The 72,089-nt window shown below is 38.4% G+C and overlaps 2 protein-coding genes across 6 annotated transcripts in view; one reads left to right on the top strand and one right to left on the bottom strand.

Moving 5' to 3' along the window:
• dbnla (drebrin-like a) overlaps window positions 1–9,797 on the bottom strand; it is a 13,279-nt gene extending 3,482 nt beyond the window's left edge. The window contains exons 1-17 of one of the 5 annotated variants that reach the window (XM_055207732.2): window positions 9,434–9,793; window positions 9,048–9,103; window positions 8,757–8,869; window positions 8,520–8,594; window positions 7,815–7,961; window positions 6,804–6,881; window positions 6,571–6,722; window positions 5,274–5,334; window positions 5,107–5,181; window positions 4,946–5,023; window positions 4,704–4,855; window positions 2,999–3,053; window positions 2,833–2,907; window positions 2,672–2,749; window positions 2,430–2,581; window positions 1,283–1,337; window positions 1,121–1,195 (exon numbers count right to left, since the gene is read on the bottom strand). In XM_055207732.2, coding sequence (XP_055063707.2) covers window positions 1,121–1,195; window positions 1,283–1,337; window positions 2,430–2,581; window positions 2,672–2,749; window positions 2,833–2,907; window positions 2,999–3,053; window positions 4,704–4,855; window positions 4,946–5,023; window positions 5,107–5,181; window positions 5,274–5,334; window positions 6,571–6,722; window positions 6,804–6,881; window positions 7,815–7,961; window positions 8,520–8,594; window positions 8,757–8,869; window positions 9,048–9,103; window positions 9,434–9,516 — 1,560 coding nt within the window. In that variant the 5' untranslated portion in view covers window positions 9,517–9,793. Of the gene's footprint in view, window positions 1–1,120; window positions 1,196–1,282; window positions 1,338–2,429; window positions 2,582–2,671; window positions 2,750–2,832; window positions 2,908–2,998; window positions 3,054–4,703; window positions 4,856–4,945; window positions 5,024–5,106; window positions 5,182–5,273; window positions 5,335–6,570; window positions 6,723–6,803; window positions 6,882–7,814; window positions 7,962–8,519; window positions 8,595–8,756; window positions 8,870–9,047; window positions 9,104–9,433 lie in introns of all 5 variants that reach the window. The other 4 variants (XM_055207731.2, XM_055207735.2, XM_055207734.2 and 1 more) reach the window with 4 other exon arrangements.
• Window positions 9,798–41,485: 31,688 nt separating this feature from the next.
• On the top strand, window positions 41,486–68,723 carry tcf7l1a (transcription factor 7 like 1a). Its single transcript, XM_055207738.2, has 12 exons — window positions 41,486–41,671; window positions 41,801–41,873; window positions 41,971–42,098; window positions 58,646–58,729; window positions 63,949–64,084; window positions 64,162–64,264; window positions 64,454–64,537; window positions 66,497–66,640; window positions 66,721–66,880; window positions 67,161–67,268; window positions 67,393–67,444; window positions 67,633–68,723. The coding sequence occupies exons 1-12, from the start codon at window positions 41,486–41,488 to the stop codon at window positions 68,091–68,093; spliced, it is 1,719 nt and encodes a 572-aa protein (XP_055063713.1). The 3' UTR covers window positions 68,094–68,723.
• Window positions 68,724–72,089: the final 3,366 nt, after the last annotated feature.

Genomic DNA, 72,089 nt, shown 5'->3' with positions numbered 1-72,089 from the left:
CAGTAAAGCTCCGATAGTAAAAATCTTATTCATTTTCTCGACTTTTTTAAGATGTCAAATAAATCTTTGGTGTCCCCAGATAGGGCTGTCCCAATTTAGTTAATTTGGCTGACGATTAATTGTCTAGTAAATTATGAAGATTATGACGATTAATTGCCTGTTTAGGGCTTTGACGGTTATGACGAAAAATTGTCTGTTTTATTGCTTTGACATTTAATTCTCATAATTTTTTTTGTTTGTTCATGAAATAATTTTCACACATTGTTGTGATTATTAAAAATTAAATCTTTTGAAAATGGATGTTTTACCTGGCAGTTCATACTGCTTATCAAAGTTTTGCAGCATTTTTTTAAATGCAGTTTTTCACTGTATTGATGGCTTTGCAATGTATCGCGTTACACTGTCAGTTAAGGAGCGCCATCTGATACTGTCTCGTTTGCACAGGCGCTGCAGCTCCCCCTTGTGTTTTTTAGAGAGAGGTGCAGTCATTGCGGTGATCTTAAATCATCACGATGAGGTCAATCAATCACGATGAGACGATTATTTTATCATAGTGACAGAACTATCCCCAGACTACGTATGTGACGTTTAATCTCAAAATAACATATAGATAATTTATTATAACATGTTAAAATTGCCACTTTGTAGGCGTGAGCAAAAATGTGCCGTTTTTGAGTGTCCTTTTAAATGCAAATGAGCTGATCTCTGTACTAAATGGCAGTGCCGTGGTTGGATAGTACAGATTAAGGGCTGGTATTATCCCCTTCTGACATCACAAGGGGAGCCAAATTTCAATTACCTATTTTGCAGATAATGTTTTACCAAAACCAAAAGTTACTGGGTTGTTCTTTTTCACATTTTCTAGGTTGATAGAAACACTTGGGACCCAATTATAGCACTTAAACATGAAAAAAGTCAGATTTTCACAGTATGGCCCCTTTAAGATAGTTAAACAATGATACTTCATAAATCATATTTAATCGTCAAAATTGCATGTGAAGAACTTCACTACCCATGATCGCAAAGACTGAGCCACCAGTGACAGTATTGTTGTTTCTGAGTTTGATTTTCATCAGCATAGTTTTTAGAAAGACAGAATTTAAGTTAAATTCAGACTCACATTGGCTTTCTGCACCGACTCGGCTCGCAATATTCCTGATCTCGCCGGTGACGGATTTTCCTTTTGAACTTCAACCTTAATCGACACAAGGCAGAGATGATGCATGTAACATATGATTTTACATTATTTTCATTAATTACAGAAATAAAACTATTATTTTACCACTTTTCTTTGTTCCTGTGGTTTATTCTGAGATTCCTGTTTCTTTTCAAAAATCCTGTAGGATACCAAGGTTCACAATTAAAAAGGCATTAAAGTAACATATTGAATGTTTTTGTAATAGGGCTTCATAACATAATAATTAATCATGATTAATCGTTTGCCAAATAAAAGTTTTTGTTTACATTTATCATTTATGTGTGTGTGTACTGTATATAATAATTATGTATATATAAATATACGCATGGATGTATAATTATAAGAAAACAAGTGTTTATTAAGCATTATACTTATATTTAATATAATATACTAACTATATATAAATATAAAAATGTATATTACCATGTAATTATTTCTTAAATATATACATGCATGTGTGTGTATTTATTTATATATATTTACTTATTATACACAGTACACTGACATATATGATGTAAACAAAAACCTTTTTTTTTTGCTAACGATTAGTCAGGATTTATTGTTTATAGTTTGTAATAGCCTCAAAAAAATAATAGCTAAAAATTGCAGGTATCTACAAACTCTATCCATTTAATTATTTACATTTACATTATGGATTTAATCAATTGGCTTATAGTGTATTTAATCTATACATTTTTATCAGTAGTGAGTTCATTGGGATAAGAACCCATGACCTTTGCGTTGTTAACATAATGCTCTACCAACTAAACATTTTTAACATGATTATATATTTATTTCTGAACAACATAATAAATGACCATGGTCTTAAATAGCATGGGTATATTTATAGCAAAAGCCAAATATGCATGGATGGGTACAAATTATCCATTTTTGTTCCATGAAGATAGTTTGTTAATTTCCTACCGTAAATATATCAAAACTTTATTTTTGTGGGTGGATGCAGTTGCATAGAGCTTCATTTGGACAACTTTAAAGGCGATTTTCTCAATATTTAGATTTTTTTGCACCCTCAGATTCCAGATTTTCAAATAGTTTTATCTTGGCCAAATATTGTCCTTTCCTAACAAACCATACCTCAATGGAAAGCTTATTTAATCAGTTGATGTACAAATCTCAATTTTTTTAAATATTGACCCTTATGACTGATTTTGTGGTCCAGGGTCACACATGTTGAATATATTTAAGGTGAACAAGACACTAAATCACTCGCCTCTGCTGGTTAATCAGTTTCTCTCTCTCTTTTCTCTGTCGTTCTCGTTCTTCCGCCTCTCTAGCATCTTGTTCCATTTGTTCTTTTTCCAGACGCTCTCTCTCCTCGGCCGCCTTCCTGCGCTCCTCTTTTCGTCGTTTCTTTTCTTCTTCCTGATCAAGACAACGATAGAGACTATATCAAGACAACAAAGAGCAGGTAAGAGGATAAAGATGTAGTGTTTACATGTAGCAGTTCCTCACCTCGGCCTTGGCCCAGAAGCTGTCTCTGTCAATACTTTGAAGTTCATCTAAGGCGTTGACCTTTTTATAGCCTGAACTCTGTGAAGACAAATACCTTAAGTGTAATTCTGAATGCAGACACTAAATTTGCTTTATTAAGATTTATTTAAACTTAGACTCACTTTGGTCTTTGGCACGGGCTCAGATCGCAATGTTTCTACTCTTACAGTAGACTGCTGCTCCTTCTCGACTTCATCCTTAAATAAACACATGATGGAGACATTATGAATGAAAAATATAATTGTATATTCTTCAGATTAATTTTAAGAAGAACAGGAAGTGATTTACCCATTTCCGTTGTACTGGTTGTTTATCCGGAGATTCTTGTTTCTTTTCAAAAAGCCTGTAAGATACCAAGAATCACAACATAAAAATGTGTACGAAAAGATCACAGTAGATTCACAGAAAAATCTTTAGAAATGTTGGCCCTTATTGATAGGATAGCATCTTGCAGTTGATGGAGATTTGTGGGATTCACATCCAGGGCATGATGCTCCCGTTCCACCACATACCAAAGATGCTCTATTGGGTTGAGATCTGGTGACTGTGGGGGCCATTTTAGTACAATGAACTCATTGTCATGTTCAAGAAACCAATTTGAAATGATTCGAGCTTTGAGACATGGTGCATTATCCTGCTGGAAATAGCCATCAGAGGATGGGTACATGGTGGTCATAAAGAAATGGACATGGTCCGAAACAATGCTCAGGAAGGCCGTGGCATTTAAACGATGCCCAATTGTCACTAAGGGGTCTAAAGTGTGCCAAGAAAACATCCCTCACACCATTACACCACCACCACCAGCATGCACAGTGGTAACAAGGCATGATGGATCCATGTTCTCATTCTGTTTATGCCAAATTCTGACACTACCATCTGAATTTCACAACAGAAGTCGAGACTCATCAGACCAGGCAACATTTTTCCAGTCTTCAACTGTCCAATTTTGGTGAGCTCATGCTAATTGTAGCCTATTTTTCCTATTTGTGATGGAGATGAGTGGTACCCGGTGGGGTCCTCTGGTGTTGTAGCCCATCCGCCTCAAGGTTGTGCGTGTTGTGGCTTCACAAATGCTTTGCTGCATACCTCGGTTGTAACGAGTGGTTATTTCAGTCGTCCCATTCTCCTCTGACCTCTAGCATCAAGGCATTTTCGCCCACAGGACTGCCGCATACTGGATGTTTTTCGCTTTTCACAACATTCTTTGTAAACCCTAGATATGGTTGTGCGTGAAAATCCCAGTAACTGAGCAGATTGTGAAATACTCAGACCGGCCCGTCTGGCACCAACAACCATGCTTAAAATTGCTTAAATCACCTTTCTTTCCCATTCTGACATTCAGTTTAGAGTTCAGGAGATTATCTTAACCAGGACTACACCCCTAAATGCATTGGGGCAACTGCCATGTGATTGGTTGATTAGATAATTTCATTAATGAGAAATTTAACAGGTGTTCCTAATAATCCTTTAGGTGAGTGTATGTATTTGCATTTGAATAGAGCTGCGTTACCGCTTTTGGACATTTTTTAATAAAACAATGCCTCTCCGTCTTCTTCGTTGGGAAACTCCTGTCCCGGAGGCTCACAGGATAGCAAAGTGTCCATCAAATGAAGACTTCGGGATCTTGCAGGAAGTAGTAGGTCATCCAGGTATTTTTCGCTTACTGTTCTTGGAATCCTATAAATTCATACATACTACTTGCCTCGACTACTGCTTTTCACCTACTATATAGTATGGAAGTACGCAGAATCAGACACAGCCCTTGCATTTCTGGTTTGATACATTGGCCTACGTATGAATGGAAGTCAATGGAATAAAAAGTGTAGTGTGACCGCACTCTTAGTCGCATAACATTTGTTAACGGAAACATGTCATATCGCAATAGGTTTTTATCGACATTTAGAAAATATTGCAAAAAGGTTTGCGCAAATCTGCGTATTAGTAACATGATCATATATTTTAAATGAGTTGAATGAGACATTAAATCACTCACCTCTGCTGATGAATCAGTTTCTCTCTCTCTTTTCTCTGTCGTTCTCGTTCTTCAGCCTCTCTAGCATCTTGTTCCATTTGTTCTTTTTCCAGACGCTCTCTCTCCTCGGCCGCCTTCCTGCGCTCCTCTTGCCGGCGTTTCTTTTCTTCTTCCTGATCAAGACAACAGGAGAGACTATATCAAGACAACAAAGAGCAGGTAAGAGGATAAAGATGTAGTGTTTACATGTAGCAGTTCCTCACCTCGGCCTTGGCCCAAAAGCTGTCTCTGTCAATACTTTGAAGTTCATCTAAGGCGTTGACCTTTTTATAGCCTGAACTCTGTGAAGACAAATACCTTAAGTGTAATTCTGAATGCAGACACTAAATTTGCTTTATTAAGATTTATTTAAACTTAGACTTACTTTGGTTTTTGGCACGGGCTCAGATCGCAATGTTTCTACTCTTACAGTAGACTGCTGCTCCTTCTCGACTTCATCCTTAAATCAACACATGATGCGGACATAATGCATGAAAAATATAATTGTGTATTCTTCAGATTAATTTTAAGAAGAACAGAAAGTGATTTTACCCATTTCCGTTGTACCGGTTGTTTATCCGGACTCGGAGATTCTTGTTTCTTTTCAAAAAGCCTGTAAGATACCAAGGATCACAACATAAAAATGTGTATGAAAAGATTGCAGTGGATTCACAGTAACTTTCAGTTTACATCACAGCCATGATGTGCTACTTTTCTATTGGCTGACAGGTTATTTAATAGGGAAGTGACATCAGTTGTCATTAACTTTTAAATTGCACAAACTGAAAATTAAAAACAGGTTGATTTTGCAAAAACTCCCATCAAATGTTTAAGCTCACATGAGGTGGTTTTTCAGGCAAAACTGTAATGAAAAACTTTTTTTATTTAGATGTGACTTTTACACACATCAGGTGACATGATCATTCTTTAAAGATGCATACTATAAACGCCCTGAAACACATTATATGTGGCCACTCCCAAATATTAGGAATTGCCACTATTAAAGGCGGGGTGCATGATCTCTGAAAGTCGATGTTGACAAAATCACTTGAACAAACACGCCCCATCCCAATAGAATCTGGACCTTCATTTGATAGACCCGCCCCACACATTTGCAACCCAGGCACGATGTGGGTTAATAGACACGCCCCTTACTGATGATTGGCTACAAGTGTGTTTTGGTACTTGGCCCGACTCCCTTTTCCAAAGTATTTTTCAAAAATCATGCACCCCGCCTTTAACATACAGTAACACTTTTTTCAGTAACACTTTACAATAAGGGGATATTAGTAAACATTACTAAATGCATTAACTAAGCAAAGTGTCCATCGAATGAAGACTTCGGGATCTTGTCGGAAGTAGTAGGTCATCCGGGTACTTTTCGCTTACTGTTTTTGAAATACTATGAATTCAGACATACATCTCGCCTCGCCTATTGCTTTTCGCCTACTATATAGTATGGAGTAGGTGGTTTTGGATGCAGCCCTTGCGTTTCTGGTTTGATACATTTGCATACGTATGAATGGAAGTCAATGTAACAAAAAAATGTAGTGTGACTGCACACTTAGTTTGCATAACATTAGTTAACGGCAACACGTCATATCGCCATGAGTTATTATTGACATTTAGAAAATATTGCACAAAGTTTTGTGCAAATCTGTCATGAAAATCAGGCTATTATCATTATAAAGTATCTGTTTTTTAGAGGAGTAAGTTTTAAATGCGTGCATTTAGTTGTTTCTATTGTTCATCTGGGGTTAATTTGCTTGAAATGTCATTTGTATTAGTAACATGATCATATATTTATTTCCAAACACATGTTTAATTGAGATGACACTAAATCACTCACCTCTGCTGGTCAATCTGTTTTTCTCTCTCCTTTTGTCGTCGTTTTCTTTCCTCCGCCTCTCTAGCGTCTTTTTCCATTTGTTCTTTTTCCAGACGCTGTCTTTCCTCAGCCGCCTTCCTGCGCTCTTCTTGTCGCCGGTTCTTCTCTTCTTGCTGATCAAGATTATATGAGAGTGTTGATCAAGAAAGCAGTTAAGAGGATAAACTTTAAGTTTAAAAGTGGCAATTTCTCACCTCGGCCTTGGCCCAGAAGTTGTCTCTGTTAGTACCTTGGATTTCATCTAAGGCGCTGATTTTTTTATAGACAGAACCCTGTTAGGACGAAAACTCAAGTAATTTTGAATGCAGACAGATCAAGTCATTCACTAACTAGTGTCTGCATACTAAAGAAGGATTTTAAATGAACCAATTACACAAATGACACTAACCCAAATCTCTTTGTTTACTGAAGAAATTAAGGGAATAGTCTACTCATTTTCAATATTAGAGTGTGTTGTTGCCTTGACTGGGAGCTGTTGATGCATCCCTCTGTCATCTGTGTGCGTGCGCGTGGGCGCTGGAGCGCGCTGCGACGCTTCGATGGCGTTTGGCTTGGCCCCATTCATTCAATGCTACCATTTAGAGATAAAGTTAGAAGTGACCAAACACATCAACGTTTTTCCTATTTAAGACGAGTAGTTATACGAGCAAGTTTGTTGGTACAAAATAAAACATAGCGCTTTTCTAAGCGGATTTAAAAGATTTTATGGCGTAATAGCACTTTTGGGAGTACTTCGACTCGGCGCAGTAACACCCTCCCTCTCCCATTATGAGAGTGAGAAGGGGAGCGGACTTTTCAGGCGAGTCGAAGTACTCCCAAAAGTGCTATTACGCCATAAAATATAGTTCCTCTTTTAAATCCGCTTAGAAAAGCGCTACGTTTTATTTTGTACCACCAAACTTGCTCGTATAACTACTCGTCTTAAATAGCAAAACCGTTGATGTGTTTGGTCACTTCTAACTTTATCTCTGATTGGTACCATTGAATGAATGGGGCTAAGCTAAATGCTTTCGAAGCGTCGCAGCGCGCTCCAGCGCTTACGTGCACGCACACAGATGATAGAGGGATGTATCAACAATTCTTAGTTAAGGTAATAACATATTTTAATATTGAAAATGAGTAGACTATTCCTTTAGGGTTATAATGTGAATACTGGTGCATTTGAGGGCAGTATTTTATGGTAGCTTACTATAATAGTTACTTACCACTCGGCCTGGAGGTTCATAACTACTGTTCTGGTTTGATTCTTTGTGGGCATTGTAGTTGACACCTGAGCCCTTGGATATCTTCTCCATGATGGATGAAGGTTCAACATCATCATCGGATCGAGCGTTGATGGTCACATGGGCACCCTTTAATTTTAAACAATGCCAAAACATGAAATATTGATTGGACGACGATGTCATTAAAATATATTATACAGGAATTATATCGCTATCTGAATATTGCCAAAGACGGCGTTACAGGGACACAGGAAGTATGGCAAGGGAGACGCAGCGTCTCGTTCCCTTCTCAAGGAACAACAGTTACATACGTAACCCGAGACGTTTTTTTAGGTGTTAAACACAAATATGCAAAAAAGCATTTTGGTATGAATCAACATTCGCATACAGAAGATATAAGCATTTAAAGCGAACAGTTTAGCAAGTGTGCTTAAAAGTCTAGAATTTTATGATATTATCCTACACTACATAGTGCATAATCTGGAATTTTTCAGAAAACTTCTTGGATAAAATAGATTCAAGCACTTTCAAGATTCAACGACCTGTACCTGTGTATGTATATTTTCAAAAACTTCCCAGGGCCTTGAATTTTTTCCCCAGATTCACAAACGTTCAAGGACATGTGGGAACCCTGAATACAACTTTTTTCATTGGCTACATTAATTTACACTAATAGTTGACACTCACCCGCAGAAAATTAGCCATTGAATGAACGTGATTGGCACAAATTCCCTTTCTAACATCCTTGACTCCTTCACCAGTCTGTAACAAAGCAAAATGTGGCTAATTTATAATTATAAACAACAAGTATAAATTATTTTTATTATGGAAGATGATAATATTCATCATGCACATTGTTTGGTTCATGACAACAAATTTAATAAGTATTTGAGACTTTTGGCTAATTTTTGTATTAGTTCGTACCCAGTTGATCAGAACAAACTTGGCGACTCCAGAGCTGGGATCAGTCACTCGGCAGAAGGCGTACATGACCTTTCCACTGTTAAGTTCATCCACCATTTCTTCAAGTCCACCATCTTTCACACATCACAACAAGCAAACGTTTCATTGGACAGGCAAATTATAAAAAAACTTGTAATTTTCCATTGCTGGTTCTTGAAATAATAGTTAGAGCCAGAAAGAATGACATCACTCCCTTAGCATGCTTATCTGCATTCCTCAGCATCAGATTTAAACCAAACCCTATTCACTCACCTCCTTTCCCGGCCACCCGGATGTCATTGCTGTTCCCCTCATATGTGAACAAGACCCTGTAATAAATAAATGTGATTCATTCATAAAGGCAGTCTTGTACTTCTCAAACATGACATCAAAGAAGTGCATGTTATGAAAAATCAATCTGTTTAATGTGCAAACATATCCCAAAACTTTACAATCAATTGTTTATTAAGCCTCAAGCACAGGTGTGGTTATAATACTGTGCACATATTGAATAATTATTTGCATGAGAAGTAAATTTAAAAGTGGTTTAAAATAAACATGATGCCCAGTTAAGATTAAAAATACTTATTTTTTCAATTAGTATAGCAAATATTATATCAATATATAATAATAATACGAATATTTACAACATGTCCTACCAGTTTGTGCCAGTTCTGCCGTTCACTACTTCGTTATATGCCGCGGTAAGCGCAGGTCCGTTTTTACTCAGGTTAACAGCCATATTGTGTCATAACATCAGCACTAACTCGTAGTAAACTTGCTGTAGATGTGATGATAATCTTGTCGACCTGCTTCCTCTTTCATGCGATTTGTCCTCAGCCGGTTTAAATGCGCACCTGCCCTGTCAGGTCTGGTTCAGCAAGTTTTTGGGAATTGAAACGAGGAAGGGAAAGGACGTTGATTTTCCCACCAGTTAAACCGTGACATAATAATATTGTTAAAAGAAACGATATACAAAAATAATTAAATATATTTCAATTTAAAATAATTTCTGTAGCTGTAGATTCGTTCATCTATATATCTCCGGTAATCGCATTAAAGAGATTCTTTGATTTAAGTGAGTCGATTCTTCATGGCAGCAAATGATTCTCCGATTCTCCAAGTCAGCTGCGTTGTTATTTCCTCTGTGGTATTTTACGTTTAAGATCTGTTGTAAAATGTCTGTTAATCATTGTTTTGTAATAATATTAATATTCTCACCTACCAGATGTAATTTTAAAGTACTGTGAACGCTTCTAATCGCGAATCATTTCGGCCGAGTTATTTAAAAGATTCGGTTTAAATGAATCACCAGAAGATTCTCGAATAGGACATCAGTTTCAGTGCCATCGATGGATGGATGGGTGGATCACGGATCGAGTTCACACATGGAACTAGTTGAACTCGTAAATTGACATTTCTGCATTCACTTAAGTCTAGCCACACCAACATAACACAATTTTTGCGAGTTGTACATGATGACTGACAGTTTCTGACGATTAAAAATAAAGAGTTTTTGTGCAACGAAAAATAAAGTTTAGGGTCTAAATGCAGCATATGGGAGTATGCTGTGGTGTGGACAATTACAGATAATGACACTCTCATCTTTTACAGATGCAATTGGACATTTAAAATTCCTGTTTTCCACAGCTTTTCCTAGAAATTCCCACAGGGCAACCGCAAACCAGATCTCTGTGGGGATATCCAACCGCAAAGGTGCATAGTATGCACATTTTTTATGTTGTTGTAACGCAAAGCATTTGTTGTCGACGAATAAAAACTGCAGTTCTTTATTTCACCGCACGATGTCGCCGTCGACGCGTTTTTGACCCTTCAACACAACAATGCCTTCAAATGACCAGCAAAATGGAAAGAAATGTTTGAATTGCAAAGAAAAATGTCTATCAAACTGTAAAAGTTGTTGAAGATAGCCCACATGTTTTGTGCTTATGGGTAAAGTTATTTTACACTACATTTGAAACAAATTAACTATTTGGAACTTCAGAGCCTCAGCCCTCCCGATGGAGTTGAATTAATGTGTACCTCACAAATTCAACCGCATTCATAATCTGCCAAAGAAAATCATGTGCGTGCAATTAAATTACCGTCTTTTAAGCATTCGTGTGACCATGCTGGTATTCAGTTTGAGCCAAGATCATCACCGAACGAATTAAACGCAGATTCTTCCTTCAAGTGCCAATTCGAACACAGTGTTATGAAGGCAAAGAACACATGATTGGCAGCACATTTGATGTGCTGTGCTAAAAGTGGAACTGCGCTCATCTGTAACTTTAGCGGAGGGGCCACCTTCAACAATAGTTTCAATAACAGACTCCCATTTCCTAAGGTTAAAGTGATTCGAGTTAACGCACAGGCTTTTCCAGAGAGCGTCACGGGTATCCCTATGACCGCTCCCAGCGTTTGCCGTTCGTGATATGGCACTGCCAATTCCTTTTGGACGCATTTCAACACCCAGAGTCTTTGTATCTGGCTAAGATGACCCAGTTTTCCCTCTGTATCGTGTTGCAGAGTCGGCTTGCGAGTGTGTGCGTCTACGTGCACGCAGGTCTGTGCTAAGCGCGCCTGTTGACAGGTATGATATAGAGTACATCTGCCCCCAGAGCCCTCTCACACACAGCAGACAATTGAGAGCAAGAACGTAATGGGAGCGGGGCCCCTAGGGGCCGGCCGTGGGGTTGGGAGGGCCGCGGCTCCTGTGTCATGGCTAGGCTGGTGTCAAGGTTTGGGTTTACGACCAACCCCCAGTCTCTCTCTCTCTCTCTCTACATACACACACTCAGCATTACTAAGCCATGTGCTTCAGCGATCTCTGAGATTTGTCCCTGGAGGCCAATCCCTCATAATCAAAATTAATTGCCTGTCCCTGAAACTGTAATCGGGTTTCACTTTCTCTCTTTTGCAACTTTGAGCTCAACATTAAACAGGCTGAAAGATTTCTTGCACATGTTGTTTATTCGCCAGCATTGTTGTCATTACTTAAAAACTTTATTTTTAGGATAAATAAATTATTTTGCATTGTGACCCCAAATTAATTATTCAATTCTTACATTATTTACATTGTGTATACCAGTGGTTCTCAAACTGGGGTCCGGGGCCCCCAGGGGGGCCGCGAGATGGTGTCAGGGGGCCCCCAGTTTTATGACATTTTGCAAAATACATCAATTTATCATGAATTCTGTGTAATTAAACCTAAAAAAATAAGGCTACTAACCAACAGCACTACTTTGTATAACATAATGGAGCGGTTTCCCGGACAGGGATTAGCTTAAGCCAGGACTAGACCTGAGTTTAATTGGGAAATATAACTAGTTTTAACAAACATGCCTTACTAAAAACATTACTTATGTGCACTTTGAGGCAAAACAAAGGGCACTGATGTATTTTAAGATATGTCAGTGCAAGTTGTTTTGAGTTTGGACAGCTCTTACATTTGTTTAAGTCTAGGACTAGTCTAATCCCTGTCCGGGAAACCGCCCCAATATGTTTTCTTTAATTAAAATCTTAAATTTTAGAACAGTTCTTGTCATACAATTTCTTTTGGGGGGAGGCGAAGGAATGCACTTTACACAAGGGGGGCCGTACGCGGAAAAAGTTTGAGAACCACTGGTGTATACTATATAATACATTAGTTTTAATGACAATTGCAATGAATTATAAAAAGATATGATTTTTCTTGCAGAAAATGCAATTATTATTTTTTTTAATGGGGTGAAAGCGACCTGGACATGTTTTATCCGATTCACAAATTTGATCACACTCTGCGTCTAAAATCTCAGGAGTTAGCTTTAGCATTTCACGTTTCACTTCTCCTCTTTTGATTAGATTTTCTTAAATGCAGCACCTCCTGTTGAGACTTGTTTTGCCCTTATAACCCTTTTTCTAAATTAGGAGTTGCATTATCTTTTGTGTAAACACAGTTTTGTGCTCCATTTCCTCCAGACTGGGTTAAGCCTGCGTCAACATTAGCAATCAACTAGCAGATCGTATAGCAAAAAGCCCTATTCAAATAGTTTAAAATATATATATTATATTCGTTTGTAGCATGGTGTCCAACTGGCTCCCTCACTAGATTGTTTTAAACATACAGTGGCCCCGGGGCCCGGGTGCTTTGTGTGTATTTTGCTTTGTGTGCGCCCGTTTCCCACTCAAACGTTTAGAATAAATAATTGCCGACCCCCCTCTCATTGTGGACACACAGGCCCATTAGCATCTGATTTGATGATACACATCATGTTAGTAAATGAATGGCGAGCTAGTGAGCCTCCCTACCGAGCCAATGCTCCTCAGGTGAAACACCTCTCCGGCACGGCCAACCCCCCCTGTCCTGCGAATCGATGCGGATTTGCCGTAACTCCTTATCAGGACAGTCCTTAATTAAAGGCCATTAACATTCTTTCTCACACGTACCTTTCAGTCAGCATGCTCGGTGGGCTGCGGACCCCTTGCTGTTACCCTTGAATGAGCAATGCGCACTTTTATTCACTGGCCGGAGTGCAGCATGCTGGCCCTTGGCCAAATGGTGCCAGACCCCCGGCCCGCCTGCACGTGCAGCTCGGAGGAGCTTCATTGTGTGCATGTAATGTTTATTAATGCGTCACCCATGTAAACCATTGTTTATCATCTCAATAAAGCATGTCGGTATATTGAATTTTGACAGATGCAGAAGCGCGCGTTTGTGTGTGCGGGCTAACTGAATGAGACCCGGAGAAACCCCCTTTAATGAGTCGGTGTCCATTGCTTTGGGACAGCTGCTAGCACTTCTCAGCACAATACAGCTGGTGTGCTCTAATTACCTCTTAGCTCTGGTCATATGAGAAAAATGTAAACCATTCTGAAGGAAACGGTGAGATGCGCTTGACCGTGAGTTATTGATAATGTGGCATCTAGCGCATCATCTGGAGGAACTGCGCTAAATTCGAAGATTCGCATCTGCAGTCATGCACGTGTGTGTAACATTTCTGGCTTTGTTCGGCACAGACGTCATGCAGTTACTTTACCCTGCATTTTCAGAGAAAAGGTACCACCCCAGTGACAGCTTTTGTACCATTTGAGAGTGTGCACTTAAAAAAACTAAGAAAAAACTTTTAGATTACTTTTTCCAGGCATTTAAACACATGTGAAGGAAGATAAATGTATCCGAGAGGAATAAAACATGTAGCAATTTGTTTTCCTGAGAATGCATATACTTCACCTCCTTGTGATGTGTGCCAGACTAACAGTGTAAGGTCACTAGTGTTTCTGTAGCTCAGTTGGTAGAGCATTACATTGGTACCCCAAAATGTCTTGGGTTTGATTTCTAGGAAACACACAAAAAATGTATACCTTGAATGCACTGTAAGTCTGTAAATGCATGAATGCAAACGTCACTTACACCTCATTCACACAGCACTTTGATCCCAGAAAATTTCTGTAACATTGTCAGTGAGCTTTCTGTGTGAACACAAACGGGCAATTCTCGCGAAATTAGACTTATGAGGTATCATGAAACATTTTGATTAAAAAAGTAAATGCAAAGTAAGAGTATCAAAATAAGAAACATACAGTTACAAACATCTCTTCATCTACTATTTTGGACATGATTTCAAATGACATCATACAAACCAATTTTGTTGTTTTTTCCACATTTAAGGGGAAAATTTTCATTACCGCAACGTGTCCATGACTGGATTTGGGTTCTTAGACATGGAAATATTTATAATTAAACAATCTAAAAAATAAAAAGCTTCAGTGCATGTTATACTATAAACATTTACAGAGTAAAGAAACATGTGCTATTTGGTGATCATTGGTAAATGTTGAGACAATAATAAGGAATATAAATGTGTCTAAAAAAATTCCTATACCCAGCAACAATTTTCAATCATTTTTTAAGCCCTCAAGGAACTAACATTTTCAAAGAAAAATTGTTGGAAGGGACATAATTGACTGTAAAAAAATTGTCATAGTACCTAGACAACTTTTTGGTTCTCATTACCGAAACATGATTATGTAAATGCATATATTCAATGTAATATCATGTTGCGGTAATGATATTTTTTATAATGATAATTTAAAAAATGTAAATGCAAAGTAAGAGTATCAAAATAAGAAACATACAGTTACAAACATCTCTTCATCTACTTTTGCACATGATTTCAAATGACATCATACAAACCAATTTTGTTGTTTTTTCCACATTTAAGGGGAACATTTTCATTACCGCAACGTGTCCATGACTGGATTTGGGTTCTTTGACATGGAAATATTTATAGTTAAAAAATCTAAAAAATAAAAAGCTTCAGTGCATGTTATACTATAAACAGTTACAGTAAAGAAACATGTGCTATTTGGTGATTATTGGTAAATGTAGAGACAATAATAAGGAATATAAATGTGTCCAAAAAAATTTTTCTCATCCTCTGCAACAATTTTCAATAATTGTTTAAGCCATTTTTAAAAAGAATTGTTGGAAGGGCCATAACTGACTGTGACACTCAAGATGGCTGTCAGGTAAGCAGTTTTTGTTTTTTCTCTTCAGATAAAAGTTGAAATTTTTGTCGTCATAGTACCTAGACAACTTTTTAGTTCTCATTACCGAAACATGAGTTTGTAAATGTATATATTTAATGTAATATCATGTTGCGGTAATGATCATTTTTGATAATGATAATCTAAAAAATGTAAATAATTCTATAGGAAATCTTTTTTAAATCCTCTAAAAATAATGGTTATAGTAAGTTCAGACCTTATTCTTATATGTGCAAAAAAATGGCATCAAGGGCTTTTTAAAAAAATCTGATGCTGGAAACCTTCTAAATCTGGATTTCGTGAGAATCACCCAAACATGCCCCGTAAATATTCTGGGATCGCGTCCGTAAAGGGCACCTAGTAAAAAAGTTTGTGTAAACAAAGACAGAAACAATGCCATGAGTACACATGTGTCATTGCAAGAAGACGTTATCGTTCAGCTCTTTAAAACGATGGATTTATATGGATTTTTCCGGTGCTGAAGCGGAGACCATTCAGCAGCATAAAAGAATAGTGCATCACACGCTCATATGAGCTTATAATAAACAAGAATGCACATGCGTGGTTTCTCGAGAGAGAATAAGCAAACGTCAGATGCTTCAGAAAAGTGCATGACTTTAAACACGTCACATGTCTTTACGGGATCTTTACGGCATATTTGTAAATGCACGCACAGATTCCGGAAAAATATTGGCAGTGTGAAAGAACCAAAAAAATCAAACGATCCCGGACGCATTTCCCGTAATGTCTGTGTGAGAGGGCTTTAGGAATGCCCTGTATATCACAAGCTCTCGGGGTGTAACAGCACCTCAGGTTGGGCTGACACATTTCTTTATAAGGTGTGGGTTGTGGTGGCCTAAACGACATTGTTTGCTTTAACTGTGGTTAGTCCAGTCCCCACAATGTTTTATGGTCTATTTGGTGTGTTAAGAAAAGGCTTTTCGTTGAGTGGCTGTTTTTTACAGCTAGAGTTTGTTTCTTAATTGTACCTAATTTCCTTTCCACACTAGGCTGGCCAAAACAGAAGCAAACTGATGGGCGAACTCTTCGGGTGACACCTCTGCTATCCACATGGTGCTCAGTACACCGTGATTATTAATCTTGACAAAAACTGTGTTAAAACAATGTTATTCTATAGTAAAAAGAAAGCAATATGTGGCCATCTGTTTTATCACTTTTGTTATTAGCTTTCTGCATATTATAACATGCAAAAATGTTCACCATATTACTGCAACTGCCAGTTTTTTATCATAATTTTTTTACAGTGTAGGAACAGCCATGTTTATTGGGCAGAAGGAGGGAGGAGCATTTAAATCATTAAGTTTTATTTGATATTTTGAAAGATCCACAGATGGATTTCAAATATGACAAATTCAATTTAATTCAACTAGTTATGTTACCAGAGTTTAGTGGTAATAATGCATCACTCGCATTAGCAGCGCAAAGATCGTGGTTTCAAGCTCAGGGAAACAAATATATTAAATGCACTGTAAGTCGCTATGGATAAAATGCATAAAAATAAATAATGATTTAGAGAAGTAAAGGACTGACTCATGAAAAATAGGGTATTGTTGTTCCTGTTTGCGATTATTTTTGTCCTGATCTCTGAGGTCATAATCTAATGTGGGAATAAATCAAATCAAGGCAAGAGTGTGTTGGTGGTCAGTGCTTTGTCCATTGTGAGACTGACCCATTGATTCCCTGCGGAGCTCAACATGGTGGCAATTAGTCTTAACCCTTCCCCTCCCTCCCATTAGTGAGTCCAAACACCATCCAGCTCCTCCTGTCCTCTGATCATCCACCTCTGCTTCAAAAGAAGTCAATGTCAGATCATACACTTTCATTTAACACCACATTGAAAGCAAATTGAGATGACTTCTGAAGTCTGTTTGGTTATGTTTAGTGATCTAAGAGGTTGTTTACACAACAAAAATGGGAAGCGTTTTAAAGCGTCTTGCCTGTTCGTTTACACAACAATGCGTAAAAACATAAACTTTTGTCAGCTTTATCTTTTCTGTGTAAATGTCAAAAATGCAAATCTGTGGAAATGGTGACGTCATGTCCATGTGTATTACGTATTCAGTGTACAGGCATTGACATGTCTACAACACTGTGTTTATCCTCCTTAAGATATTAAATTATTTTATTAACGTTTTTTTTTCCAATAAAGTTTACCAACTTTTGTCGCTGAATAGTTCAGAGTCACTTTTTTTTATTAATAAGTCTATCTCATCGTCCACCCAAACAATATTGCTCAGTGCTTTTGACATGTTGATTGTTTATATTTATCGATTTGTAAAGGAACGCATATGTGCACCGGCATATAATGTTTCTTTACAAAGCAAGATCGCCAACTACTGACCTGACGTGCATAATACAGCATTTTTTTACGTTTTCTTGAATCTGTGCAAACGTGGGTCATTTTGGCAATGTTGTTGTGTTTATGTAAAATTTTTACAAAAAGGCAAATGAACAACTTTTCAGTTTTTACTACCTTGTAAACGTAGCCTTATGGTCAAAGTGGCCAAGTAACCATCCAACAACCAGTTATTATTACAGTTGTGTAGACGACAAGTTTACAAATATACACAGCTGGCTTCTAAACCCATAGTTGGGTAAAATATGGAGAAACTTGTATTAATAAATCTACCTCATCGTTCATCCAAACAATATTGCTCAGTGCTTTCGATGTGTTGAATGTTTATATTTATCGCTTTGTAAAAAAAATGCGTATGTGCACTGGCATGTAGTGTTTCTTTACAAAGCAACATCGCCAACTACTGACCTGGCATTCATATTACAGCAGTTTTTTAAAGTTTTCTTGGATCTGTGTAAAAGTGGATTGTTTTGTTGTGTTTATGTGAAATTTTTCAAAAAGGCTTTGTAGTAAAAACTGTTGTGTAAACACTTATGGTCAAAGTGTTACCTTCCTAGTACAGTAGTTTAGATGACTAGTTTACATATATACACAGCTGGCTTCTTTAAACCATAGGGCCAGGTTTACTAAACGGGGCAAATTAGCGTGAGAGCGCAATTCCAAAAAAGCGCAAATGGGAGTGGTAATATGCAGGTTATTTACTAGAAGGCGCAAATTAAATAACACAGGCAATTTCCATACACTGAAAAAAAATGATTCATTCAATTTACTCAATATTTTTTAGGTAAGTGGTTGCAATCAATTTATTTAAGCTACATTTACACAAAAGTTTTTGTTTTGTTGTCCTAATTTTCGTTTAAATGTAGCCTAAATAAATTGATTGCGATAACTTACCTTAAAAAAAATTAAGTAAACTGAATGAATCATTTTTTTATAATGACCAACACAATCTACTAGCAGCGCAAATTAGTTCAGGGTAAGCAGAGCTAATGAGATGCGCTTGAGTTCAGCACCACTGGCATCGCAGAGGAAATCCCAGCTAACAAAGCTATAGTACACTGAAAAGAACTGGAGGACAAAAAAATACAAGGTTTACAAGAAGTTTTGAAACGTCTGGTATTATGTGACTTCTCCTAGTGACTTCTCTTTTATTTCCTCCAGCAAGTAAAAATATACCCTTGACAAACAATATTTTTTATAATATGTTCCTCTGGTGTTCCACAATAAATTTTTATGTAAATATTTATGTAAAAAAACGCGCTCTCTGATCTCTGTGATGCCTCTTCTTTTAGCAACAACTGCAGCCATTTAAAGCGCAAAATTATTTAATACATGCTTTTTTAAATAATGGCGTAAATACCAGTAATATCAAACTCGCAAATAGTAAATCGCATTGCATAAATCATTTAAATAATCTCCTCACATAAATTTTGCATTTATAAGGCAAACTCCTAGAAATGCATAAGCAATAAGGTCAGTCGCAAAAATAACTTTCAGCGCTAATTATCCACTGCGCGTCTTTAGTAAATCCCGATAATCATTATTTAATGACAAATTCATGGTTTGCCATGGCACAAGCTGTTAGTAAATCTGGCCCATAGTTGGGTAAAATATGAAGAAACCCAACTTTTGATTTAAATAATGTAGAAAATGTCCATATTTGATGCATTAAAACAACAAAGCAAACACAGAGAGATTTTATATTAGATGTTTTTCTTCCCAGATTTGATATTAGATCTGTGTCTTTTTCTAAAGATCTGATATCTAATCCATCTGTGTTCAGTGATCTCCAAACTTCTGCCAGCCTAATTTTTTATTTAAAATGCAGACCCACTAGTCTACTTTAAAAATAAGCGGTTTTGCACACCCTCTGTAGTGCATCCGTTCCTTTATGACATCATGTGGAACGCACTTGATTAATGGAGATATGACACAACAAGTGGCCGGCGCTTTCCAATAGGTTTATCACACGGCAGCTTGGACAGGCACTCTCCAGCTGTTTGAAATATTGTGACACATCCTTCCGCCTCACCCCTTCTCTCAGTTTCCTTGAGGAACAAAAGAGGGATTTCCTTTCGGACTGATATATGACATGGCTAGATGTGCAGAAGTGAAACAGTGAGCCACAGTTGACTTATACATTTGTCTCATCGCCTTAGCAGAATGACTGCTGACAGACAAAAACTAGCAAGGTGATGGGGATTTACTTTGGTTTTTATTCGCTCCGATGTATCTTCAGTCTGATTGGATGAGATCATCCAATTCGTAATCTTATTGCCATGATGCAATGTTTTACGCCTAAACCCTAGACGAATGAATAGCTTTGTGACCGGTTTAGTCTTGCCCTGTTCAAGGTCTGAAGGTCCAATGGAAAAGCTGAATACACACACACACACAAAGGGTCCATGGAATTGGGAGTGGGGCCCAGCGGCCCCATCCTCCCTCAGCACCCAGGCATCCATGTATGCTCACAGTTATCACAAGCAAACTTGAAGCAACAGCGCACATACACTGTTAAATATTATATGATCATGACAACATATGTTTTTACATTAATTTCACAAAATAAGTTAAGCAATTTCAAGATTTTTAGTGGAAGTTAATTTCTTGAGAACAATTTCACAACCTGAGGTCAGATTTCTCACGTCTGCGATTGTTGAAGATTTCAATATCAACTTAAACATTTCTCATCCAGGTCAGGTGGCTAGGTCATGTTCTCCCTGTGTCAGCTTGGGTTTACTCCGGATACTTCGGTTTCTTCCCACAGGCCAAAAAACATGCAGGTTAGGTAAATTGCAGATGCCAAATTGCCCCTCCTCCAAGATGTGTATGGATCGGATTAACTTTTGGTGTGTATGGATTAACCAGTTCTCATCATGAATATAGCCATAGATGCTGGAATGATCATGAGCATTAAGAGTGCACACCAAAACTTTTACACCCGTGGCCGGCGCATGTTTTCAATTGTTTCTATTCAATTCAATTCAATTCAATTTTATTTATATAGCGCTTTTCACAATACTCAATTGTTTCAAAGCAGCTTTACATTAATAGAAGCAGTAAAAGCACAGAAAAACAATGGAAGCTTTCTAATGGAAGCTCGTTGTTTTTCAAATAAGTCAGCAGCTAGCGGTTTTCTTCCACGCTGAAAAGCGTCGCTCAGCGTTTTTCCGCGCTCGGCGCTGAGCATCGAGGGATTCAACTTTGAGTGAAAAGCTCGGCTCGTCAATGTCAGTTCTCACACGGCCGTCCAATCACAGTGGAGGAGGGGCGGGACATTGCCACAGCAACCAACTGGCTCACAGCTGAAGTATCACAGCTACCAAAGCGCTCAGCTAAAGAAAGCTGGCATTCGGCGTTCATCAGGCGTTTACAGCTGCGTTTAAAAGTGGTGTGCACAACCCCTAAGAATAAATTCTTAATAAAAAAAAAAGTGTTTTAATAATTTGGTACTCATTGTCATGAATCACAAGACGTTACAGGCCATAACAATATAATATTATCTGTAAAAAGTGTCTTATATTGCTGAAAATCATGATTTCTTGTTGTCCGAATTAGTCAGTATCTGCGTTTGTGCAAAACTTTAGCGTTATTTTCTAAATGTCAACAAAAAACTATTGCAAGATGACAGCGTTTCTATTAACCGATTTTATGTGACTAAAACGAAATTTTGTCATTCCAAAAACCATGGCAGGTGTGTTCGGCCTCATACAGTGCCGCGCAGACCGCCATGCGGATGACATGAATATACACCGAGAGCGACTTGAAAGCATACAGGGCAGTCGACTTCCGAATTGATCTTGCTGTATTTTGGTGTCATGCGCTTGTTGGTTCTTGTGATGTCACATGAAGTCGAACATCGTTTCTGTTTAGCCTTCCAACCAAGCACACCGCACCATTTTTAAAGAATAATCATGTGACTTTTACACACGTCAGGTGACCTGTAAATACGAAAAACTGTTTCCAATGCAGTTTTGCGACATATTCCTTTTTGGATATGCCTGAAAAACCACCTCACCCAAGCGTATACTCAAACTTTTTTGTGATATATAAGTATTTATGCGAAATTGCCATGTTTCAAATAGGCACATTTTCAATTTACTTACCAAATTGTACTAATTCAGTATTACAACTTTTTAAAATACAGTAACTTTTTAATGCTGTGTTATGTAACACTTTCTCTATGTGTATTGTGTAAGCAGTTAAAATGTTTGGGTCTACACAGCAGCGCGTAACTTTTGATAAATATACAGTAGTACGGTTGTCGTCATGCACCAGCCGTGGTAGAGGCATCAAGTGCGAGTGATTTCAATGTTAAGTCAATGTAAAGATGCGTTGATGCGTGTTTGGAGATCTCGTGGCGCGAATGAGCTGTTTAGCGCGGCGCGGTAGACACGATTACGCCTCATTTGCGCATCTAGTTTGCGCAAATTGAACGTTGCCACGGGAAATTTGCGGGTTGAAAATCTGACTTTTGGCGGAAAAACGCGCCGCATTAACCAAGCGAGCAGAGTCGCAGAAGCTCCTCCCATGACACTGATTTCCCATGAATGTCTCGATGACTAGAATTTCATGCGCGGCTTTCCCGCACAAATGAAGCGAGTACACTCAAAATGTTCAATCGCTCAACTACGCGCGGTAGACACGAATTTGACGCCTCAAATGCGTCTGGTGTGAACCCACAGTTAGGTTTGGCCGGGTTGCCAGATTTTCGTAAAAACAAATCTATCTCAATTACCTTTCCCAAATCCCAAAACTTTACTTTTATAATTCGTAAGAAAAACACTCATGTCAACAGTTTCAAAATAATCAGATTCCACAGGAAACCACCAACTTGGCAACACTGGGTTTCATACCACCTAGGAGCGTTCCAATATGGCGGACGACTTACATATAACGGCCCCTAGAAACAGCTGATAACGACGTATCTAGTTATATATAAATCTATGGTGGACAGTAACAGAACTGGCAGTCACACACATTCTCTCTATATTTCACACAAACCTACATGACTGTCAATACTGTTACTCTGACATTGACTAATTCAGGAAGTAGTTCGGAGAACATGAGAATTGTCTCATTTGTTTCTATTTGTATTTCCCCCAAAGTAATTTCAGGAGAAAGATTTAACTTGATACGTACACAAACCTGAGATCTGTATGAAAGTTTCCTCCGGGTATGTGCTTGCTAGGGTGTTCTGGGTTGCTAATGGACATACTATCATTAAATGTAGCATCAATATTTCAAGTATAATAAATACCCATATCACAATGCACAGACATTATTACAAGCAAAATGCAGCGGTAAAGTCAGCTCTGTGCCAGCTTGTGCCCGCTGGAACGTATAAGGTCAGCAAATGCAGAGGAAATGATATGACCTCAACTGGGACAATCGGGGAAATGGGTTTGTATTTATATACAATAGGTACTTAACAGCCGTTGCACACTGACACCGAGTGCTTTCACCACGGTGTGGGGTCAAAGGTTAATAGCCTCTTGGAGTTACATGTATTGGACACGGGTGAGAGGTCACAATAGGGAGATGAAGACAAACAGGTCCAAAGTATCACTAAACTCTAGTCTCTTCTCTCAAATACTTGTTGTGAAAGTTAAGTACTTGGGTTTGTCTGTGGATGTGCACTAGTTTTCAACTGTCTAATATTTTGGAGTGAAAAGTATAAAAAAGTCAAAAGTGGTTACATACCAGAATGAAGTTGGAGGTGGTCGGAGGGATTGGGAAATTAGGGATTCATGATGTAAGACAAAAATGAAAGACATTTCAGATATGGGACCTTTTCATTTTACTAAAAGATTGTGAAGACAAACATTTTAAGATTTAAGCATTTCATGCAGCACTTCAATTGCATCATGAAAATTAAATTTTATTTACCTAACAATGAGATTACATAACTTGCAAAGTAAATTACGCTTTCATTACTCTGGGTTGTACGTCACAACGATTGTAAAATAGGACCAGTGCACTGTTTTATGAGTCAATGAAAGTGAACTAGCCAAAATCAGCGGTGTATTCGCAATATAAACTTTTAGTTTAATGGCATGTAATGGTCACATGTATTGAAAGATTGAGTTAATTACAGCCATGTCAAATAAGTCAATCTTTGCTCAGATTTAGAGATAGGCCATCATGCCTTTCGTAATCTGCACCTTCCCATTAGTCCACATGAACATTGGTCAGTTTATAAGGCAAACTGATATAAAAGCTTTGTTTGAAACCTAATGTAAAATCCACTCTTCCTTTTGCTTTAGTCAACAAGCAAAACCACAAAGATGTAATCGTTTCAAAATGTTCCATCAATCTTTTTGTATAGCGGTTGGCTTGGAGTTTAGGTTACTGTCACTGCCTGTTTTGGTATGTGGTTATATCCTCCCTATTTGGATGCACTTTTTGTGACAGCGAGCGTATTACTCAATGTAACATTCCAGATGTGAGTTTTGTCGAAATTTCCATCCGCCTGTATTCTTTCAGTGCCCAAGAATCGCTGGATTTGACACTTGGCTCTTAAGATGTACGACTAAAGAGAAATTAGCTCGACAGACGCACTAGAAAACAATTCATCATTGCTGCAAAGTGCAATTTAACAAGTAATACAAAAATGTAAACCATTAGCTATTATGAGAACTTAAAACGATCCAGGGATTTCATTGTTGTTGCCTGGGAAGTTTTTTTGCTGTGCAACCCCATCTGAAAAAATGTACACTCTCAGAAAAAATTATATAGGTACACTCTAAAAACAACTTGGTTTTGCAAGTCAATTCAACCTACAAAATGAAGTTTTGGCTTGTAAAAAGTTGACATAACTTATAAAATCAAGTTGAAATGGTTTAATATTTTAACTTGATTTGACAAAAATGCTGCGTGTTTTTACAGTAACATTTGGTACCAATATATACCTCTGAGGTACTAATATCAACTCTTCAGATATAGTTTTTAAAGGGACTGCCCGAGTTATAGCTTTAATACCTTTATTTCTAACAGTGTATGGACATAATTTACTTCAATATACATTCATAAACTTAATATTTTTAAACTATACTATTAACAGGCAATCTACTCGCCTCTGACTAGCAACAGAAAATTATGGTTCACATCTTCCTAACTTAAAGGGCACCTGTGGTCCGATTCATGTTTTTACATTTCCTTTGGTGTGTAAGTGTGTATTAGTACATGTTAATGATATGCAAAAGGTACAAAAGTAAATGATGACGAGAGTTATCATCTCAGCGTAAATCTCTTTTCTTGGACTACAACAAACACACAGATTGTAGGCAACAGTTTACTTCCTGGGATTGGTGATGTAGACAAGACCGACATTATTATAATTCCTCCCGCTTTCACTCACAGCCTGTAAGTTAACTCCTGTTAGCATTGCATTGTGAGCAAATCTTTCAAACATGGTAGCGTCACATTTCCTGCTGACGTCATAGGTATTCAGGCCAATCACAACGGACAGATTAGCTGGCCAATCAGTGACACAGCACTTTTCAAATCCATGAGTTTTGTACAAAATCCATGTGTTTCAAGCAGAGTGAGAAATCTGGAGCTACAAAAATGTGCAGTATGTGGAAAATAATGTGTTTTTTAACCATAAACCACGCGAACGCATTGTATTATACCAAATACACAAAATAACATTGTTTTTTAGCAATGAAATGGTGCACTTTAATAGGAAATTAAGGGCTTGTTGTACACTCAAAAAAATTGTTTGTTCATTCAACATAATTGAATTAAGGAAAACTTTTCCACGAAATTAGTTTAGGCTTGTACAACAAGAATACAATAAGTTAATTTAAACAAATAATCTTTTGTTGCCCCAACTTAATAAATATATTTTCATTGCTCATAAAAATATCTTGTTCAATAAACTTAATTTAATTAAGGAAAACTTTTCCACGCAATTAATTCTGGTCTGTTCAACAAAGATAAAACAAGTTCATTTAAGCAAAAAAGTCTAGCTAAACCAATTGTCAGTTTCTATATAATACAAATTAGCATAAGCACACGTTAGCATGCTAATGACACATTGGTTGAACATGTGAGAAGAGACACATGTTAGTGCTCTTTAAAAGAACTATGTACGTCTCATCCACAACTTAACCACAAGCGCTACTCTTCTGCACGATGGTAACCAAACAATTTGTAAAAATATAACACAAACTCTTCTAAATCAATATAAACCAACATTAAACACTATAAAGTCTTTCTCTTTACCTAAAAATGCATAAAATAACACTTAATTTAAAAAAATACTCTCCAAAGGCAGTTGCATGCAAAGCATGCTGGGAAATACCGATTCACGGCCCAGTCAGCAATAGCAACAAAAATCATTAATGTGCTCCCAATATAAAATGATTTAGTTCATGTAATTTTTTAAAATTTAAGCAGATTGAACATTATAAAAATAGGTTGAGACAAAAAAATAAAATATTGTGTTGTATTAACTTGTTTCATTTAAGTAAATTAGACAAGGTGCAAAAATATTTTTTTTGAGTGTATTTGTGCATGGATCATACAGCATAGCCCCAACGGCGTAGGTTCCGCGTCGGTTTTCATTTATACTTTTGCGGCGTCGTCCGCCTTGACGTGCAAACACGCGCAGACCACTGACCGTCAATGAAGAAGCAGCTTGTCAAGTTAACCCACAAACAAAGAAGAAACAGCAACTTGTTGTGTATGATTTGAGAAGACCAGCAATGATGGAAGTAAATAAACAGCGACTTTTGTTGAAGTTTGAGTTAAATCACTCCTCAACTGATCTTTGTTTTCAACGTCGCAAACGGAAATACCTATGACGCAGTTTTTTTACCTGACGGGAGGGGTTCTGGTGGACCAATCACAGCGCTTGCGGTCCACGTAGAACTGACGCGCTGGTAAATATTTTCCGATGTGCACGTCAGGCTACGCAGGGTTACGCACAGGCTACGGATAACTTCCAGCGTGGCTACGGCGTAAAGCTTACGCATGACTATAAATCGGGCTTAAGTGAACAGAGAGATAACTGCACATTTATCACTTCAAATTAAAGAAATAGTTCACCCAAATATGATAATTTACTCAGCCTCATGCATGTATATTACTTCCTTACTTCAGCTGAACACAAACAAAAAATCTTATTTTAAAATGCTGTCAAGTTATCTTTTTATATGGGGCTCAGCATGGGAAAGCTCCAAAAAGCACATATACATCCATCAAAGTAATCCGACCCTTACAAAAACAACCCATGGTTTAACTTCACTCTTACAAATAGAGATGCTTAATATCTTCTTTACAGCCATAGATTACTGTAGTAAAATGAAGGTTTTCCCAATGGTAATAAATACATCAAAAAACTATGGAAAATTTTTCATAAGGGAAATGACAGTGTGTTAATATATGTCTTCTGAAGAGAAACAATGCGTTTGTGAGAGAAAATTACTAGTTCATCCAATAATGAAGGTTCTGTCATCATTTACTCACTCTTATGTTGTTACAAACTTTGTTTCTTTGTTCTGATGAACACAAAGGAATTGATCATAAGCACTACTGACTTCCATAGTAAGACTATAGAAGTAAATGGGGCTTCTGATCCGTTTTGTTACAAACATTCCTCAAAATATCTTCCTTTGTGTTCATCAGAACAAAACAAATTATACAGGTTTGTAACAACATGAGAGTGGGTAAATGATGACAGATTTTAATATAAAATAATATAATTTGCTTAACTAAAGAAAAGGAGGCATATATATCTGGGATGGCATGAGGATGAGTGAAGTATGCACGATTTAACAGATCCCCCTCCCAACCAAGAACCGAAAAAAGGTGAAAATGTCCAAACTAAACAAACAAACATCAGTACACTGTATGAATTCAGCAACACATGTTACTTCATCTTGACTAGTAGGGTGCAGAGCGATTGCGTGAAGGAAAAACCCTGAAGGATTAACATTCTCTTCTCACAGTTTTCCTGAGCAGCTGTGCATGGGGTTCGGTTAAAGAGCGCATCCGTGCAGCTGTATTACAACAGTGCTCGGATCTTTCATATTCCAACAACAGAAAAATCCAAGATCCAAATATGTCAACAATTCTGGAGTTTAATATGAAACAGAGGCCTTCCACAATCCATAATTTTGATATTACTGGACTATCATGCTCAACCATCATGTGTGATAATAACCAATCATCATACATTGTAGACTAAGTATCGTTGTAAAGCTGTAAACACATTTGATCAGGTATGGTTAATTATTCTTTGTTGTTAGGCTCAATGCTCTATATGTTTCTCAGACATACGGACTCCATATGTAGTGCTTTTGCAATATTTGTGCAATGCTGTGGCAACGCGAAGATGCCTGAAGTACATTATCTGAATGTCAAGTGTCGGTCGTGTGGTGCCAATTTGTCTACAAAACATGTTGTTTGCTGGGGAGCATATTTATTCAAGTGGAGCCTTTGCTATGACAAGCAGTCATTCTGTATGTACTACAATTGTTTAGCCGTTCATTTTTGCATGCGGTGCTGATATATTAATGTACTTGTGTTTTGATTACAAATATGTTGCAATGTGACAAACATTTGAGATAAATGTAGCTCAATTTATGATTTTAAGAAAAGTAACTGTGATTTACTGTTTTTTACATAACACCATCTTATATAATGTAAAGATTATTCCGTAAAAATGTAACCTTGATATCTTTAATATTGATTGAATATGGTCATGTCAAACATTGAAATCAATGTGAAATCATTAGATTGTGAGACTTTAGCCTGGATTTCTCAAACAGGGTCAGAAATTCTTAAACAAGTTTTCGGTACATGCATGCACTTTTAAAAATAAAGGTTCCTAAAAGCTCATTTGACAGACTGTATGGTTCCATAAAGAACTTTTAACATCCACAAAATTCGTTACAATACACAAAGGGTCTTTTCTTTGCAAAAAGTTGTTTCTTTTTTTATAAAAGGTTAGAAAAAAATGGTTCAATCTTTGACTAAAATGTACTTTATAAACTGTACTGTAAAAAAAGTTGGTTCAACTAAAAAATGTAAGTTATCTGGTTGCCTTAAAATTTTGAGATAATTAAGTATTAGTTGACAACATTTTTTACACTTTTTTTAGTTAACTAATTTCATTAAGTTGAATTAACTCAAAATATTTAGGCAACCAGGTAACTTACTTTTTTAAGTTGAACCAACAAATCTTTTCTGTGGTGTGCAAAGAAAAATTTAAAGGAACAGTATGTAAGAAATGTATATCAATTAATCATAAAATGGCCCTGATATGTCACTAGACATTAAGAAATCATTTTCATTTCAAATACTTATATCACTCACAACAGTGGTCTGGCCAGGATATTGTCATTTAAAAATGTTTATGTTGTCATGTTGTATATTGGCCACCAGCTGTGTGATTGCAGTACCAGTTTTAGCCACAAGTTTTGTGATTGCAATATCAGTTTTGGCCACAATCCTACATACTGTTCCTTTAAATGCAGCAACTTGGTTTTGCAAGTCAATTTAACATACTATTTTAAGTTTTGACTTAATAAGTTGACATAACTTATAAAAACAAGTTATAATTGTTTAACTTAATTTATTACACAGGCCTGGCTTTATAAAATGCTAGATTCTGATTGGCCAGTTGCAACATTCCAAGGTTCGTTCCTTTCACTACCCAAAACTAATAACACCCGGTAACCCGGATGCTGCAAAGCATTTTGACAGGTACAGTTTTATATTACACAAAATTAAATATAAATATGTATTGAAATAAAATATCCACCATCAGTGTTGGGGAAAGTTACTTTTAAAAGTAAAGCATTACAATATGAAGTTAATCCCTAAAAAAGTAACTAATTGCGTTACTTAGTTTCTTTTCATGGAAAGTAATACTTACATTACTTTTTAAGTCACTTTTGTGTTACTTTTTCTTATTTGGCTAAGCTTGATCTCTTTTTGGAATTACTAAATGTATTAAACTGAAAATAACTAGCATTACTCTTTTAAAAAAGTAAGTCAAATATTTAAGGCGCTCTAAGCGAATCTGTGCGACGTTACTTTTTGTTGATGTTTGAACTATTTTCAAACAAAACGGAGCGTAGCTAAGTCCTCCCCCTCCCCCTATCTTCCTTGCATTCATGAATGCGCCCAACCCCCACCCCCAAATCCTTCTTGTTGTTTATTGGCTGGAACACTTTGTTATGTTTCGTGTTGGTAGGTTTGGCCACTGTGTTTTTATAGCCGTTTGTGGAGCCTGGGTTGTCTACAGAGATCGCATTTTTTTACAGTTTGATCAGCGGTCAGGCAGCAAGCAGATAGTGAGGAAATGTTTGCTGTATGTAACAAAAAATGTTTTATGGTCTAAAATGCGTGAATTCGCTTAGAGCACCTTTAATGTGTAAATTTATAAAGTAATGCGTTACTTTACTCATTACTTCAGAAAAATTTAAAAATGTTATTTTTACGTTAATTTTATTACGTAATGTCTGCCATTATAATTAAAAATGTATTAAACCAAATAATATGTTTGTGACATTTTAACGCCTTGTCTTAGCTTAAAACCAAATATAAACAGGTTTTCCTCACGGAAGGTCTGCATTTGCTAAAAATGAGCAAATAAAATGGTTCAAATCAATATTTAATGCTCCTTATACCGCATGTAAGGTAAATAGTCGTGTAATAAGCGGGATAATACATTATTCCTACTTGTTAAGTTAAAGTAACATAAAAATATATGTTGATTTAACAAAAACACTGCATTTTTTTATCTGGGTGTATACAAATCCCAAAGGGAATTTTTTTGTTTAAATGAACTCTCGATGTAAATGAAGAGTCAATAGAGAGATACAATTATAATAATGTGTTCAAGTAATTTGGTTTTAGAAGATATTTATATTATCATACTGAAATCAAATGTGTTTATAAATCCTGTAAACACCTAAAATTATTTAACATCTAAAAGAATGCGTGCTTTTTGGTCCATGTAAACAATTTTTCCGTTTCAACCAGAGAACATTTTAAAATTGATGTAGCGTTTTTATATGTGCAACGCCCTAATGTTTAACGGCTAAAAATAAAGCAGAACGATGGAGTCTGGAGTCATATAGTGCTGACTGTTTCTCCTTTGGCTCATTAAGGTTTTTACTAGAGTTTGTGCAGAAAAGCTGAAATAATGTTCATGTCTCCTCCACCCCCAGAACTGTGCTGTGGTGTGCGGCGGGGGGAGGCCTGGGGCTTTTCATAGGTGTTGATCATGTTGAAATGCCTTTGTGAGGCAGCCCATTATTATGATACACAATAGTGATACATTTTAATGAAACATCAAGCCTCTTTGTTGGAAATGAAATTATGAAGAATACAAAAAGTTCCCTCCCCCTTCTCATATCATGGTTATACTAAACAGACCACCGTGGATATCTTAAAAACAGCTATATCAGAGTACCGGTCATGGTAATGGAAATTCAGGCAAGCACATCTGTTGAATCAGGGTACACCTACAACGTTTCGCTCTTTGCTGGAAAATGTTTCTGTCTAAGGCCCATATGAGGAAAGAGTCCAAGCCACAACAGGACATCCATCTCGGGATCTTTAATGAGGATGTCTACTGCTTGAGACACAGGATTCATGTGAGGCCCACATCAGTAGGGACAAAGGAGGAATTCTTCCCCGGCAGTGTGCGGCTAGAGGAAGTAATGCAGATGCCAGGGAAGATAACCGAGTGCGGGTTCGAATTTCCACCAGCTGGTTGTGCATACTTTTGCTGTGCACACAGCTCATGTTTGGAGGAGATCGAGCGTGTGTAATTGAGAGCTGAGTGTGTGAACCAAAGACTGATGTTACTCAAATATATTTTGGAACAACAATGGTTTCTTATAACTCCATTTGTAATATGAGAAAATGGCAACAGCGGACAAATGAGATTTAAAATGAGACACAAGGGTTGGTATTTAAATGGGGTTTTCCCTTAAGAGGTGTGGGGAATAAAGTTAAAGTTTTTTAGTGTGCACAAATTGTGCGTGTGCTAAATGCTGCTACTAAGAATAGCACTTGTTAACTATACGCAGTATAGCATGAAGCAAATTGGTATATCCCATAATGTAATGTGCATTCCTGTCTCTTAATAAATTCTGCAATTAATTATTTTTATTTTAAACTTTTATAAGTGGACGCCGGTTCAAGTTTCACTTTCAGAACAATTGGTAGCACTCTTATTGCATTACATGCATGAAACACTGTTAAAATGTTTTATCAAAAATGGTCCCAAGCTGTCACTGGGGCACTACCCTTTAAAAAAGTTCCTAATACAATTTAGGTATAGATGTGGTACCATATGAACTTTTTAGGTGTGAAGGTGTATTTTTTGGAGGAGTGCTGCCCAGTGACAGATTGGGACCACTTTTTGATAAAAAAAAAAAAATTAACAGTGTATCCATGTAATGCAATAAGAGTGCTACTAGCTATTTCTACAATTTGTACGGTCAATTGAGTATTCACGTCTAATTTATTTCTATAGCACACAATTTTGCATTGTTACTAACAGTGTTGTTGGTAACGCATTACAATTAACTTGCATTACGTAATAATATTACTTATCTGAAAAGTAAAGTAACGCATTACTTTTTAAATGTACACATTTATATTTAATTTCCTTTTTTTAAAGTAATGCAAATTACCTTTTTAGTATTGCTGGGAAAAGATTAATCGCGATTAATCACATTCATTTTTTTCTTGCATAATATATGAGTGTGTGCTGTGTGTAATTGTTGTGTATATGTAAATACACACACATTCATGTATGTATTTAAGAAACATTTATATATATATATAAATCTGAAATGACTATATGTATGTGTGTGTGGTTAAATATACATATTAATTAAACTCAGTACACACACACATATTATGCAAAAAAAGTACTTTTATTTTGAATGCGATTAATCGCGATTAATCTTTTCCCAGCACTACTTTTTAGTTTAATTAATTAGATTAAATTACATTATGCACAACATTATGCGTACATAACTAAAAAGTAACGCAAGCATTACTTTCAATGAAAAGTAACTAAGAAACGCAATTAGTTACTTTTTTGGGAGTACTTAATATTGTAATACATTACTTTTAAAAGTAACTTTCCCCAACACTGGTATTCTTACACAAACCATAGAGGCATGAGAAAACTGTATAGAAATAAGGAAAAATAATAAATGCATACAATTTGCAACTAGCAGTACTAACTGTATTATTAATAGGATTGAAATCAGACTGTTATATTCACAGAGATATTAAGAAAGTATATGTGTCTTAATAATCACATTGTGGATGTCAAATGGACATAATAAATTTATAAATGTCAAGTGTCAAAAGGTTCACAGTAAAAGAGCAACAATGCGCCTGCATTCTGGATTGTTCTCTCCAGATAGATGTGGAGAGAGAGTGGATAAGAAGTTACCCAATTCATCATGGTTTTAATCTACTTTTAGCAACAATGTGGACTTTACCCACCTGTGTACAAGCCAATTAAACCAACCCCAGTTTACTGCTGACCAAAACAGACCAGATTACTGAAACTGAAGAATTGCTGTGGTTGGACACCAGCATATTTTATATTGGGTCCAGGTCCCCAGCGTAGTATGCTGCCTTTACCAGCAAAACAGTGACTGGTCAACCAGTTTCACTAAATAGATCCTGCTGGTTAACCTGGTTACATAACATTTTAAAACTGCATGAGAATTCATATTAATCTATTCTGTACATTAGTGAATTGAATGTAAATGAGGTGTACCATATATGGATGCATTGACTGATAAAATATAAAGCTTGAATGGACTGTAAATCGCTTTGGATAAATGACTGTCAACATGTAAATGTTGAAATGTTGGTCTTAGTGTCTGCTATCAAAATCTGGTAAATATGCCATAAAGCAGGGGTCTCAAACTTTTTTGTGAGCAAGGGCTACCACAATGGATAAAACAATCTGGAGGGCTACTTTTTGATATAGCCATATTCTTGATTTTATTTTATTTTACTTGTTGGTATGCTTTTATTGTTTAAAATGTTAACATGCATAAAAGAAACCAAAAAGATGTAATAAATATTACAATTGAGGCTATTAATAGAATGTGCTTTGGCGGGCACCTCACAGACTCTGTGCGGGCAACCTGCACCATGTTAGAGACCACCGCCATAAAGGTACACAGGATTAACAGAAAGTGCTGAGCTGTAAAACATCCTAAAATCACGGCTAATTGTTATAATACGGCTTAGCATTCCTTAAATATTTTAATCCAATGCAAAGTAGAGCATGTGAGAGCTGAACCACTGTGCAATTCTGGAATTTTACAAATCAGCTCTGCCTTTGAATTCTGGGGCTTTTCACTTTGAGTACAATTGTAAAAAAAAAATTACATAAAGGCGTCTTTAGCGAGATGCCATAGAAGAACCATTTTTGTTTCCCCAAAGAACCTTTTAGAAACCTTAATTTTTTTTAGGTGTACACAACTTGAAAACATTTTAAAGGGGACATACAATGAAAATCTGACTTTTTCCAAGTTTAAGTGCTACAATTGGGTCCCCTAAATGGGATCAACCTAGAAAACGTAAAAAAAGAACAGCCCAGTAACTCAGCTTTGGCTCCCCTTGTGATGTCAGAAGGGGAACTTATTAAAATAATAACGCCCCTTAATCTGCACTATCCAACCACGTCAATGACATTTAGTGCAGAGAGAAAAAAATTATTGACTTTACAATTGAGTTTCAATTTCAACAAGCCATCATTATGGTGATCAGTGTTTGCATTTCATCAGCTCATTTGCATTAAAAGGGACACACCCAGAAATGGCACATTTTTGCTCACACCTATAAAGTGGCAATTTTAACATGCTATAATACATTATCTGTTGGGTATTTTGAGCTAAAACTTCACATACGCACTCTGGGGACACCAAATACTTATTTTACATCTTAATGAAGTCTCATAATATGTCCCTTTACCCGCATGGTTTTACTCTACGATTACACCAACACCTACACCTACAAAGCATGAAAATGTCCAAACCACAGAATATTACGCTCAACATACACAGATGGTATGAATATAATTCACTGTTGCGTCTTGACTGTTTTTGTGTGTTTTACAGCTAGTGCTTTTTACATCCTGTCCAGGTGAACCGCTCGATTATTTATGACTCGTATAAAAATGTGCCTGTTCCCACGTGCTGTTGAAAGTTTTATTGTGTTAATTATACATTGGCCCGAGTCTGCAGGCCTGCCTAAAAAAGTGAGCGTAATTATGTCAATAGGGAGACTCGGGAGTTGCTCCAGCACACGTGCACCAGCGCTCAGTGTCGTTAATATTTGCATCTTTTACTGCTGTCTCACAGTTACATTGTACGTCGTGTGACTTGCTTTAGGCGATAAGCAGCTCGCTATTGAAGTACTGATAGCTGGGTCTAAACTATATTGAACTGATTTGTACTTTGAAGCATATCGATGACTTGAAGCTTAATGCAAAACAACCAAAAAGAAAACAAAACACAAGAGCAAATGCGAAAGACATTTTGACTAAACACAGGAGTGTGTTCATATCAACATACAACAGACTTAGATGAGAAATTGGTCTATGAGAAAATATGTGGATGAAGCAACACAATTTCAACACATATTTTACAAGGTGGCTAATGCCTTTCAATTCATACGACCAAATTTGTACATTTTGTTTTCAGTCCTGTGATGTTGAGTTTAGGGGCGGGGTTATCATTATTGTTTTTGTTTTTCTAATAATTGTATCTTTTCTATGGATCACTTTGTACGAATTAGCCACCTCATAATTTACCATGAGAGCGACCCTACTGATAAATCCAGCTAAGACCAGCATAAGCTGGTGAGCTGGTTTTAGCTGGTCCCCAGCTTGGTTTTAGCTGGTTTTGCTGGTGTAGGAAGCTGGTTTTGCTGGTGTAGCAAGCTGGTCTAGCTGTGTTTTGGTCACATTTTAAGCTGGTCTAGCTGGACTTAGCTGGTCATGCTGGAATACCAGCTGGCCCACCAGCATGACCAGCTTTGTCAGGCTGGGAGGATTAGCGTAAACCACCTTAAACCAGCTAAACCCAGCTAAAACCAGCTACCAGCTTATGCTGGTTTTAGCTGGATTTTTCAGTAGGGGAGTTGGATGAAATCAATAAAATGGACCGTTTTAAAATCTTAGATCTGAAATTTACATAATACAAAGAGACTGACAAATGCATTGAAATAACTACAAAAGATAAGCACGCTTCATAAGAATTTTGGGTTTTACATATAGTTTCAAACTATAATAAAAGCACACCCTTCCTTTTAGGTGCCACATTAAATACTTTGTGTATGAACAAAAGTACTGATGATACCACGGTATAAAACGCAATATTATCTCTGACATTGTAAGAAAGATATGATTGTGACATTTGCAGGACCGATCACACAAGATGAAAGCAGAAGCAGCGTGTGGTGAACCCACGTTTGACCTTTCACATGCGCAGAGAGAGGGAAACCTTTGTTTCAGATTGTCTACTGTAAGAACCAGTTCCTCAATTTTCTCGAGGATTATTCAGAATATAACAGTTTGATGGTGGGAAAATCACCCTCCCAAACCAAAAAAACAACAACATCATCTCGTGCCTTCTCCTTATTTAATTCAGTGGCTTTCGTTGCCTATTTTGCTTTGATACCGCAAAATATGTATTCAGGGAGAAGGTGTTGAAACATGAAAGCGTGAAGATTTTGCGGCACAAAAAGTAGGGTAGGGTGATAGAGAAGATGACAGGTAATGCAATATTCATAGTTCTCATGATTAGAGGAGGGAATCTTTCCCGGCCTGTCGCCTTAGTTTTGGGAAAAGAGGACGTATGCATTAATGACAATAAGTAGTTATGTTTTTTTCTGTACTTTCAGAGAAGAGAGAAGATGTGGCTTAATCAAGAGAGATGCACTTCTCCATTCCCTCCTCTTTGATGTTCGTGAAAAGACGTCCAGGGTTAACCCTGAGTGTGCAGTGGGCGAATATTCTCCTTTCAACCCCGAGATGATGAAAGTGAAAGCAAGGTGGTGAAGCTGCATCAGTGGGTGTCTAGGGTCTCTTAAAAAAATGAGTCCCAACCCTGATTGAAATCAAAGATATTTGATCTCGAAATGAAGTGCTTCCTTGCTTAGCACTAATGCACTCATCTTTGAACATCAAAAGTTATTGATGTTACCTCATTGCTGCTCTCACCGGCTTTCTTTGAAGCTTATTGCGCGACACGCGAGCACATTGTCTGGAGCATATTAGTTTTATTGGGGGAAGGATGCTCATTGTGTAGTCTGTTTCCTGCATTTCCAGATGAGCTCGGCACCTAGCTATAATTCGTACGAAACGGCCCTTTATGGAGTAGACCAAATTGCGATGACAAATGCATATGGGCCCCATAAAATAATTTATGTGCGCTTTTTTCTGTTTCGGCTTATCAGAGCTCGCGTTGCTTGAAGGCATTTGGGAGCTGGTGCATTATATTCTGGAGTCCTGCCAGATTGTGGCTGTGGAGGGAAACTGTTTCAACATGCACCTGTTCACACCGCGCTTGTTTTTATTAACCCTCGTAGTTTTTATTTATTTGGTTTCGAATCTATTTAAATGTTGTGGTTAGACGCGGAGAACTGTGCTGCCGGTGAGATGTGTTATTTATCCTTGATCAACAGAGGGGAAACGTAGAGCGAAATTCCCATGTCGCCGATAACCACAAAGTCAACATGTCAATAATTCATTGCTCATATGATTTAATATATCAGCATTTGAATAATTCATCCTCTCTCTCTCTCACTGAATTCCTTCACCTCACTTTCTCGCTCTTCCCTCAGAACCTTCATATTCATTTTAATCGGAAAAGAGCTGAATGATTTATAGGTGGTCGACTCGGCCATGCACTACATGTAAAAGGCTATCCGAGTTGATGGAAATAACAATCATAGACACAGCACTGATTACTTGAGCTGGTCTCACCGAGGGCCCCTCGAGACAAACGCTGAGGCCAATGAACGTTTTAACTGCAAAAGAGGTAGAAAAGCAACGATTCGCTAAAGAGCAAAACATTCAGGCTGTAGTAGAAACAAACAAACAATGTAGATTAGATGATTTCAGATTAAAAGAGGTTTTAGCTCACAATGTATTTTCAAACCACCTGTGGGAAACAAAAAACACAGTGAACCTAAATATGGTTTTACCACAGTAACAATGTTTTTTGCAGCAAACTCATGGTTATTTTGTGGCAACCATGGTTTAACCATGATGTGTGTTTTTTTGGTTGATTTTTATGGTTAATTTTATACAAATGTATAAAGAGATTTCAAATAGCATGGAGTGGCAAATTATGTCAAAGCAGTTGACAGCATGTGAAACATTGTATCAGGGTTTTAAATGTAAAAGCCATTGATAGATAGGCAGGTGTAACATCTGATCATCTTAAAATATTGCTAAGTAAAGATCAATATTTTGATGTGTCCAATAACCACCTCCTCGCGTGTTTTTGTGTAAACATGGAAAATATCCCCTATTGTAGATACCCGCACTAAACAAGATGTGGGCTGATATGGGCTATAGGTACAAACATTCTTTGAAAATTCTTTGAAACTGCAAATGTGAGATCATCTGTTATATTACATATTATAAAATAATAATCATTTAGATCAGGGGTTCCCAAACTTTTCATTTTGTGACAAACTCAAATAGGCATAATCTATTCTGGGACCCTTAAATGAAAATGAGGAAAACACGTTTTCTTTTGTTTTATAATTGAGTAGTTTAATTTTTCTTGTCATTTTATTAATGAAATGTAAGTTTAATTGCAATATCAAATTAATATATTTAATATTAAAGGAACTCTCCACTTTTTTTGTTTTTTGCTCATTTTTCAGCTCCCCTAGAGTTTAACAATTGAGTTTTACCATTTTGGGATCCATTCAGTCGATCTCCGGGTCTGCAGTACCACTTTTAGCATAGCTTAGCATAATTCATTGAATTAGCATAATTCATTGACCATTAGCATCGCACTCAAAAATGGGTAACTTTACGTAACTTTCAATGTAACCGGCACTAAGTTTGGGTAGTTGCAGAGCTGGGGACTACGGGCGCTGCGTTATATCATTGCACCTGCTGCACCCATGGTATGGCAGCAAAGTTTCTTGATTATTACGCCAGAATGAGAGTGTAGTTCCTAGCTGTATCGGCCTAGAAAATCACAATTTTTAATTTTAAGTACACAATGTAACTACAGAAGAGTCAAGTTTTAAATAGGAAAAATATCAAAACTCTTTTGCCATTTTTGCGCGCGATGCTAATGGTCCAATCAGACTCAACCAACCATGCCAAGCCATGCCAAAAGTGGCACCGCCAGACCCAGAGATCGGCTGAATGGATTCCAAAACGGTAAAACTCAAATGTTTAACTCTAGGGAAGCTGGAAAATTAGCCTATTTTTTTTTAAAAAGTGGAGTATTCCTTTAAGATTGCATAGGTTAGCAGAATCATTGCCAGTTGGGGTGGTCATTCGTGCCGGTTCCGCGGGCCGCGTCCCGAACATGTTGTTGGGTGCGTTCTCCGGAAGTCGCGGTGGTTGACCGCATACGTCATCAAGGTATAATATTTCGGGTTCAATTTGAGAAATGCAAACGTTACATTTAAAGGTAAGAATTTAACTACAAATATTGTATGTGTTAATAGAAATAAAACTTAATTTTTTTATGTATCTGAAATGTGAGAACCTCGATGACGTATGCGGTCGAGCAACGCGACTTGAACCGAAAACATGTTTGGGACGTGTCCGGCAGAACTGGCACGAATGGCCACCCTATTGCCAATCATTATTTGGACTGAATTGGGTTTTTTTGTGTGTGTCAACAGCAACTTTATGCCACCCATCTTATCCCACTATTTGACCCACTTTGAAAACTTTTGATTTAGACAACTGATTACAGCTATATATTGAGAGGAAAAAAGTTTTTATACATTTGTTTTGTATGGGTGATTCTCACGAAACCATTGAAACACCACGGCACTAATGATTTTAGCTTTAAAATGTGTATAGTAACATTAAAAAGCATCAGAATTATCACAATACTGTGTTCTACCTTGCACAATGTGTGATTTCAACATAAGAATTTATAATTGTAAATTTTATCTCATTTTCTGCTGAAATTCTCATTACCGCAATGTGTCCGGCTGTGTTTGAACATGCGTTATGTTGTAATTTAATCAAATTAACACAAAAATATTAAGAAAAAAAATATATGGATGTTTTGCTAGACTACTTTAGATGACAGAAAAAATATTTACTGAATATTCATGTATAATAATAATGAAGAAAAATTAGGAAAATGATGTGTCCATGCCTGATGTTCTCATCCTCCGCAACACTTTTTGAGAACAGTTTAAGCACACATACATAATTTTAATAAAGTTTGATTTTGAGTGACCAAGCACATGGACCAGTTACTTCAAGATGGCAACCAGGTAAGATCATTTTTTTTACAGTTAATTTAAAATATTGTCTTGTCAGAATGCTTACACGACATTTTGATTATCATTACCGCAACAGATGCTTATTAAATGTTAATTTAATTAATAGAAGCATAATACTTTGATTTTAAATGCATGTGCAGAATCTCCAAATTATGTTCTTTCAGGTTTGTCATGTCATTTTGAAAATATGTCAGTGTTGATGTTTTCTGACTGTTGCGGTAATGAGATTTTTTAGGACAAATTTTTTAAATTATGTTACAAAAAGTGTTAAATGATAAGTAAAAGTTTTTAAATTGATGTTCCCATTTACTCCAGACTTTGTTTTTCAATGTCTGGTGGGAAAAAAAGTAAATTTAAGCAATTTTTACATTTTCATGCTTGACATTTTTAAAACCAAGTTTTCGTGAGAAACCCGTGTAGTGTTGGGTCTTTTATATTAAGATAGATAGATAGATAGATAGATAGATAGATAGATAGATAGATAGATAGATAGATAGATAGATAGATAGATAGATAGATAGATAGATAGATAGATAGATAGATAGATAGATAGATAGATAGATAGATATGTTATTATTAATATTATGTGTTTGTCGTTGGTATAATAAAACTATTAAAACTTTCAACATTCTCACATAAGTGTTCGACTGTTTCTTTAAGGGCTTTGTAGTAGTGAATGAAGTGTCGGTTTACATCTCAAACTCCTCCTCCTCCATTCTGACGAGGGTGTTGCTTCCTTCCAGCCCAGAACGCTTCAATCATTCTGGGATACAAATGTTTCTTTATCCACGTTCGCAGTCCATCATCGGAGCTCCATTGTACATCTCAAAAACAGCGAGAAGGTTTGCGAGGCTGTAATAAAATCATGGGATTGACACAGTGACGCGAAGACACTTCAGTGTTTGGAGAGAAAGTAACAGGACGGGGCTGAAACTTTGTTTCGGTAATCTGAACTTTTCGGTGCGTGACTTTCCGTCCGTTACAGGAGTAATATACGATTCCCAGCAAACGAATGGATATCAAATGATGCCCGTGGACTGTTTTTATGTTTATTTAGTAAGAAGAGCGCGGTGTGCGCGCACACGGAGCGCAAAACTCGTGCCAATCTGATCAAATCCGCAGGCTTTCTGATCTGATCATGGGAAAACTGGGAATGCCTTGTTTTTTCTAACATCGGCACGGTCACGTTGTTGAGATTTGGGGTTAGTGCGGATTACTTCGCTTGCCGAGAGAAGAAAGTTTCCTCCGTTTGTTTTCAAAAGAGAAATTTCGGGCCAAATTTTTGTTTTGTGACAACATGCCTCAGTTAAACGGAGGAGGTGGCGACGACCTGGGAGCAAACGATGAACTTATTTCCTTCAAAGATGAAGGCGAACAAGAGGAGAAGATCTCCGAGAACGTGTCGTCGGAGAGAGATCTGGACGACGTAAAATCTTCTCTCGTGAACGAGTCCGAAAACAACAGCAGTTCCTCTGACTCAGAAGTAAGTGTTTACTGTCATTGTATCGGATTGGATTTTTAATGCATACATACATATGTCGTACGTTTAGCGCATTAGGCTTTCAGGGCATGCATATTTACTAAAATCTGATCCTTTATTTCCCAATGCAAGCCAACAGACAGGCGTCGCCAACCCAGACTCGACCTAGAAAGTTATGAGAAACACAGAGAACAATTCGCGGAAGGTATAAACATCTGTATTTTGGCTTATATGGTCTTGTTTCCCATGCATTATGTGATGCAGGATCATAATATACTCATTCACTGTCGTCTTTCCCAAAGCTCTGAGGCGACAGCAAGATGGAGGATTTTTCAAGGGACCCCCGTACGCTGGATACCCGTTCCTCATGATCCCCGATCTCACCAATCCATACCTCTCCAACGGATCCCTGTCCCCCAGCACGCGAACGGTACGTGACATTTCCCTTTTTGCCCGCTAACGAGCGCCTTTATGACGTCACAATGCGCTCCATATCCACCGCACTGTTACATTGTATCGAGCCACGCGTTTGAAAAAGTTGCCATCCTATGCGCCATATTCCCTTTGAGTGGCCTCTCGACGACCCAACGGTTTCTTTGTTTGCATTTTTGGTTCCTTAACCGATGTGGTTTTGTGCTTCACCCTGTTTTTGTTCACTTTTAAGACTCTGGGATAAGTAAACACCCGTCGTGTTTCAAAAGTTTACCACAGTTTCCCCCCTCTCTGTTGCCACTTGTTGAGTCATGAGCATACGTGTATTCAGAGAGGCTATTCTAACGCATTGCATTGCGCAATAAGTCATTTACTTAGGCTCACCCGTGCACAAAAGAAGTCTTTATTTGCTGCCTCCAATGGCATTTTTGCAACCTTTCGTACTGCAACCCTTCAGAGATGTCTGCACAATTGATTTTGTATTATCATAACTGGAGGCAAGCCCAGGCAGAGATAGTATTCATCCAGCTTTCGTCTGTCAGGAATTTGTTTTACTCTCTGCTGTTGTGCAAAACGATGTTGCCGAATTTGTTTGACTTGCATATAAATTTGATATTTAAAACAGGAGGGATAAGATTGGGTGATGAGTTAGTCTAGATAAACCTTTTAAATGGCTCCTTTCCCATCAGTGAATCTGGTTTTCAATTAAAGAGCTGTTAAGCGACTATTGTTATCATTAGTTACTGCTTGACGGCCCCATCGGAGGTCTCCACTGGATGCCCATTATCTTAATAACATCTTCACCTAGGGGGGCAGTTTGGCTACCTGAGCAGCAAGCCCCCACAGAGCCACGTGTGAATCACAACCAAACTGCTGCATGTGTTTGCTTTACTCGATTTAGCTTTATGGGGCGTTATTTAAAGAAGAAAACTGTGGCGTGTTTGCTTGCACCTCAGTAAAGCCACAATGACAATGTAAGTGATGAGGCAGACAGACATAGACTAACATGTCACTGTAGAAACATTTCGGCAAGCCTGTGGCGATAAACATTTTTTCGTTACGGTGCTAACTTGTGGGAATGCATGAATCTGCACACGGATATTAGATGCGATATTAGATTGGCTTGTTTGCAGCACAATGGCTTTTTCTCGTCTCGTCAAATAGCATTATACACAGAGAGAATGGCTGCTGTCGCATGAGTAGTTTGACTGAGAAAAACAGGTTACCTTTAACAGAGGCAACAAAGACTGTTTGTGATTCTAGTAGATAAGATGGATAATAACATCTGACTTCTGGCCTACGTGTATGTATGTGTGTGTGTTTGTTAGCCCGAAGGCAACTGATTAAACCATCTCTTCCTCGGCGTACAATAGCAAGGTTGTGTATAGTTTTGGAGTACAAAAGTTTGCAAAGCGCCACTCTGTCTGAGGAAAAAAAACACATAATGTTACTGAAGCGGAGCAGAAAATTGTTTACGGCAACCGTTGGCGCTGAATCACAAACATAAGCACGATCTGTTATGTGACGATTTACGAAGGACCTTTATTTTCTCCCAGCTTTTTTGTTTTGGTTTGTACGGTGGAAAAACACTAAAGGGCTCTTCTTGTGAAAGTTTCGGGTCGCTCCAGGAATTATAGAGGTCTTTTATATTTTTGTTTAACTGACTGATACTGTCCTTCACAATGTCTTCTTTTAGAAAATGCTAATGCAGCACTTTCATAGTATTCAATCTCCATATCAGCAGCATAGCTCTTTGTTTGCTCATTATCACTTCCTAATTTAATACCGTTTTCTTAATTGATTCAATTATTTTCAAGTGAGAGAGCAAACAGCAGGGTAAAAGTCCATCGGTTCTGTGAGAGGATGAGTCAATATATTGTTGTTAGCTTGGTAAAACTAATCTTATTTGATTTTCTTTCTCAGGACTCTTGATGAGACAGTAACGCTTTGTCTAAAGTTGGTCTGGCTGTATGCGAACATCTGTTTGACGTTAACTTTTTTTGCTAGCTTAAATACATCGATTCCTAGCGCAGTAGCATGTGAAGTTGACCAGCAAAAGCCGACCTGGAACCAGGTGTTCAATACAACAACAATGCAGACAAAAGTGAGCATTTTAACAAATTCTCGTGAAAGTAAACACTTCAGTAGTGGTCATGCCACACTGATCCACGATATTAACTAAACTTAAGTGCTCTCATTGGACGACTGATCGCATAGCTGTGTTGTCGGAGCACGTAGACCTTTTTGACTGGCAATCGCTTCCTCTCCTGTCTTTCTTTCGCTCTTTAAATTATCTCCCCTACGATGGTATTTTAAGACCTACGAGACAATATAAAGTAAACAAGGGAATTGTCCCGCGTACAAGAGCGCCTCATTTTACATAAACAAACAGTGCTCAGGAGAGCGGCCCTGTCAACAGCCCAATCCTTTTCCACACACTCAGCACTCGGAGATGGGGTGGGGGTGGACGGAGAGAGAAACCAGGCACCCCCACCGCGTCCCACCTCCCCGTCTTCAGCTACAGAGGGGACATTGTCCAGGTCTTTAAGTTAAGGCAACATTCCTGTAGTGCAAGACAGTTCAGGAAACCTGCGTACGAATGTTTGCACAAATGACAGAATAAACACAGCTTCACTGTTTTATCCTGAGTTAATGTGTTATGGGGAAGGATGTTTTTTTTCTCGTCTGTATAAACTAAACAAATCCAAATTCATTTAGAAAGACTTTGTTTTGCACTGTTCTTCTCCTCTTTTTCGTTGAATGCAGTGACTTGTTAGGAGGCCAGAAATTCCATGAGACATTCACTTTTCCCCTTTTAATCTTACGAACATTTTGTGATCCTCCAACCATTTTTTAAACGATTCCTGCCATTGGTGACATCCACAGAAGACCTGATTATTCACTGAGATGAAAACCAGAAAAGAACTTAAATGATTCCCAAACATTATTTTCCTTGGCTTCTGTCTTTACTCTGCCTCGTCTAAATAATCCACCAGAAAGTCTAATATGAATGAAGCATCATCAGCTATCCCTTTTCTAAAGCAGAGTAAGGGTTTATGAAATGCTACAGGAAGTAGATAAAGGAATGCAGGGAGCTTTTCCCAAGGTCGGAGTTGTAGCACAGATTTCTTTCCTGTTGATCATATCACGTCCTGCGCTGGCTGCATGGAATCATTCAAAATTCGCTGTGATGGCTTTATCTCTTTGGACGATTATCTTCGTATGACCTGGTGTTTACAGTACGGTGTAGATAACATAGCGCAGTGGCTGCACCGGTGGTTTTAATCAATTTTGTTATGGTTGTAATGAAGCATAACCATTACTGTGTGTTGTAAAGCATCTGCATTTTATTTCATTGTTAATGTATAGAATTTATAGTTGTAGCCCATTTATAAAATACATAGTTCTGGCTAATCTAAGCAATCTATAGTTCTAGCCAATGTATGAAATGTGTAGTTCAAGACAATCTATGAAGTCTATAGTTTCAGTCGGTGTATAGATATTTTGGGAAATGAATACATAACTGCTGTTTTTATACCATTTTGGGGAAAAAAGGGATTTACACTTAATCTATTAAATTAGACTATTCTTTAAAAGTTGATGTATGTATTTTTAAACCAATGTTTTTTAGACGCCATGTTGATTCCAAAACGAGTCTGTGAGGGATGGACATCCAGAGCGTGTGCTTTAAACTTATTGTTTTGTATCAGGATGCTGGTCATTCAGCCATCAAAACACAGAAAATACTTTGTTTTACAAATTTCCACAGGACAAAGAACCTTAAAAATCCTGGATTGTTAAAATTAAAAAGGGACATATGACCTAATTTTGAGATAAGAGCAGCGCAATGTGTACATAAAATCTGTTTTGTTATTAGCTTGTTGGCTAATCACTAATTTCTAATGTTGTAAGCATGTTTACATTTCTTTAAAACACTAATGTAGTCCTATAACTAAGTACATATCTTTAAATTCATAAAGATTACGAAAACGCAAAGCATGAATATGTTAAAAACTTTTCTCTGGTAAGTTTTTAAGCAGATCGACCGGAATCAACAAAAGCAGGATTCATCTCTAACTAAATTACATTTGTACACAACTTTGGGGGTTTATATGGGAGTTTAATCTCTAACAAAACGAATTATCGCATAAATATCTTGTTATCAAGTCAATCACAGGTTATTAAGTCAACGCTCATGTCTTGAAAAAACAACTGAGGAAATCCACTGTACATACTCTTATGATCTATACAAACTGGAGATGTATATCATAAAATATTGTATTGTTGCACTATATTCGTGTTTTAAAGAGAAGTAAACATGCTTACAACATGAGAAATTAGCGATTAGCCAACAGGCTAACATCCAAAGCGGATATTATGTACACCGTGCGGCCTTCCACAATTTGTAAAGTAAAGTATTTTGATGACTGAACGACCAGCATCCTGATACAAAACAATAGGTTTAAAGCGCACGCTCTGGATGTTTTTCACTCACAACCTCGGTTTGAAATCAGCATGGCGACGAAATGAATAAGGCGTATACCAGTTTAGTATGCAGATGCAGCATTAGCTCTACCGGTGGTGTAGTTTGGGGCGTGACTATCCATTTGTCAACCAATGCAGAAGACTTAGAAACCAGTTTTGTTCCCAATGCCATTTGGTGCGCTAGCGGCACAACCATGACGCACTTCATCTTTTCAGCTGATGTTTTTTTTTTTCATTTAGTCAAGATGTACGATTTGTCTTGGGGGGGGGGTAATAAATAAATATGCAGTAAATTCTAAGCTGTGAACCGAAAATGATCTGGAATGTAAAATAAATAGCAGCAGATGTCATGGATGCAGATATTATGATCTTTTCTGGGCGAGCGGTAACAGACTGGTGTGTTGGAGTTTCTGTGTTATTTTAGAGAGTGTGTGCGAGTATGTTTAAGCCTCTGACCTCATTCCCCATTGATAAGATTGTGCTGGCAGTGGTCAGCGCTCATCAAAACCCACTTCACGTTCGGTTGCATGACCTGCACTGAATTTCACCCCCCTCCCTTTCTTCAGAAAACAGCAAGCTTTCGCTCAGAGCTGCATACTGACTTCATGCATCACTCCATGCTAATAAAACTTGATTGTGCTGGGGATAAAGTTTAAGGGGGTGGGGGGGCTTCAGGCTTCATCAGTCTGGTATTTTTAACAGCTGTTTTCAGTTATTACCTTGCAGTCAGAGCTTCCTGGGGCCTCGTGGGAGGGGGGATCAGGGTTCGAGGGGGAGTAAAGCATTATGGGAAAAAAACTAAGCAAGCCATAGGGGGATGCGGGTGCCAGGTGGGCGAGAAAGTGGGCACCTTGCCAGGAGCACGCACATGGGTGCTTGTTAGCTCAGTTGGAGCGCATGAATGCTGTGATAGGATGTTATCTCATCGCAATGCTCCGGTCTCACGTGGCCTTGTTGTGCCCGCTGCTTCATGCTGTGGCAGAACAGGCTGCAGGGGCATCTGATATCAGCGTGATCAGGATTTTCTTGTAGGGTGAGATGTACTTGTTGTTGATTGCTTTCTTGTGATATCGCGATTTATAAGACGTCGCTCTCAGTTGGAAGATGACTGTCATGCTGTCAAAATGTAACAATGGCCATAGCTACCCATGGCTACTTTTACGTTATCATGGCGGTTTTGCCGTAAGCCTCTGCCTGCTTTGCCGTCATTGAAGGCCTTTTTCTGATTCAGCGAGTCATTGGTGGACAACCTCTTTGTGGGCAGGGGCTCGGGGGTGGGCAGGCAGCCCCGATTCTCGTGTGAAATGAGGGATGTTCAATAGTGACTCTTGGCCGAGGTGGCAGGGAGTGTATGGGCGCTTTTATGAATAGAAGTCTTTCACTTGTTCAGTATGGCTCTGAAAAGCCAAACAAAAGCCTAGAGGGTGGCGACCAAGAGCTACACGGTAGATCCACAAAACGCTCCACTCTGCACTAGCGAAGTCGTAATCCCAGAGACATCAGCAATTCCAAATGCACGCATTCAAGGAATTGTCACGCGAACAAAGTCGATGGTTGACAAATGTCTCAGAGACGGAATTGGCATTAGTTTGACTAAGGCTTATGGTTGTCAAAATGCTGGATTTGTTGTTTGTTGGGCTGGGAATCGTATTTGGGCTTTTTTGTAATGATGTCAGAAATATAGAGCGATTCATTTAAAAGTAAAAAACTCTGTTTACCGTAACTCTGATGCACTATGTACTAAACGAAACAATTGTACATTGTACTAACGTCGTGCTCGATGCGTCTGACAGTGAGATACATCTTCACATTGTTTCAGTCGGGGTGAGAGGTCAAGGTTCACAGCCTGTTGACGTGACTCACAGTTGAGCGGGCACCAGAGCTCCAGCAGGGGGGTCATCGTCGCGCTCCAGGGCTGACAGTTCATTCCCTCCTCCCCTCCATGAGCCATCCAAACTCTCCATTAGGATGTGCTGTGAGCCGTCAGACCTCACATTGGCTCCCCTGCCGCTCACTTCCTCCAAAAACGATGCTTCGTAGCGTGATGATTAATTAGGAAAGAACAAAGAAATCTTGCTCCAGTTTTTTGGACTCCAGACATTACTTTGCCGCCACAGTCTAGCACATTCAGATTGGTGGAGTGGAAGTGACATAACCGCTGACACAAAAGAGCAGCCGTGTGATTGGAGGAGAATGCGTATTGTGTGGCGTTGGGGGGTCCCCTGCAGACGAAGTAGTTTGACGGCAAGGTTGAGAGCAGCTCTATTGTGTTCTCATTGGACCACAAGCTTTTGTTTGCATGTGAGATTGTATGTCTTATCCAGCTGGGTCTTGTCGGTCAGGGCATGGGCCACCCCTCCCTGTGCACAGCTGCAGTTTGGACCCAGAGGTGCAGTTTAGGGGTTGTGAAAACCCCGATGGTCCATATGAGTATCTTGTTGTGATGGACCCGAGCAGGAGAGGTTTTATTCTTGGCTTTCTCATAGACTTGATGAAGGTCATCACCTTTCCAACTGTTATGTCCCCTACCTTTGTTTGTTGTTGTCGTTAACCAAAACTCTTGCTCTGTTTGTTGAGCGACGCTTGTTAAAAACAATCTTCGTGTTTTTCATACGCAGCCCAGGCGCCAGTTAGCACGTTGTTTAGATTTTATACTTTTCGTCCGCAATTGTAAACAATTCTTAGCATCGCATCTAGCCCTCTCCAGAATACTCCCACAGTTTGTCACGGCCAATGTCGATCGTGCTCGCCCACCCCACCTCCTAGACCCTAGACCCAACCTCCCGAAAACCGCACAAACACACCGTGTGTACTTTCGAGTTACAGCTGCGAGCGGTGAAATCTGGATTGCGTTAGCCCATGCACAGTGATTTATAAATTGTTTCTCAGGCCATAAATTCCCACTATAATTGCGCTACAATCCCCTTCCACTCTGTGCACACTCGTTCTATCTGTCTCTTTTTTTCCACTCGTCTTTCACTCCTTCACCTCCCGCAGTCCCAAACGTGCACGCACACACGTGCACGCTCGCACACTCCAGTGGTGCATGGTCCGGCACTAATTGTTTGCAGGAGGAACTGGTTTGACAAGGCAGAAATGTTTTGAAATTAGGCAGGGCAGTGCGCTATCACTAACTATGGCAAGTGTGGGTAGTATGTTGTGTCACCATAACCCGTCCCCCCAACCAGACAGCCATTGCACAATAAGAAGCATTTGTAAATAGTTTAAAGATTTATGATAACGCTAATCTGATAGCATATGGTAATTTGCTGCAATTTCGCAAAAAGCTGCACTATTTTCTCTCCTGCATTTAATCGTTAAGGGATTTTTTTTAAACGTGAGGGGGGGTTCGCTCCTCCAGGCCTCTTTGTGCCTGATGCATGTTTATCTTTCGCAGCCAAAAGGTTATGAAAAATAATCCTGTTTATTTGTTTGCGCTGCATGTGGAGGAAAGTTTGTCAACAGATTTGTCTTGAACAAAAGCTGCAGGCCTGTAGCTTAAATTTAACAGCACGTTGTGATTTCTTGCTTTTTTGTGCTTTTGACACCGGTTGGACTTGTTGTGTTTAGGAGGGGTATGTTGGGTAAGGGGTAAAGTTTGAGTGTGTGTGTGGTTGGGGGGGGTTAGGGTGAGAACACAATAAGCTCTTTGTCTTCATTATGAACGCAGAATTTGAGAAAAGGATAATGGTTTAGACAGTTTCTTATTTAACTTCATCTTTAAAACCAATGCAGCGCTGTCAAATATAATTGGCTGTGCTCAGATTATATAGAAATATGCAATGCATGTCACTTTGTATTTTATGCATAATAATGCATATAGGATATTTGCAGCCTTTTACTGTGTTGTTGTTGTTGTTGTATTGTTGCAGAATGTAATAAATGTCCCAAGTTTGATTGTTAAACATGATTATTTAAAGTTTGGTTGTTTTTTAGATGGAAAAGCTGATGCTTTTTGGGTTGAGACAAGGCTTTCTTAAGCTTCTCAGCTGCTTTTGGGTTAACAAGCTCAGGCTGTTAGTCGTAAACCTGGGTATAGCGTTGTAACCAGATACCGAAATACTGGAAACCGCAAAACTCGCTTGTAATTGACTTTAAGGAGGGTGGCTGCATTTCTCCTGTGCAGAAAAACAGAACTCCAGCCGACATCTTATTACTTTCTCATGGTCATAATTACGTGTTCGGTTTTATTTGCCCTACTGTTTTCTTGCACCACAAGAACTCTTTTATTCCTCAAACAATGTCAGGCAATCTTCTTGTGCTTCTTATTTTGAATTTTCGCATTTTAGAAATTATTAGTATTGTGGTTTAAATATATTTTTTATTGGAAATGCCTGTCCCAGAACTGGTACTTTTTCTTCTGCAACTTTTTGAATGCAAACTTTGCCATCTACATCGCCATCTCCAAAATGGGCTGCATTGCCATGGAAACCCCTGGTCTCTGGATGGCTGACCTCTGAACCAGTTCTTTAAGTAGGCAGTGAATGGAGGGAGTAGAGTTATCAGTAAGGTCACAATAGTATCCATGGGAACTCGGAGAGCGACTGTCAGTCATGAGTCTCTCCTGTCGAGGCTGAAGCCCGATTTTGTGTGGATGAAAAGAGGCACTTTAAACACAACTAATGTAGGCAGGTCAGCCAGGAGCAGCGAACGACAGAAAGACACTACAAATGCGTGCTCTGTTACATTAGGTTGATTTGGACTTAAAGGGGTAGTTAACCCAAAAATGAAAATTTACATTTACTCGCCCTTAAGGATTAGTCAATTTTCTTTAAAAAAAAATCCAGATAATTTACTCATCACCATGTCATCCAAAATGTTGATGTCTTTCTTTGTTCAGTCGAGAAGAAATTATGTTTTTTGAGGAAAACATTCCAGAACTTTTCTCATTTTAATGGACTTTAATGGACCCCAACACTGAACAGTTTTAATGCAGTTTAAAATTGCAGTTTCAAAGGACTCTAAACGATCTCAAACGAAGCATAAGGGTCTTATCTAGCGAAACGATTGTCATTTTTGGCAATAAAAATAAAAATAAGCACTTCTAAACAACAACTTCTCGTCTTCCTCCGGCTGTGTGACGAGCCAGTCGAAAGGTCACGTGTTACATATATGAAACACACATTTGCGGACCATTTCATACAATAAACTGACACAAAAACATTAATTTGTATCATTCGACATACAACAACGTGGGAACAGTCCTCTTTCACCACACTTGTAAACACTGGGGCGTAGTTTCGATACGTCATCTGTGACCTCTTGACGTCATTACGCAATTACGTAAGGTCACGCTGGCGCGTCACAGGAAAGGAGGAAGACGAAAAGTTGTGCATATTTTTCATTTTTCTTGCCAAAAATGACAATCGTTTTACTAGATAAGACCCTTTTGCTTCGTTTGAGATCGTTTAGAGTCCTTTGAAACTGCAATTTCAAACTGCATTAAATTGTTAAGCGTTCGGGTCCATTAAAATGAGAAAAATCCTGGAATGTTTTCCTCAAAAAACATAATTTCTTCTCGACTGAACAAAGAAAGACATCAACATTTTGGATGACATGGTGGTGAGTAAATAATCTGGATTTTTTTAGAAAATGGACTAATCCTTTAAGTTGTTACAAACAAGTATACATTTTACAAAGCATAATATTTTGAGCATGTTTTACAGCACCATTGACTTTCATAGTATTTTTTTCTTACTATGGAAGTCAATGGTGCTTCTACTTTCTGCTTGATTACAAATATCTGCCTTTGTGATCAGCAGAACAAAAATCATACATGTTTAAAATATCTTAAAGGGAGAGTAAATGATGACAAAATTATTGACATTTTTGGGGCAACTATCCCTTTAAAATATCAGAAATGCATTGATACAGATTTTTATTGTAGCAGACAACTAATATGATGCCAAAATTACCGAACACTCCGCTAAGCAGTCTTTTGTTTGAATTAGGTATTTATTTTACTGATTCAAATATTTAATTATACAGGTATTATAAGCCTAAACAATTTGCTCAAATTGCCAAAATGCTCGATTTAGAAAAGCTAAATTTAATAAAATCGGATGTGAAAATGCAGTAGAAAAGGGCTTTTAAAAATATGTTTTTCAGACAGGTTTGGATTAAATCCTAAAACAAAATTAACATTCGCTGACCCTTTGGATCTTAAACTTCTGTCGAATTACTTCCTAAATTAATTTGTGGATGAATAGGTCATTTGTTGTTTAAATCACCGCGGCCGACAGCTTATTGTTTCTGTAATAAGATAAATCTGCTTTAATGAGTTTCTCCTCCTCTTTCGGTTTAATCTCTGAACTCACTTTATTATTCATTTTTCGCTTAATAACACGGTTTGTTTTTGTTTCCCAGAGTATTTCTGTGATTTCCAGGGCTGAAAGACTCAAATGTCATTTAATTTTTGTAGTGGTGAGGAATGTGCCCGACTTTCCCCCCAAATTAATTTCCAATTAGCACAGATAGGGGTGTCGTTTGCCTATGAATTGTTTACTTAATTATCGCAGCACTAAAACTAACAATAGGCCTGAATGCAAACCTGCGGTGAGGGAGGGCTGTAACCCGCCGGGCCCATTGTGTTTCACACCAGTGGCAGAGAAAAGAGCGGCCAGAGGTGTCGCTCGCATAAATTAATGAGCTCAGGTGATGTCAGAGCCCTGGGCCGCATCGGGTCAATGCGCTATAGGTATACATGCACATAATCCCGAGCCTTTTGTCTGGATTAACTGTTCTTTTACGGAGATGGTAATAGATTCCTTTGTGCTTCACCAGAGTTTTCCACTATTCTGGTGGTGGAGGGTGTGTGTTTGTATCCGCAAAGACTTTGGGCGGTAATATAGGTCGTGTTCTGAATGATTGACGTGACCTACTTGACTCGTGTCACTTAATATTTATTTTTCTTTCTATTTCCAAGAAAATTCTTGGTGTTTTGAGGAAAAAATAGGGGTTGGTTGATTTGATGAATGGTGTTTAAAATCCCTGGTATCCAAAACTAAGTTTGAGTTTACCGCAACACGTGTTACGGCTTTTGCATATTCTGTTAAAGAAGTGTCGCTTATGTATGTTTTGACAAAAGGTTTTTTTTCTAGTATGTTACTGACGTGATGGAGTCCATTTGGGAATCATTGTCAAAAATATCCATCATTCGGTATTCAAACATATATTTTTTTCTTTCTTCGTGATCTGCAACAAAGACCATAAGAACACAACCATCGCTAACTGCAACCAATTTATTACTAAAGTATGTATCCTGACATAAAATTACATACTCAATTTATTTATTTATTTATTTTATTTATTTAATTAGATGCACAACACATTTTTGTTTGGATTTGTAATTAGTTTTGATGCATTTTCCTTAAGGTAGGCTACATAGATGTTGATGTAGCTTTGATAGTTTCAAAAAAAATTGACGTACGTGTTTCAAGGCCTTCAACCCTGTTTTTTCTTCTTAACAAAAATTCAATGTTGCGCATTGCTAAGCATCTGCTCCCAGAGTTATGTCTTTCACATACAAATCCCCAAACCCCAACGCTGTTTATTTTGGCTGATCTCTCTTTGTGTCTCTGGAAAAGCACATGTCCCTACAGCCCCATTTTGTGTGTGTATACGTGAAGGCAAAGCCAAGATTGTATTTCAAGATACTATGTGAAGATTTCTGTCAGGTGGCATAATGCTGGTTACGACGAGGAAGGATTGTATTTTTTCAGCCATCCATCTAGTTTAACCACGGCTTTGAATACCGGAAGACCACGAGGCCTCCACAGAAGAATAGATGTTTCATATATAAGTGGTTCTTCTTAAAAGAAGTCCCACACCGTCCTGGACGCAGAGCACAGATACAAATACGCTTCCTGACCAAATATTATTGCCGGCTAGATTAGATGTTGAACTTTGCCATCTTTTATCGACGGCGATATGAACAATGGAGACGGATCTTGGCCGAAGGTGAAAGTGAACCTCATAACCTTTACAGAGAAACAAGCATTATGTCTTGGCTCATCCTGGCAGCTGTAAGGAAACTATACCAGCCATTGCTCATAAACTAGTTTTGTTTTCCGAATCAGCAACCCACCCCCATCCACCGGACCATAATGTCTTTTCCATTTTTAGACCACGCTCTTAGTCAGACTTCCTCACAACTATTCCACTTGTGATGAATGAAGTTTAAAAAGGAGAAACAAAACCCCAATTATTTTACCCGTGTTGGCATGTTGAGTTTTGTGCCCATGAGATCCCACAGTGGGTGAAAATGACAACTACACTTGTTCAATAAATTATCCTAATTTATTTCATATAAATATGTGTGTGTGTAAATATGGATGCCAAATTTTAAATATTGTAGGGATGATGTACCATAAATAAAAAAATGTGTGTGTGTATATATACAGTCGTGGCCAAAAATATTAGGACCCTTGGTAAATATGATCAAATAAGGCTGTAAAAATTCATCTGCATTGTTAATCCTTTTGATCTTTAATTTAAAAAATTCACAAAAATGTATCCTTTCATTGGATAATAGGAATTTAAAATGGAGGGGAAATATCATTATGAAATTAATGTTTTTCTCAAATACTCGTTGGACACAATTATTAGCACCCCTAGAAATTGTTATTGGTAAAACATCTCTGAAGTATATTCCCATTCATTTTCACAATTTTGAGAACTCCAGCATGATTGTAAACACAAAATCTTTCAGCTCTGGCTTCTGTTTCACAGAAATATAAAAAGGAGGGGAAACAAAGCCTAAATTCTCTTAATCATCCATCACAATAAGAAAAACCAAAGAATATATTTCTGATGTGCAGCAAAAGATAATTGATCTTCACAAATTGGTGAAGTGGCTTTAAGAAAAGAGCTAGGGCAGTGAAAATGACCATTTCCATCATCAGGGCAATAATTAAGAATTTCCAACCATCAGAAAATGTTACAAAACTGCCTGAAAGAGGACCTACGCCTATATGGTCCTAATGTACGGTGAGAAGGAGAGTTTGAGTAGCTAAAGACTCTCCTATGGTCACAGCTGAAGAATTGCAGAAAATTGTTGAGCCTCTGGTTCAGAAAACCTTTAAAAAAATTGTCAAACAGAACCTACATCAACACATGTTGTTTGGGAGGGTTACAAGAAAAATTCTCCTAGCTCATTCAAAAACAAACTAAAGCATATTCAGTTATCGGTCATGACTGGAACTTTAAATGGGAATGTCTTCTATGGTCAGATGAAACTAAAAAATGAGCTTTTAGCAGCAAACACTCAAGATGGGTTTGGTAAACACAGAGAAAAAAAGTACCCCATCTGTACAATGAAATATACTGCTGTGTTTTTGATGTTGTGGGCCTATATTTCTGCTGGAGGTTCTGGACATCTTGGTAAAATACATGGCATCATGGATTCTATCAAATACCAACAGATAAAAAATCCGTAAGTGACTGACTCTGTTAGAAATCTTATAATGGGCCATGTTTGGATCCTCTAACTGTACAATAACCAAAACACAAACCTCAAAAACAACACAAAATGGGTCACTCAGCTCAAAAGCAAGCTTCTGCTAAAGCCATTCCACTCTTCTGACCTGAACCCCACAGAAAATGAGAGGAGTGAACTGAAGAGGAGAAGCACCAACATGTAGCTGGGAATCTAAAAGGTCTGGAGTGATTCTGGATGAAAGAATGGTCTCTGATCTCTTGTTAGGTGATTTCTTACCTCATCAGGCATTATAGGAGAAAATTTAGACCTGTTAAACTGGCAAATGGAGGTTTTAAAAAGTATTGAATAAAAGGGTGCTAATAATTTTGGACAATGTGTATTAGAGAAAAACATTTATTTCATAATCATATTTCCCCCCATTTTAAATTCTTATTATCCAATAAAAGAATACATTTTTGTGAATTTTTTTTAATGAAAAATCAAAAGGATTAACAATGCAGATGAATTTTCACAGCCTTATTTGATCATATTTACCAAGGGTGCTAATATTTTTGGCCACGACTGTATATACATGTTCTTTAAAAGCAGATACACAGTACGATCTGATACGTTTCGGCTTTATGCAAACCAGATGACCAAGCCGTGCAGAAAAAAACCTCTAACTCTGTGAAAGGATAAAAACTCAATTTCATAAATTGCCGCTTAAAATTGAATGAGTGCTGGATGCGAGAGGCCCAGAGAAGCTGAAAGGCATCAAACTTTGACACGTGTGCACTGACCTATGAGGCTTTGTCCAATAAACGCCTCCCTCTGTATAAGAAGTGTATTCATGCATCACTCCCTGTGCCTCCTCTTTTACCCTCACAGCATTCTTCAGTCTCTCATTGATTTATAGAGGAGGAACATCTCCGTTGTGTTTCATGAATTCTGCACGGCTCCCTCATTTCCCCTGCTTTCCTCCTCTCCCAGTGCATTGTGGGATTTCTTCCCAGCTGTTCCCTCATGCTAGCAAACTATCCTTCCAGCTGGGCTTTTACTATGCTGGGACTCGCTGTCTAAATCATATTTAACTTCCACATTGCGCCTCCTCCCCTGGGCCCGAATGCTCCTGTCTCCCAAACTGCCCTGGGAAATGCTCACAGGTGCTAAAGAGCACTTGGTGTACAGCTTGCAGCTTTCAAATGAATTTAGACACAGAACAGCTGGACGGGTGGAATCTGTATCTGGAAAATTTAAAATGGTATTTATTATTTATTAAGACTATGTGATAGTGTTGAGATTGTCCTATCGTCAGCTTGTAAGATCGCAGATACATGATAGTATCGGGGGGCGGGGCAGTAGTTTACTCATTTATTTATTTGTACATTTTTTACCAATTTATGACAAGTCCCTTGATTGATGGACAAAAAAAAGCAAGGACAACACTGTCATGACCGCAACCATCTTAAAACTGATTAAGTTATCAATCCATGCGTGGAAAAGCCCAGGCGATCTAAAATTTCCTGCGTGCCAACAACACACTCGCTGGTTTTAACCCTCTGCATGCTAACAACTTCTCTAGTACAAGGAAATGTCAGACACACCCGTATTACAAGCTCATGTGCGAGGAAGAGTCCAAACCATGCGCATTACAAAAGGAGTCCATGCTGCGCGCATTCAGGTCCAAGCAAGAGTCCAAGACACGCGCATTAAGTCCAGGTGCATTCGAGTCGAAATCTGCTTGCGTTACAAAGCTCTCTAGCGCAATGTGGAGCCCACAAACCCTCTCATGTGGGGAAAAGCATGCAATGCGCATGTTAATGTGAAACTATGATGATGATAATAATAACCATGGCCAACTATCGTCATGAAAGCCTGCTATTGTCGATATGTCTGACGATCGTCGATACACGATACTATAGTCTGTCGGCACAACCCTACTATGCGACTATGCGCTAAATAAGTTCGATGTACATAATTTTTTAAATATTTTTTATCAACCCACAATTACGAGTAATATGCGCAGCTCTGACATTTCCTTGTTTTTTTTTCTTCGTTATACTTCTGAAAATATTTGAGAATAGTTTGGTGGGTCGTTAGATAGATTATTCCTATTGAGGTGGGTCCTAAAATGAAAACCCTTGGGAAGCAACATGCTAAGTGAATGAATGTTGATGTAAATGTATTTTCAAGATGTTTCAAGATTCTGTCATCATTCTCTCATTCTCATGTTGTTCTAAACCTGTATGAATTTTTTTCTTTAAACACAAAATGAGATATAATGATAAATGATGGTTATTTCAACCATTGACTTCCATAGTAGGAAAACAAATATAATGGAATTATTGTGATAAATGATAAAGAAGATATTTTGATAAATGATGGTAAGCACACAGTTGACGGTACCCATTGAATCCCATCGTATTTGTTTTTCCTACTATGCAAGTTAGTGGTTACAATCAGCTGCGTGCTTACCATCGTTTATCAAAATATCTTCTTTTGTGTTCATCAGAAAAAAGAAATTCATACAGATTTAGAACAACATGAGGATTGAGAATGCTCATTTTTGGGTGAACTATCCCTTTAATAGGTTGTGTTGTGGTTTAGGATTGTTTTTGACTCTTCCTCTCTTTTCTTTATAGTATCTACAGATGAAATGGCCCTTGCTTGACGTTCCTGGGACAGCATCCCTTAAAGACTCCAGATCCCCCACACCAGGGCACTTAGTAAGTCCACCCATCAATTAATATCCATTTAAATTGGTTTTAAATGTCGAGCTGTCACGGTGGGCTACCTTAAACAAAACTCACACCAGCGGTTTGCCCACACAAGCACGACCAGCTTTTAGCCGGAGCCCGGCTTAGGTCGAGGGCTTAAGCTTGTCGTTCCAAGTGTCAACAAGCAACAGACTTTTTCACGCCACTGCACCCCCTCAGGGCACTCATGTGACCCAACTTTTGACCTGCTGCACCTTTTCCAGACACCATGGCGGAGAACTTTAGGAATGCTCACTCCAAATGGCAGCTAATCCATTCCGGAGACACGTTTCTTTCCTCTCCAAACATGGAGGCTGTCAGCTCGAAACGATTGAAACTATGCCACGGCGACAAAGTGATCACTGACTGCGGTCCGGGCAGGAAGATTAGGGCGTTTGCCAAAGAGATTGCCAAACAGACCTTTGGGTTAGTTTTGTTTCTTCGAGAATCAAGGCCGAGATTATGATGACCTAACGTTAAGATTGGGCACACAGTGGCCACAGGATGACACACTGGACCTGTTGTGTCTTATTTCCCAAGTATGTGTTTCTTAAGGCATCCTTTATCATTCGAATCCCAGACAGGCTGAAAAAGTGCAGTGGGGGAATTTCAATCCAATTATGTGGAGATGTGTTGACCATTGAAGACTGTTAATGCTGACCTTGCTTTAAAACTCTGAACGCTACTGTTCGCCCACCAGGAAAACTTTACTTCCTGATCAGATGTTGTTGGCATCATGGATTCATTTCTGGCTTGCAGATCCAGGGAATCTCAAGTGATTGAAGGATTAGTTAGAGTGGGTAAATAATTTAGGTGACGTGCCGGAGGTCTCATTGTGCTCTTAATGAACGGCTGGGTCTACTGAAATCACACCAGGCTGTTGGGCGGACATGAGTGACCCATGGAAACCATTTTTGTGGCTGCACAGATTGGGTCCAGACGGCACACATGCTAATGTGGTGAACCAGCGCGGTCCGAAGGGCTCAATTATTCAGGAACCGAGATTTGTTTGGCATTCTATTGGCATCTATGAGTTTGTGTGTGTGTATGTGTGATATTGCGCTGCTGTGCCCACATCTTCACATCGCTCTTCATACAGTGCATCTGGTCCTAGGTTTCATTAATAATACATTAAACCTCAACAGAGGGGTAGGTGATGTGTGAGGCATTGTGGGAACTTCAGCCATACCAACTATACCAAAATCATCAGAATAGTTAACAATAACTGAATGATTTTGATCTGAATTTTAGCAAAGAGACCTTGAGTTTTACAAACATAAAGCATCAGTGTATTGCATATCGTTTATCGTCCCATGCAGCATGTTATCGCAAATCAAATTTGTCTTAAATATCGTGCATCTTGGCTGATGTCTTATCTCAAAGCCAAGCATGCAGAGTAGTCAAGAAGTGATGGTTTAAAACATTTTTTCTAACCAAATGACTCCATCTTTATTCACTTAAGTTGTTCTTCGAGGAATGCAGTTGTAGATGGGACTGATTATGTTATGAATGTCAGGGTTGAAACGGTCGTCGCCTTGCGGCCATTACTCACGAGTCCATGAGGCATTTTTAAAAAATCTGATTACAAATGACCACACCGTCTAAAAAGTCTACTAACTGCATTGACAATTGATATTTCGCAGTGAAGGCATGTTTCTGCCGATGAGAAATTGCTTACGTCTCCTGGTGTGATTTTCAGTTTTAACGTAAATGTTATGACCTGTGTTTACTATTCCCCTGTAACAAGATTTCGCAATACAATGGATCACTTATGTCAAGACAAGAAATCGTGGTACTTAAAGGATATTCGAGAGTTGAATCTAATGTCATATACTGTCCTGAAGATTAGTGAACCTCCTTAGTCTATACCTTGCGATTATTATAAAGCGCACCTATTGTTAGTGACACATGGACCACGCTGCTTGTTTTGGCTTGTCCTGTCTCATGAACCATTTTATTATCCTATATGTGAATATGTTTTAGCCTCTCATTCTTCCACCGTCAAGGCAGTTCATTGTGTCTTGATCCCTCTTGCTCAAACGTCTGTTTGCTCAGTAACTCAAGTCAGAGATGGAGGAGGTGAAGCCAAAAGAAAAAAAAACGGCTTCTTGCTTCACAGCATGCTTGTTTTAGCAGAGCTCCAGATTTAACAGTCCCATGTGGTGGCACCAGAAGTCATCTTTGGCGGACGGAGCAGAGCTACAGATTAATCTGCAGGTGTAGCTTGCTGATGCTTTCAAACTTTTGCTGTTCTGTAGCTTGTCTGGTGAGGGAATGATGCTGGCAACGGCAAGGTCATGGGTTTGATTTTAAGGACATGTATAGTTTTCTATAAACTACTTGGATAAGTTATGATATTTACAAAATTTTGGTCAATGGCTATTGAATGAAAGACCATCTGTAAATATGTACACGAGAACTCGAGAGTCAAAGGAACTTGAGCGTGATACAAAAGGTGTAACTGTGTTTACACAATGACTCACTTTTTCTGTTTGGGAAGGTGTTTTGTCAGCTGTTTTTGACTGTCACGCTGGTCAGGCGTCTTCTCCTCCCCGTCTTACAAAAGTAGATTTAGGAGGTTTATTGAGTTTCACCCTTGATAAAGTGCCGGACTTGTTTAAACAGAAGAATAATTTGTCTTAAAACACCCTAACCTGTGCTAAAGAGGAGCTCAATGCTACCACTTTAAGGTGGAGTCCAACATGCAACAGAAGGAGGACGCCTCACAAATGTTGGGATGCTTGGAGCTTGGTCCCATTAAGGTTGTTTGACGGGTCGATGCCAAGTCTTGCAGCCGCTTACTCTTGAGGTATTCAAAACGGCCAACGTGTTGACACAGCAGTGATTCTTGGCAAAAGGACAGTGGACGAGATGGACAGCAGAGTACCATTTGCACTGGCCTTCATAAATATACTAAAGGGGCTCTTCCCATAGATTAACTATTTTGCTTCCTAAAAGAACATTTTCTTTCTTATCTTTTAATAGTCTGTGGAAACGTTTTCCCATTTGAAGAATCATTTAGCTTGAGAGAGACTAATTAAGGAGATTCTATTTTTAAAAGTGTAACCAATATTAACTTGGAGAAGCAGTTCACAACCTTGTTTACCTTATGCTGCGTTCACACCAGCCGCGGTAGAGGCGTCAAGTGCGAGTGATTTCAGTGTTAAGTCAATGTGAAGACGCGTTGACGCGCGTATGGAGGTCTCGCGGTGTGAAAGAGTCATTTTGTCGGCACGCTAGACATTATTCCCCCTTATTTGCGCGAATTGAGCGCGTGAGTTGAAAAATTTAAACTTTGGCGTAAAAACGCGCCACGTTAACCAATCGGGAGCTTACTCTAGTAGTGACGTGATTACAGGAAGCGAGCGAAGTCGCAGAAGCACCTCCCATGACGCGAATATCCGCGTGAATGTCTTGATGACTAGAATTTCACGCGCTAATGAAGTGAGTAAACTCAAAAATTTTCAAGTGACAAACTAGATGTGGACTCAAAGGCGGCAGGTGTAAACAGTTAAGCTTTCTTCCACAATCTGCTTCAGTGGGTTAATAAAGGCCTTCTGAGAGCAATCGATGCAATTTTGTTAGAAAAATATCATTATTTTACAAACTAGAATAACTAGCTTCCAATAGTGACAGACGTGCGTTCACAGGAGATTACTTTCCACCATATGACGTATGACTTTGGTTGTCGTATTTTACTTACAAAATTGCATCGATTGCCCTCAGAAGGCATTTATTAAGCCATGTGGATTACTTCGGTGAGGGATGGATGGGCTTTTTTGGGCTTCAAATCAAAAGCACCATTTACTACCATTATTAAGCTTGGAAAAGCCAGGACATTTTCTAATACAACTCTAATTGTGGAAGAAAGATAATAAGGTATACATAGAAAATGTCTTGAGCGGGAGTAAATCATGGGGTAATTTTGGTTTTTGGGTGAACTATCCCTTTAAGTTTTAGTCAAAGTTTTTGGTGTGTGCATATGCGCATGCTCTGATGTGTGAACAATGATTAATAATAGAAAGAATGTGAAACGTATATTGGTTACATAACTGATATAGTTCAAATTAATTTTGCAAACTTTATTTGCTAAGTTATTGCATAATTCACGTTTCTTCAATATCGTGCTCATTAACCCTTGATGCACCCTCTGACTCTAAAAGTCTTCCAGGGTCACCAGAAGTCAAAGGATCAATTTGCCTTCAAATTGAATTTAAAATTATGCACACACAGACCGACAGACAGATAGACAGGAAGAGAGCATGTACAGTCAGAGTCAAAGGCACCCAAAGATCTAGAAGTGTTTGGACTGTGGGAAAGGAGATCTAGCGTCGTCTCAATGCGGTCCTTGTTCACGTTCGCGGAGCGCTGGATGGAGCAGAGGTCAAACCCACTGCCTACGTAGAGGTGGGGGGAAGGTTAGCACGGAGGAAACAAGACTGCATTCTCCGCTCTCGCTCCCTTGTGACGCCCTGAGCCAACAAGAACCCCATTGAACCCATGCCTCACCACCTTGCATGGGCTTATGTACACATCGCAGCGCCTGGTATTATAGTGCTACATTTATGTAGGTAGTTTTGGATATGTGCTAGTAAATTATATGGTAATGTACAGCGCCGTGCAAAGTCTTAGGGCACCGTGCCATCGTAAGATTTGTTGTTTTTGCAATGGTATAGTGAGTGACCATATATAATTATTGTCTCTTTATTAAATGTATGCATTTTGTACATGCTTATATCTAAAGCGACTTGAAGTGCATTCAAGCGACACATTTCATCAATACAGGGATCAAAACAAAGCTAATCTATTGTTTTTACGACCTCGCCAAGTAAAACACTTAACAGGTGAAGTCCGTGAAGTTATGGTGAGCGGCAGCTGGTAATGGTAACACATAGCAAAGCCGTAGGACATGTCCCGAGTTCGATTAGAAGGTTTGTTGGCGTGCTACATGAAATGAACGCTCCTTGCTAGGTGTGATTTCTTTCGCCCTCCATGCCGCCGGTCAAATGCCTGTTTAAGCTGGTGTTTATTTTGCTTTAGGGAGAAGTAAGTAAAAGTAAACGCTGCAGCCAGAACCCATTGTTCTGCAAAACTCTCCGGCGCCGCCCGCAATGAGTGCTATTTTTTGACTCTGTTGTTTAAACATGCGCGCAAATCTCACTTCTTTCTCTTTCTCATTGTGTTTTTTATCTAACAAAGTGCCGGTGGTACAACACCCCCATCACGTTCACCCGCTCACACCCCTGATCACCTACAGCAATGATCCCTTCTCTCCCGGGACACCACCGTCTCATCTCTCCCCGGAGATTCTCGACCCAAAGACAGGTAAGCGCCTGTTTAGGACGTCTTTGCTGTCAGACTGCATTATTATATTATGCTTTGCTAATCACTCCTTTTTTTAGGCATACCAAGGACCCCTCACCCATCAGAGCTGTCCCCGTATTACCCTCTTTCTCCTGGGGCGGTCGGACAGATCCCGCACCCTTTAGGATGGCTGGTCCCTCAGTAAGCCTAATTTTAATCTGAACCCTATGCATGCATACATCAACTTTTTTTGACCGTGATGATGTCATCATGTTTGTAGGTATTCTTGAAGTTCCCCACGCCCAAGCAAACCCCAAAAAATTTTTAAGCAATGATGTACTTCTCTATTCCACGGTTCAGTTGCTAACCGCTTCATATCTTTGTCTTTAGGCAAAGCCAGCACATGTACTCCATTCCTCCCGGGGGCTTCAGGCATCCGTACCCCACGCTCGCCATGAACGCCTCCATGTCTAGGTATGCAACAGAGAGCAGGACCTCTGTTTCTGCACCAACATGTTGATTTAAAGTTAAAGCCACGTCTATTATTAGATATGAGACGCAGACAGAGTGACTCTCAGGGGAGGAGAAAGAGGACAGGAAACTGATATCTTTTTGTGTCTGAAAGGAAATCTTTTTAAAGGGCGACCAAATTTGCTTCGTTTCGCTCGTTAAAACTACAGTTTAAGGCGTAATGCTTTCTCCTGCACAGGGATAAAACAGAAAAAAGCGTATGACTTTGTGTATGAAAGTTATTCTCATAAAAGATAAAAGGTTGGAAACTTTTTGGAAGTGTTTCTAAAAATTCAAATATCTAAAAATTATTCAATCGAGATTTATTTTCTTAATAAGCAAAATAACATAAGAAAATAAGTCACATTTTTAGACCAAAAAAATACAATTTAAGCAATTCAAGCAAAAAATCTGGCTATTGGGTAAATTAAGTGTTTAAGAAAAAATTTTAAGATTTTTTTCTTTCCCCATTTGCTTGTTTTAAGCCCAAATTCACTTACATTTTGTTTTTTCGTCTAAAAAACTAGACTTATTTTCTTAATTCATTTTCCTCCACAAGAAAATTCATCTTGATTTAAGAAGTTTTATAAGTGGTCGACCAATATGGTTTTTTTTTGTCCGATACCGATATAAAAAAAAGTTGTGATGACCGATAACACAAATGTAATTACAGTAAATAAGAGACAAACAGAAAATTGGTGAAACTAAATAAACAATTGTTATGCATAACATAACATAAATATACCCTTTTAAAGTACTTAAAACATATTTACAATTAAACAAGCAAAAAAATCCGCCAATGGGGTAAGCAAAAAAATCTTGAATATTTTTCTAAATTCAAGAAAAATTTGCTTACCCCATTGGCAGATTTTTTTGCTTGTTTTATGCACAAAATCACTTAAGTTTGATATTTTGGGTCTAAAAACTAGACTTATTTTCTTGGGTCGTTTTGCTCATCAAGAAACGCATCTTAATTTAAGAATTTTTAGATATTTTTACTGAAAAAAAGACAAAAACAAATGTTCTTGAAAATCATTTTTTGCAGTGTACACTTTGAATATACCATGGTACTACATGATACCCATGTGTATGTACCGTGGTATAAACATGTTATTCCAAAGTATGTTAAAAAATACAGTGGTTTTCCATGTCCAAAAAGCATAGTTACACAATTATCCTATTTACATTCATGCATGTGTTTTTATCCAAAGCAACATACAATGCATTACACGGCTTGCATTTTGTCAGTATGTCTGTTCCCTGGGTTTGAACCCATGACCTTTGCGCTTTCTTGGATCTTGGATATGGTCTAATTAAATTGGATGTAATGGAGAAATACTATTTCTTTATGAATTCCTTTCTTTGAAAAAAAAAAGTGTACATTGCACACAATAACTCAAGTGTGTAAATTATTCCATTTCATTACATCATTTTTCCGTTTACTATCTACATTATTGTAGAAACGCGAGACATTTAATAACAGCAGTTATTTATGAGCTAATATTGCTTTCACAGATATTTTACGCTCTTCTGTTTGTCCGTAACAGCATAGAGATCTTTTTCTGCTTGCCGTCTGTTTCAGTGGAAATATGCGTTTAAATCACAGATCGCAGTTTTATTCCCTCACGTGTTAAAATGACAATGCTGCTATTGTGTTCGCTCTTATGTATTTGGAAGCCCTAAGTGCAAAATTTTCCAGATGCAGCTGCTAGTTTATGGTTCTCCCAGTGTGAGTTTGGATTTAGTATTTTGTGTCGAAGCGATGCATATGATGTTGACATAATCCGCCATTACTCCAAGTAAGATTTCAACAAGTACAGTGGATATTTTTCAATACTTTTAATCATGGTATTGATCTGTCTTTGTATGCATCTACCTGAAATATGTGCATCACTGACTATGAATCTCTCTCTCTTTCTCTAGTCTGGTATCCAGTCGTTTCTCTCCTCACATGATGCCTCATCCACCACACGGCCTGCACCAGACGGGCATCCCTCACCCTGCCATCGTGTCTCCTGCCATCAAACAGGAGCCCGGCGGCGACCACGGCAGCAACCCATCACACGGGTGAGTCTCTTTGTCCTCCGTAACATTCTCATTATTTTGCTCAGCTCCAGCCGTCCTAAAGTCTCTCCGTCTCTCTACAGAAAACCCGCGGTGCCTTCGAAGAAAGAGGAAGAGAAGAAACCTCACATCAAGAAACCTCTAAATGCCTTCATGCTCTATATGAAGGAAATGAGGGCCAAAGTGGTCGCCGAATGCACCCTTAAAGAGAGCGCTGCCATCAACCAAATCCTAGGCAGACGGGTAAGAGCTTACATCTCTTTTATAGAGAAATAAGATGGAGGAGGAACAAAGGGGTGCATTAGTGTTGTTCTCATTTTTTGGACTTGATGGATAGAAATAAAAAAAAGTGAACTGTGAGAGGGGAATAAAAGGGAAAAACTGCTTTTTTGAGAATGGTAGTTCAGCATCTTATAAAATCCAACAAAATGGAATGTTTGAAGTAGCGATGCACCGATATATCGGAAAAAAGGTTACTATTTTGTCCTGTAAATGTGCTGACGCATTTGTATTTGTTTCACAGTGGCACTCGCTTTCGCGCGAGGAACAGTCCAAATATTACGATCTCGCCAGGAAGGAACGCCAGCTGCACTCTCAGCTTTATCCCGGCTGGTCTGCGCGAGATAACTACGTGAGTAAACCGTTGTAGAACACACGGTCGTGTGCACTTCGGCTTGCTTCATTGTTTTTGGCACCACGAGAAGTTTCGCTTAATCAAACCCATCTAATTCGCTCCAAATCATGTTTCTCCGCAGGGAAAGAAGAAGAAGAGGAAAAGAGAAAATAAACCCGACTCCCCACCAGAGAGTACGTGTCACGGACCATCTGTATTTCTTTTTCTTTCTCTCGTCTTTTGTTGGACCAGAGCAAATTTTTTCTCTCAGGGTTCCTGTGGTCTGATCACTCAACCCGCAGATCATGTTCAGTTGTTTTATTTAGTCAGTAGGAGCTGGATGACCAAAAATGTGCTCACCCTTTTTGTCTTCAAATTACAGATTACTCACCCCAACCTAAGAAGCAGTGCATCCCGTACCTGTCGTCAGAGAAAATGTGTGACAGCCCTACCTCCTCTCACGGCAGCATGCTGGACTCGCCCGCCACGCCCTCCGCCGCCCTGGCGTCCCCGGCCGCCCCTGCCGCCACTCATTCGGAGCAGGCTCAACCCCTGTCTCTCACCACCAAACCAGAGGGACGAGCGCACCACCCGCACTTCCCCCTGCCAGGGAAAGCGTCGGGTTCGAGCTCCTCGTCCGCCTCCACCCCTTCTCCTTCCTCTCATCCGAGCATCTCTCTTCACAGCCAATCGGCAGCCCTCCTGTCCCGCCCCATCCCTTTCACCAGCCTGTCCCATTCTCTGCTCTCTCCGTCCTCACCTTTCCACCAGGCAGCCCTACATTCCCATCATGCCTTGCTGCAGACACAACCTCTCTCCTTGGTCACCAAATCGGTGGATTGAGTGGAAAACCAATAGGAAAAATAAACTTTTTTACAGCTGTATATTGCCTTTTTACCTTTTTATAGATTTTAGACCAAGTTTTTACGATAGAATGAAAAGGAATAATTATTGGTCAATATTTGACCACCCCTCTATTTTGCATTTTCTCTTTGAAACAAAAGTGTATTTTTTGTAAATGGTTACCTTTTCCAACGTGATTCTCCAATGTTGCTACTTGTATAAAAGACAAATGTATAAAGGTTTCTTTTCCTCTTTTTTTAAGACAAACCTAAAATACGATTCGTAGTTTTAGTTTAATTCAGTCTAATGGTAGTTAGGAGTTTGATTTTCATGACTTCTGTCTTTGTTTTGTTTTTTTGTTCATTCTTTTGGTATCACCTCACCCTTTTCCTAACCCCGTGTGTGTGACTCTCCTAAGACTCCATAGCTAATAAAGCTCAAGTTATTTCTAAAGGCTCTCTTGTGTTTTTGGGGGCTTAAGGACTATGCATGTGATTACTGGCTGAATAACGCAACAGAGACTCACTGTCAGATGACGCAACAATGTTCATTTATCAAATTGGAAGTAATGAAGTGCCAACTGTATAGAGATGATGCTTATGATTTGCAGAAATAAATATGTACATTGTACCCAAGTTGTCACAATAACCTTTAAAAGGGCCCCATTTAGGTACAGATATGTATACATTTAATACCAAAACGTGTTAAAACGCACTCTTAAAGTCCGATATTAAATGTGTTCTCAGTTTGTGACGCCACAGAAAAAATGTGATATTAACCACCCAGCCAAATTTGAATAATTAAAAAAGTCAATAAATAAAATAACTAATCTTGGAAAAACCTGCAGGATTCTCTGCTCTCAAATGCTGGGGGCATGTCCGGTGTCTCTGCTGAAACCACACCCACTCGCAGAAAAGCTGGTTGTGGCTAGAAGGGATACGGCTAAGCTTGTAAAATCTCACCTGATGAGCACTGTTTCAATCCTGACCCTAAACCTGACATTTTATGGGATTCAGGCCATAGCTGTATCCTATGTAACCAGGGGTGTATTCCAGAGAGTGGGAGTTTACCATCAGCGAAACTCTGAACTTTAGGTTGATTAACCCAAAACCTGCTTACCCTGATCATGTTGGTTCCAAAATACCTGATAGGAGTTAGTTTAATAAACCTCCTACTGGTAACCTAGAGTTAATGCACGCACATAGGAAAAACAAAGACATTTTAAATTTCAAACATACCCGGGTGTGTAACATTACCAGCTTTCTGGAATACCCCCCAGAACTGCTGTTTTTCATCCTAATCCTATCTCTAAAGCCAACATCTTTCGAGATTTGGCCGTAGCTGTATCCCCTCTAGCCCGAATCGGTAAAGCTGCCTCTCTCAACTTTCAAAAACCGCTACAACCTGAATGGATGCTGGCGATTGTGTGAGGGGCGGGGCCATGCTCGATAGTTCATAGTCTGTAACGTATTTCAGAAATACATATATAACGCATTTAGAAACAATTCTCCAAAAGGACCACGCAGACTTTAAAGCGCACCTATTTCACTACTAAAAAACAATGTTATTTTGTGTATTTGTTACAATATGTTCAATGTGTATGCGTGGTTTATGGTAAAAAAAACAGATTTCACTCTATTCCTGAAACGCACGGATTTGAAAAGCTCTGTGTCCTTGATTGGCCAGCTAATCTGTACGTTGTGATTGGTCTGAATACCTCTGACGTCACCAGGAAATGTGACGCCCCGTACCATGTTTGAAAGATTCAGTCACAATGCAATGCTAACAGGAGTTAACTTACAGGCTGTGAGTCCAAGCGGGAGTAATTATGATAATGTCGGTCTTGTCTACATCACCAATCCCAGGAAGTAAACTATTGCCTACAATCCGTGTGTTTGTTGTAGTCCAAGAAAAGAGATTTACGTTGGAGACGATAACTCGCGTCATTGTTTACTTTGGGGTTTGTACCGTTTGCATACGGTTAACATGTACTAATACACATCTACACACCAAAGGAAATGTAAAATCGTGAATCGGAACAATAGGTGCTCTTTAAAACTGCAAATGTGTACTTTTTGAAAGGGTACAGTCCCAAACAATTTTGTCTGACAGAGTTAATGTCATTGATTGATTACATTGTGGTCTTATTAGACAGCGCTTATGTGAATGATTTTATTGTTTTCAGGCATCTGTAAATAAGCAACATTGTAAACTCAGTCACTTTGCTTGCGAAATCCTCGGCCCTTCAAACCCAGATGGTAAAAACAGTGTCTAAAAGAAAATTATTTCCACACGTTTACAGCACAATTATGTGTGTTTGGATGTACTGCTGCTGTTTTTAATGAAGAGGGTTTGGAAAGTCAGTCCACTGAGATCTCATTAGTTATTTCAATTACCAAAAACCATGCAAGGCAGGTTATGGGATTCAGTGACCTCTTGGATGCCAATAGTTGCCAGTGAGGAGCGATTAGGTGTCGCCGAGGAGAGACGGTGACCCTGTAGGACAATTCGCACAGATATGAGCATTTTAAAGATGTGAAGCTCATGAATAAATAAATCAATCAATGTAGAAGACCACTTGATAAAATCCCTGTAATTTCCTAATGTATGATGATAATAAGTTATTTGATGGTGCAACTACCACATTCAAGCATCCTTAACACAGCCATCACAAGGTAACCAAAACTAGAGCCATTTCACTTTTGGTGTCCTTGATTGCTAGTGTCTCTCTAGTTTTGCTTATTCACTCTCAAGGAAGCTGCACGTGGGCCAACAGCAACAGACCTGTCATCATGAGATGAGCTGGACTGTCCGGCTGTGGTTTTGTGGTGTACAAAGATGACACATTTCAGACTAAAATAACATCTGACCAGGAACAATCAAAGTGCTAAGAATGGATCTGCAACTGCATAGTGTTCATAAAGAAGCTGTGAATGTAATGAAGACTTCCCAACTTCCCACATATAAATGTAGTGTTTTTAAATCTTACTAGGTTGTAAAGTAGCTACAGTATTTACTACATTTTAACAATTCATTATTATGATATCAACATCTGTATTCATGTGGGTTACTGCTTTAAAGCTAATGTAGGGTCCTTAATTTTGTTTTGTGTACATATTTATGTAATAACGCTTTCAGTAAATATTGTGGAGTTTCTTGTTACACTGTTAACAATTCTACCGTAATTTTCTACGAGCATAGTATTTATTAAGAAAAACACTAACTATTTAAACTAAACGTTTGGTGTTAGATACGGTGCGCTACGACACTGCCCTCTAGTGGTAAATAAAAATAATGTTCATGTTCTGTCAGATGGCGATGTTGTGCATGATTTGACACGGTTATTTATAAACAACAGTAACATTAAAAACATTTTTTTTTTTGTTATGTTTTAAACTTTAATCCACAAACCTCACAAGCATAAATGAATAGTGATGATTTCCTTTTTTGGTAAAACAAGACGGGCCGTTCACATTATAATGCCCACACCACCGGACGATAACGATAACTTTATGCTAATTTACTTTGTGTAATCTAATATCTTACCTTTTGGTGTAATATTCAGTGTAGTAGAATAAAAACATCATGAAGTCAATTTCTCTACAACTGCAACAGCGCTGGACACCTGAGGTAATTTTATGTGATGGACCACCTCAGCATGAGCATCTCCACAGTGCCTGTAGTTTCAAATGCGCGTGCACTAGTTTCAAGTAGTTTGATTGGCTGTCATTGGTTTATCGTTCATCAGTTGGGAAAATCATTAACCAAGTGACCCCAACAATATCGTTCCTTGTATATTTGCTGTTATAGTTGTGGTGTGAAGTCCACTTTTATCTTTAAAATGAAACGATTTTTAAAACAATGTATTTTATATAAGTTATTTAAAATTATCGTTATAATGTGAACGCCCTTTAGCTCCGTCTGTCCTTAATTGCGTATCGCCGCTAGATGGCGAACAAAGTCTGAATTTAGATCTCAAGTTTAGTTGACTTCAAG

This window comes from Misgurnus anguillicaudatus, chromosome 12, assembly GCF_027580225.2.
Source record: "Misgurnus anguillicaudatus chromosome 12, ASM2758022v2, whole genome shotgun sequence".
In the NCBI taxonomy this organism is placed as follows: Eukaryota; Metazoa; Chordata; class Actinopteri; order Cypriniformes; family Cobitidae; genus Misgurnus; species Misgurnus anguillicaudatus.
The sequence above is the reverse complement of the archived record's forward strand: the minus strand, read 5'-3'. Positions and strand labels throughout refer to the sequence as shown.

Bases quoted from the DNA above. Each gene is read 5' to 3' on its own strand.
- tcf7l1a (XM_055207738.2), top strand. From the start codon at position 41,486: ATGCCTCAGTTAAACGGAGGAGGTGGCGACGACCTGGGAGCAAACGAT. The intron at 66,641-66,720 runs GTGAGTCTCTTT...GTCTCTCTACAG, and splicing joins GGCAGCAACCCATCACACGG to AAAACCCGCGGTGCCTTCGA. The intron at 67,269-67,392 runs GTGAGTAAACCG...GTTTCTCCGCAG, and splicing joins GGTCTGCGCGAGATAACTAC to GGAAAGAAGAAGAAGAGGAA.